This window comes from Staurois parvus, unplaced genomic scaffold (assembly GCF_062004578.1).
Source record: "Staurois parvus isolate SC_StPar_1 unplaced genomic scaffold, SC_StPar_1.0 ptg000544l, whole genome shotgun sequence".
Lineage (NCBI taxonomy): Eukaryota > Metazoa > Chordata > Amphibia > Anura > Ranidae > Staurois > Staurois parvus.
Window position 1 is genome coordinate 6,456,894 of NW_028318340.1, and position 72,089 is coordinate 6,528,982.

Here is a 72,089-nt window from a genome sequence, read left to right on the forward strand (position 1 = left end):
CTCTTGGATGATTTGTTGTACTCTTGGAGTAATATGGGAGGTGGGCCACTCCCAGGTAAGGTGCACCACTGTTTCAAGTCTTCTCCATTTGTGGATAATGGCTCTTACTGTGGTTCGCTGGAGTCCCAAAGCCTTAGAAATGGCTTTGTAATCGTTTCCAGACTGATACATCAATTAATTTGTTTCTCATCTGTTCCTGAATTTCTTTAGATAGCGGCATGTGTTGCTTTTGGAGATCTTTTAGCGAGCTTTATTTTATCAGATATATTTAACCTCCCTAGCGGTCTGATTATGTCCATATTTCTGTGCTCAAAGTGGTACATTTTTTTGCATGGAAATATGTTTTTTTTTTTTTGTGGTAGGCCTGTAATTTTTAGGAATAACTCACTGAAATCTGTCCGAACAAGAGTCTAGTAAACATCCCAGGTATGTTACAATTTGATGCACGAAATCATAAGTTATAGTTTAATAAATAATCATAAAAAATAATATAATAATAAATGAATTCAATAATATAATCAAACCAAAAACACTGAAATTTGAAATATAGCGCCAAGTTCGCACATCACTGAGCAAAGTCGCAAAATCGTTTTCAGTGTCTGATGATGAATTTCCCTCAAATCATTATCACTCAATTCTGCAAGTGGTTCTGATTTACTCTAGCCGTTCTCTAGCTGGTCTAAAACCGCTTTTGACCTAAAGGGATGCTTTTTGGATGCCATGGACATTTCTCAGTTTCCAGGCAGAAAGAACAGTGAAAATGCAGGCAGGGCACAGGACAATACACCAGGGACAAAATGTATGTGAAATGGTTTGATACAGTAATGTTATACTATGTGATTTTTAGTGTATTTGGTGAATGTCACTTTTTGTCATTTTCAAATTTCCCGCCAGTTCCATCCCCTGTATGTCCTGACATCGCAGGGACCGGAACCCAGATGACAGATGCCGGCATCCGTCGGAGGACCTTTCAGGGGACACTGTAGGAGGGACATCGCGGGAGCGCAGGACAAGGTAAGAGATGAACAGATTCCGGAGCAGCGCCGCATGGTAAGCCCAAGTGTTGCTCAGGGTTACTGCTTGTGGTACTGAAACTTTACCCCGAGCTACACTCGGGAATACCGCCAGGGAGGTTAAGTGATTTCCTGATTCAACTAGTCTGACAGCAATCAGGCCTGGGTGTGGCAAGTCAAATTTAACTCTGTTGTGCAAAAAATATGGTTAATCATAGCTCATTCATGATTTAGTAAAAACGGGGGGGGGGGCAATTACTTTTTCACATAGGGCCAGGCAGGTTTGGACCGCTTTTTTTAATAAATTAAATCCTCATTTGAAAAGTGCATTTTGTATTTACTCAGGTTATCTTTGTGTAATATTAAAATTTGTTTGATTATCTGAATCATTTTGTGAAAAATATGCAAAAATCACGACTAGGGCAAAATTTTAAATCATGTATTCATTTCCAAATTATATTTCAATTATTTCCTAATTAATTATTTTTAGGTATGCTGTGTAACTTGGAACGCATCACAAACCTATATTGAGGGTTTCACAAATTTTGCTGCAAAGATAGAAATACACTTTAAGCGTTGTTGAGGGATAAGCATTAGGGCATGTTGCCCCATGCAAACCTTAGAGCAAGGCTTCAATGCTGAGCACCCCCTCCCAATTCATAGCTTATAACACTTCCTACTATGAAAAAAGCTCAACTGAAGAGGTACTGGAGCTGGAGAACAGGGTAGTGACAAACCTCCATCTTGCCAGTACATTTTGTGTGGTGTGATACATTGTGGGATGGTTGTGCTTTCTGCAAACATAGTTTTTAGGTTTTTGTGATTCATTTGGGGTTCAATTATTATTACAGGACTTTGGTGTTTTGAATAAAGGTTTGACCACACTCACCATAACATTGTATAGTCCATTGGACCTCATCAATCACACAGGAATTACTTCCTTTTTTATGGAGAAAAGAGAATAATCCTTCAAAAATTGCACATATTTTTTCACTCTGAAATAAAATTCTTAAAGTGAAATGTTTTTGCCTATTCAGGGCCATTTTGAAGGGGAACCAAAATCCACAATACTTACCTCCTCTCCAATGGTCCAAAGTTCGAAAGGTCCCTCTCCAGCGCCGTTATCTTCTCCCTGGCTTCTTCCAAGTTCAAGTCTTTGGCCATCTTGATTGGCCACCATGGGATGGTGTAAGGAGTTGGTACAGAGGACTACAAGCAGACTGGTAGACATAATATGTTGCAAAAGGGCAGAGAGAGAAGTGTCTTCTGTGATAAATAGTCTCTCTGCTTGTGAGCTTTTAAATATTGACTTTGGTTCCACTTTAACTCCCTGCTTCCCAAGTAGTATGTGCTCATCTTTCCTTGCTGCACTGTTTGGTGATTCTGGGTATGTGTATTGTATATCGCTCTCTCCTGCTCTTCCATACTACAGAAATGTATTGTAATTGGTCCAGCACTGTCACATTGGGCCATGGAAGTGCACATAGCCCTCTGATAAGCCGCTTTGAAACTTACGTGGGTCTTTTGTTACTCTGTTTTAGAGTGGAGAGTAAAGGTGAGTTAAATGCTGCTGGGAAAGGGGGTTGTTAAAGCTGGAATCTGGGCTAAACATGCATTGCCTAAATACAAGAGCCATGTTCTTACTTGAATCTTGGCACTGTACAGGAGTTTCCTATAATACAGAGCCATCACTGCTGCTCTCTCTCATTGTGCAGGGTGACTGGGTTGGTCTCCATCCCCCTGTAGTTTTCTATAGATGTGCTGTGGAACGGCAGTTGCAGCACAGCCTTATTTAATTGAATTGGTCATGTTTGACAGCAGTACCACCAGCCAAAAGAGACATGCTGATTAATTTTTGCCAGAGCCACCCTGAGAGGATATATGTCCTTGTTCAGGTAGGTAATCTGTAAAACTGTGACTTGGCCACATGATTTTACCACCTTTTGGTTGCTTATGTCAACGAGTCCTAATGTAGAATTGTAGTCCCGTGGTCCCATTTTCCAGCATCTGTGAGGCAATGGGCTTGTAATACCTCCAATATGGAGGTTTAGACCTTAGGAGTTCTTGCAAGATTTCGACCTGTATTTTAGCCAACCCTGCACTGCTGAAGTCATCCACTCAGGGCCGTCTTTAACACGGGGCAAAAGGGGCAGCTGCCCTGGGCCCAGTCATTTTTGTGAGGACCAAAGCAGCTGCCCCTTGAGCCCATGCAGATAAGTGCAAGTACATTTGGCTATCAGTTGTGACCCCTGCCAGTACCTTTGTAGCTGGCAGGGGTTAAGTTTCTCTGCAGTGTCCCTTCTACTGGCCATGCCCCCTCCTGGACTGACCTCGTACTGGCCTCCCAAGCTCAGTGTGACCGCAGTCTCTTCCTTGGAGATGTGCTGTGCATCTCCCCCTCCCCGGGTCTTCTGTGTGCGGCTGACGGGAGACTCCGCTTTGCCAGGTGATTGGTGTGTGTGTCCCTCGATGACTGTGTCCTTTCCTGAGCCCAGCTCCCTCTCCCTTCTCCTCTAATAACTTTGCTGCAGAACTTCTCAGATGGGGTGAGGGGGGGGGGGGGCGGAGCTGCTGGGTGTAGTAGTGCAGGACAGTAATTGGCAGCTGTGGGGTTCCTGGTTGGCAAACCCAAAATACCCCCCCCCCCCTCCCTTCCTGCATTTCCCAGCCATTGTTCCATAGCAGAATATGGAGGAGGGATGCTTGTGAAGTCTATTGCCAACCAGGACTGACCGACTCACCACCTCTCCACCCTCAACAATAACCCGCCTCTGCACCCTCGACAATAACCCCCCTCCCCGCCTCTGCACCCTCGACAATAACCCCCCTCCCCGCCTCTGCACCCTCGACAATAACCCCCCTCCCCGCCTCTGCACCCTCGACAATAACCCCCTCCCTGCCTCTCCATCCTTAACAATAACCTCTCCACCCTCAATGATAACCCCCCTCCCCACCGCTCCTCCCTCAACAATAACCCACCTCCCCGCCTCTCCATCCTAAATGATAACCCCCCTCTCCGCCTCTCCACCCTCAATGACAACCCCATTCCCTGCCTCTCGACACTCAACAATAACCCCCCTCCCTGCCTCTGCACCCTCAACGGCATTTCCCTCCCTGCCTCTGTACGCTTAACGATAATCCCATTCCCTGCTTCCCCACCCACTGGGTCCTGTGTAATGATGGGGGTGGTATAGGGGAGGAGATCCTGTGTAATAATGGGAGGTGTAGTCTAGGGGGAGGGGTTCTGTATAATGATGAGGTGGGGATCTTGTGTAATGATGGGAGTGGAGTCCTGTGTAAAGATGTGGGATGGGGATCCTGTGTAATAATGGGGGGGTAGTATGGGTGGAGAGGTTCTGTGTAATGATGGGGAAGTATGGGGGAGGGGGGACCTGTGTAATAATGGGGGGCAATATGGGGAGGGGGGGTCCTGTGTAATGATGGAGGTGCATGGGGGGGAGGGCTGGACTACAGTTTGAAAAAAATATGAAAAAATTCCTATGCACACCGCACATATCTTATTTGTAGTGAAAAATAAAACAGGAAAAAACATTAAAATATTTCAAATGCACTAGACACCGCAATGCACTGTACACTGTAATTCACTGGACACCGCCATGCACTAGACACCGCCATGCACTGTACACTGTAACTCACTGGACACCGCCATGCACTGTACACTGTAACGCATTGGACACCAATATGCACTGTTACAATGCAATGGACACTGTAATGCACGGTTACAATGTAATGCACTGGACACCGCAATGCACTGGACACTGTAGCGCACTGGACACCGCCATGCACTGTAAACTGTAACACACTTGGCACCGCCATGCACTGTACACTGTAATGCACTGTACTCTGCTAACTGGACACCGCAGTGCACTGTACTCTGTAACGCACTGGACACCGCAATGTATTGTACACTGTAACGCACTGTACTCTAACTGGACACGACAATGCACTGTGCCTGGCGTGCTCTCCTCCTCTCCTGTTGCTCCTCTGGCTGCATCAGGTGAAATCAGGGGCTTCCAGGCTGCCGCTCGCTGGGTCCTCGAAGCTGAAGACCCAGCGAGCAGCCCAGCTGTTTGCTGGCTGGCACCATTTTTTTTTTTTCTTTTTCTTTTTGGCTGGCCTGACAGGGCGGAAAAAAATGCTTTGGTGAGCCATAGTTTGAGGACCCCTGCTATAGAGATTTCCCAACTCAACAAAATTCCCACAGCAGTTAGATTCCTGTAAAATAGCGTAATGTCTTGTCTATAACATTTTGACTTTTATAGTTAATAGTATATTATTCAGTGTTGTATTCTTTCAAAAGCAATTTGTTTTGACCTGCTGATCCTCTTTGAGGTTTGATTTGAGATAAAGGCTCCAGAAAGTCTCATGTTACTAATATTATTCATTAAGTGAATTTAGCTACTGAGCTGCACCATTTTTTAAAAGCGATTCTAAAGGTTAATTTTTTTTTTTTAAATAACAAACATGCTATACTTACTGTGTGCAGTGGTTTTGCACAGAGCAGCCTGGATCCTCCTTCTTGGGCCCCTACAGGCTCCTTTTGGCCCCTTCCTTCTGTCGGGTGCCCCCCACAGCTTGCTATAGGGGCACCCGCTGCTGTGTGTGTCCATTCACACACGGAGCCACAGCTTGGTCCCTCCCCTTCTCTCTCCTCATAGGCAGACTGGCTGTGATTGACAGCAGCAGGAGCCAATGGCTCAGCCAATGTCTGCTGTCTCAGCCAATGAGGAGGCAGAGACCCGGGACAGCCAAGGCTGTTGTTCACATTGCTGGATCGTGATGAGGCTCTGGTAAGTATTGAGCGGGCAGGGGGCACTGCTGCACACAGGTTTTTTACTTTCATACATAGAATGCATGAAGGTAAAAAACCTTGAGCTTTTACAACCACTTTAAAGCCTAAAGCTGGCCATAGATGGATTGGATCGTGGCTGATTTAGAAGGGACCGGCTCAGATTTGATCCATCTAAGGGCAGGATAACCAGCCTGTCAGATTGTTTGCATGCAATTACTGCTGGTGGCTATAACCGCCAGCAGTGATTATTGTATTCTGCAGTTGGGGAAGGCTTCCTGCTGGCAGAACACAATAGCGCTGTGGCAGGGATTCCCCCATTAACACTGACTGTGTTGATGGGATAATCAAGCAATTTTGTTGATGGAAGGGAAGAAAATTGCATAAGGATAAGGGACATTACTTACATTTAATTAGAAGCATACTTTGTGCTGATTTTGGCAGTCTTGGGTTGAAATCTGAAGTCCTCTGCAGAAGTCATAAATTTCTGGGGCTGCAGAGGTAATACAAGCACTGAACCTGTCACAGGCACTCCTCAAGAATGCCAACTATGCCCATCCTTTCTGTCCCCTCCCCCAGTCATATAAGCCGTACTATTGCTTCCATTAATGAAAAGTGCTCTGTGAATTGAGGAGGGACCCGTCCTTCATTCATAGATCGCTTTTCATTCATAGAAGCTATATAGCACAGCTTCTATGAATTGGGGGAGACAGAAAGACCAGGCATAGTTGATATGAGAAGGGAACAGAGGATTTCAACTATGATAGCCAGTACCAGTACAAGGGACACATCTGATCAAATGTAAGTACCGTTCCTTGTGCTGATTTTTTATTTTTACCTACACTTAAACGTTTTACAGAAAAAAAATTAAATGGTGACCCTACAGCACATATGTCAAACACAAGGCCTGAATCTGGCCCTCCAGACCATTTCATGTGGCCCTCGCACTTCTGCAGGTGTGGCACCCCCCTCGTCTTTGCCCCTTGCACCTTGTCTCAGCAGTCGGCATCAGAGAGGACAGAACTCCCCTGCCAGATTCTGTGCTTTTTGCTTTCCAGCTCTGCCCCAGCTTCTTTTCGGCAGCAGCACAAGGTAAGGGGGTGCATTGTGATGTAAGGGTGGGTGGGGGACTCTTGACTTCTGGTGGGGGGGGCTCCTGACAGCTGATGTAATTGGGTTGGGGTGCATTGGACACCTGCTTTATCATTTTTATGAGAATAATACAACAACAATAATACAGTTCTATGCCAGTTGTAAAGGAGTGTTGTACACCGCTGGTATCATCCCCAAGAAACCTTACTGGAGACTGCTCAGACAGAACACCATGGCAGAACATTCTGTCTGAATCGTCTCCAATAATGTTCCCTACGAATGATACCAGAGCTGTGTGACCCTCCTTTTCAGATTTGCATCATCTGCTACAGGAGTGAGTGGGCTCCATGCCGGTTTGCACCTGCCCTTCACAGATGCGGAGCCTCGAATGTAGAGGCAATTATTTAATATGATAAACAGTAGATACATTTATATAGATACAACCGGCCATAGTGCTGATGCAGCCTGCTATGAAATTGAGTTTGACACCCCTGCCCTACATCCTCCCAAGCCCCAACCTCCAGGTCCCTACTGTACTTACCTCTGTGGGTGGTCTGTCAGTGCCCACACCACTGGTGCAGAGGTTCAGGGATTTGAAATCCCTGCTCTCCTCCTTCTCTCTGCAGCACTTCCAGGATGGATCATAGTGGTGGGAGCTCTGTGCCGGCTCTGACCAATCATAATCTATCTGATCCACCTGGGAACTGAGAGTATAGAAGTGGTCAGGAGAGCATGAGGCACAGAGTGCAGGGGTTCAGGAGTGCGTGCGGGGGGAGGTCAGGAGTGGGTGAGACACTGAGAGTGCGGGAGGGGGGTCAGGAGTGGGTGCAGAAGGGGGGTCAGGAGTGGGTGCAGCACTGAGTGTGGTGAGGGGGGTCAGGAGTGGGTGCGGCACTGAATGTAGGGGGGTCATGATTGGGTGCAGAAGGGGAGGTCAGGAGTGGGTGCGGCACTGAGTGCGGGGGGAGGTTAGGAGTGGATGCAGCACTGAGTGCGGGGAGTCAGGATTGGGTGCGGGAGGGGGGTCAGGAGTGGGTGCAGCACTGAGTGCTGGGGTGGTCAGGAGTGGGTGCAGCACTGAGTGCTGGGGTGGTCAGGAGTGGGTGCAGCACTGAGTGCTGGGGTGGTCAGGAGTGGGTGCAGCACTGAGTGCTGGGGTGGTCAGGAGTGGGTGCAACACTGAGTGCTGGGGTGGTCAGGAGTGGGTGCTGCACTGTGTGCGGTGGGGTGGTCAGGAGTGGGTGCTGCACTGTGTGCGGTGGGGTGGTCAGGAGTGGGTGCTGCACTGTGTGCGGTGGGGTGGTCAGGAGTGGGTGCTGCACTGTGTGCGGTGAGGTGGTCAGGAGTGGGTGCGGCACTGTGTGCGGTGGGGTGGTCAGGAGTGGGTGCGGCACTGAGTGCGGGGGGGGTGATCTGGAGTGGGTGCGGCACTGAGTGCGGGGGGTGATCTAATAATAATAATAATAATAATAATAATAATCTAATACATACATATTGGGCAGCACAGTGGCTAAATGGTTAGCACTTCCGCCTGGCAGTACTCGGGTCGTTGGTTCGAATCCCAGCCACAGCACCTCCTGCCTGGAGTTTGCATGTTCTCCCTGTGCCTGCGTGGGTTTCCTCCGGGTACTCCAGTTTCCTCCCACATTCCAAAGACATGCTGGTAGGTTAATTGGCTCCTGTCTAAATTGGCCCTTGTATATGAATGTGAGTTAGGGACCTTAGATTGTACACCCCTTGAGGGTTAGGGACTGATGTGAATGTACAATATATATGTAAAGTGCTGCGTAAATTGACGGCGCTATATAAGTACCTGAAATAAATACTTGATCATAAGGAAGGCTTTATTCTGTAATTTCTTGAGGTTCACAAGGTTTGTGTGTCACAGAGGGTAATAGACACTATATAAGCTGACCAGATGCTGCTTATTTATAAATCATAGATGGCTATCCCACCTGTCAAAGTTTTGCGTTGATAGAATATTCTATGTCGCTTTAGGCCATTTCATCTGTTCAGTGACGGTGTGAGAGGAGCGATGGAAAAGGAGGCAAGCCACCTGGAAAGACAGCATGTTCATAAAGTATATGAGAAGATTGCTCCTTACTTCAATGACAAACGGTACAAGGCCTGGCCAAAGGTACAAGAGTTCCTATTAGCTCAGGAGCCAGGAAGTCTGGTGGCTGATATTGGTAAGTGCCTTAATGAAAAGATTTTCATTTCATTACTAGTTGCCATAGCACTGTAGGGATTAACTCATGTATTTCTGAAATCATACAATTAATCACGTTCCTATGTACTACTTAATTCGTTTTAATATTTATATTTCTGGCACCTAGCTGGTCACAGCAGAATTAGACTGACCAGAGGAAGGGAAATATCTATCTAGATGGTCCTTGAGCACCACAACCTGATGCAATACTCACCCCCTTCCCATCTCCTTCCCTTCCTGCCCCAATCCTGAGGCCTCATTCACACTGGATGTTTTTTTCTCCCTTGGACTCCTTTGCTTCTTGCAGAAAAAAAGCAGCTTAAAAAACATAGCCAAAGGTGCGTTTTGCACACACTCTTATGAAAGTTCGTGCATTTGCCATTAATACATTCTATTAGCCAGAATTTATTCTGCCCATTAGAAAGCATTAATGTCTAAAATGCATTAAACATTTCCAAACACTCCTCTCCTGAACGCACTAGTGATATTTTTTTTTTTTTTTTTGCTTTTTGTTTTTTTTGTTCAGTTTTTTTGTTCAGTCTGTTCCACTTCTAATATGTCTGTAAACACCTATGTGTGCGTGGAAACACAGGCTAATGCAGAGATGCTTTTACAGGCTGAAAAAAATGTCAAAGGCCTACAAAAGTAGAATTTTTTTAAGCCCAGTGTGCACAAGGCCTAACAATGGCGCACACAACATTTCAGATTCCACAGTCTTTGTCTTTACCTAGGAGTTGAAGGATCGGGTTTTGCTTGGGGTAGATGTTCAACAATGGGAAAAATCTCCAACTGTCTGAATTACTCATTGGAGTTGATTTAGGCTCTGTTTCTGCCCATGGTCCCAAAACGCTCTGTAAAATTGACAAATCGCACCACGCTTGTTCAGGTGTCATTCATTTTCAGTGGCACCTAAACATGGGTGCGAGTCTGCCATGATTGGCGTGCAATAAATCCCAGCAAACTGCATCCCGTGATGCTAATTGCTCAAAAAGACTCAAGAGCTTCTTTCGCAGCAACAAGCTTCGCACAATGAAGTTTACATGATTTATCGTGCTAGAAACTCACTGCGTTTTAGGTGCCATTAAAAATACATGGCATCTGAACACATGTGGTACGATTTGTCATTTTTATAAATGGCTCCCACTGCTGCCTCAGCCAATCAGGAGTGTGAGTCCCTGTAGAACCAAAGCTCTCATGGACATCGCTGGATTGTGATAGGGCTCAGGTGAGTGTTGGGGGGGGCAGGGGTGGACTGACCATTTGGAAACTCGGGCACTGCCCGAGGGCCCGGGGTCAGTAGGGGGCCCCATGAGATGCCCCTGGTACCTTTTTCATAGGCTTTTTTGAGTTTGGGCAAGGATACAGGGGCCCCATGATCCCCTATTGCCCGGGGGCCCCATGAGTTGTCAGTCCGCCCCTGTGGGGGGGGGGCTGCTACACACAGAAGGTTTTTTACCTTCATGCATCGAATGCATGAAGGTAAAAACCTTGAGCCTTCACAACCATTTTAATGCATTCTATGCATGAAGGTAAAAAAACCTGCATGCACTGCCCCCCCCCCCCCCAAACACCCAAGCCCAATCTTGATCCAATGATCTGCATGAAAGCAGCAGATCTCCCTGCTTTCTGCTTCCTCATTGACTCAGAGACAGCAGTGAGAGCCACTGGCTCTTGCTGCTGTCAATCATGGCCAGTAAAGAGGGAGCCAGGGGACAGGGCTGAGACATGTTCTGTGTGTGAATGGACACACAGAGCAGTGGAATGGGAGCGAGCACGCGCAAGTGCCCCCATATTAAGTGTCTTGCTATGAGGGCGCTCGGCAGGGAAAAGAGCTAGGAGCACCAGTGGGGCACTCGAGAAGAGGTGGGCCGGGGCTGCTGTGTGAAAAACCACTGCACAAAGCAGGTAAGTATAACATGTTTGTTGTTATTTAAAAAAAATAATCTTTTACAATTACTATATAATTGAACCTTTAAATCTGCTAATTATGTTCCAGATGCATCAAAACAAATAATGTTCAGTGCCGTACAGTTAATTTTCTTTATAAGGCTGGCCATAGATTATGCAAATATTACAGTATCATCTTTTCCTTTTTTCTCTTTTTCCCTTTTTTCTCTTTTCCCTTTTTTTTTTCTCTTTTTCCCTTTTTTTTTTCTCTTTTTCCCTTTTTTTTTTCTCTTTTCCCCTTTTTTCTCTTTTCCCCTTTTTTCTCTTTTCCCCTTCTTTTTTTTTTTTTCTCTTTTTCCCCTTCTTTTTTTTCCTCTCTTTTTCCCCTTCTTTTTTTTCCTCTCTTTTTCCCCTTCTTTTTTTTTTTCTCTTTTTCCCCTTCTTTTTTTTTTTTTTTCTCTTTTTCCCCTTCTTTTTTTTTTTTTTTTCTCTTTTTCCCCTTCTTTTTTTTTTTTTTTCTCTTTTTCCCCTTCTTTTTTTTTTTTTTTCTCTTTTTCCCCTTCTTTTTTTTTTTTTTTCTCTTTTTCCCCTTCTTTTTTTTTTTTTTCTCTTTTTCCCCTTCTTTTTTTTTTTTTCTCTTTTTCCCCTTCTTTTTTTTTTTTTCTCTTTTTCCCCTTCTTTTTTTTTTTTTCTCTTTTTCCCCTTCTTTTTTTTTTTTTCTCTTTTTCCCCTTCTTTTTTTTTTTTTCTCTTTTTCCCCTTCTTTTTTTTTTTTTTTCCTCTTTCCAAAGAATACACCACTCAACAAAACAGAAATACAATGAAAAAACACTAAAAGTAATATTACTTACCAACAAAGTCCCAGGGGTTGAAAAAAATCACTTAATTCCCCCATCAACACAGTCAGTGTTGATGGGGGACCTCCTCCCACTGTGATATTGTATTCTGACAGTAGGAGATTTTGCCTCTGCCAGAATACAATGGTCACCGTTTCCGGCTATAGCCAGCGACAGTGATCGAATTCAGTACAACCAGCCTGCCCATAGATGGATCAAAATTCATCTGGTTCCTGCTGAACTGGGTGAATTTTACATCCTGACTATCCCCGACTTAAAGCAGCCACAACCTTAATGGAAAAACTTTTTTCCCTGCCCAGGAAGCTGTGGTCTCATTGCAGAGGTCGGACATGCCCATAACTGAGTCATAGTTATATAGTACCACAATTGGCAAAGCTCATGTTTCCTGATGTTTGGAGAACTCTGGCTCTCACTCAGCAGGGAGTGTGTTTGACCTCTGCAAAATGATTACTCCTGCCACACAGAGGACAAAGGTCCAACTCTGCAGCATGCTGGCAGGGGTCAGGATTTTCTATTCACAATGTGACTTTTTCAAATAAAAACTCTTAAGATTTTGCAAACATTTTGCTTTGATGCACCTGAAATGTACAGTCAGGTCCATAAATATTGGGACATCGACACAATTCTAACATTTTTGGCTCTATACACCACCACAATGGATTTGAAATGAAACGAACAAGATGTGCTTTAACTGCAGACTGTCAGCTTTAATTTGAGGGTATTTACATCCAAATCAGGTGAACGGTGTAGGAATTACAACAGTTTGCATATGTGCCTCCCACTTGTTAAGGGACCAAAAGTAATGGGACAGAATAATATTCATAAATCAAACTTTCACTTTTTAATACTTGGTTGCAAATCCTTTTCAGTCAATTACAGCCTGAAGTCTGGAACGCATAGACATCACCAGATGTTTGTTTCATTTCAAATCCATTGTGGAGGTGTAGAGAGCCAAAAATGTTAGAATTGTGTCGATGTCCCAATATTTATGGACCTGACTGTATGTGGCTTTTTAAACTGAAAGGTTAAATTTGGCTTTAAATCTGTCACAAAATTTTCATTTTATCAGACATGTATGGACATCCAAAGGTAATACAAAGAAGAATTATATCATGCAGTAAAGGCAATTTAGTTCAGTACAGTTAGTCCAAAATAAAATATTGTCTAATTGATTGCTATGGGTTACTGCATGTTGACCATAATTACTGCTCTTCGCACAGTCGTATTGCATAGGCTCAGTTGCGTTCCGCTTGCTAACACCTTGCACTAATTTCACCAAAAATTTTAGATGTAACTTTAAACCCCTTCGCTGCCACTGACATAACTATTATATCTCTAGCATGATTGTTTACAATAGCTGGGATTTTGTTTATATATTTTTTACTGTTTGCCTGCTAAAAAGTGATTTGGGTGGCTGAAAAGCCAACAGATCGGGGGGGCGCTCGTGAGCAGCGCGGGTGAATGGCAGCTTGAAAGCCGCGCTCCTTCACCGCCGGGCACATTAGGTCTTCTCTCTGCCTCTTGGGGAGCCCGTTCTATCCCCCACCTTTGCCCTCACCTTCCGCTGATCCCCCCGCCACCTATGGGAAAAAAATCAGCGGCCTCCAGCGCTCACTTGCCGAGCCAGTCTGCCGATGTGGCCTACTCGTCGGCAGAAGCCCCGGCCTCAATTTTTGCCGCATACCGCCGCTACCCTCGGGCAGCCGGGACACCATCTCGAACATGGAGAGTCTGCTTGACAACTCTGCAGACCTCCCACAGTCCCCTATGCAGGACGCCGACCTCCCACGGCCCTCCTTGCGGGCCGCAGACCTCCCACAGCCCCCCTTGCGGGATGCAGACCTCCTGGCCAGATTCAAGATCATGCTGCAGCAGGAGCTTCACACCACCACCTCCAGACTAGCGACTCATCTCACCAAGGAAATTCGCAAATTGGGAAGCCGCACTGATGTTCTTGAAGATAAGATGGATGCCGCGGCTACGGTGATCAAAAATCATGAACAGAACCTTTCAGAACTGAGAAGAGAGCTTGACGCGGCTCTTTTATGCCTGGAAGATTTTGAGAATAGGTCCCGTCAGGGTAATCTTTGTCTGCGTGGCCTGCTCGAAGCCATCGTTGACCTCACGTCAACTGCTAACGCACTTTTTCTAGAATTGGATCCGGCGATACGGGTAGACTGTTTGGAGTTCGATCACATTCATCGGGCCCTGGGTCCAAGGAGGTCTGAGGGTCCTCCCAGGGACATCATAATTTAATTCACCTATTACCGTACGAAAGAATCGCTCCTCCGCTCTGCGCGAGACAAGCAGGATCCTTGCTTTCAAGGTTATCCGTACCAGCTGTTCGCGGATCTGGCACCGTCCACCATACAGAAACGTCGACAGATGAAACCCTTCACATCAGTCCTCTTGAACCGTCACATCAAGTACCAATGGGGCTTTCCATTTAAGCTTCCGTTCGTGTACCAAGGTCGGAGCCATGTTGTCCACAATCCGGAAGAGGCCAAGTCAACCCTTGAGGCGCTACACCTTCTGCCCTCGCGGGATACCTCCAACAGCCCGGTGTGGCCCTCCGGTTCCCATCCTCCTTCATCTCAGCTGGGGCGTATATGGGAGAAAGTGGGCAGCCGTAAACACTCTCTCCCTAGTACCCCTCCGTTTTCCGGATCCTCCTGCCCCGATCCAGGTTGAGTACGGTTGGATGGGTAAGATTTTTCACTTTGCAGATGGTTTGATCCACTGCTGTGATTCTCAGCGTTTCTGATGGGAAGGAGACCTTGACTGGCCCTTGTTGGGCGAACTTTTCGTATGTTTTTGTATGTTGCTTGTTTTTAGTTTTATAATTTGAAATATTCTTCTATGCAATACTGCTCTGTACTGGTGGTGATCCTCGTTCCCCGCAATTTTGAGTTGAATTTTAAATTTTTTGATTTTGGGGTAGGCGATATGTTGTAAGCTTTGTGTCCTATCCCCTTGTTTTCCGCTAATTTTATCGTTCTGTGGATCCCCGGCTCCTTAGGTTTTTTTTTTGTTTGTTTTTTTTTGGGGGGGGTGTTATTTTACCTTTTTATATATACCGGGGGCCTTCCTGGCTCATGGTCATATGCCTTATATGATTGGTGCTGGCTTCCGATCGAACGGTGACCCGGGAATGCCTCATTTCTATTATGTCTGTGTACCTGTTTACATTTTCTCTATATATTATGGTGTCATATTATGCATATCTTAAGGTACCATACTTGACGTTGTCTTTTTGCCTGTGATGTCCCCCCCCCCCTTTTTTTTTTTTTTCTCCTCCCTTCCCCTTTTTTCCCTTCTTTTCCTTCCCCTTCCCCCTTTCTTACCCTCCCCATGAAGGTTCTTTCTGTATTATGTTGTTTATGATGCACCCATATGCCCAGTGGTAGAGCCGCCCCCTATGTGTGTCCTTGCGGTTGGGACGCAATTTCCACTGATTGTGGTTTTGTTACACTACCTTAGAGTGTACATTTTTTCTTTTTGTTTCTTGTCTGTTTTTTTTTTTTTCAATTTTCTCGCAGATCCGGGGCAGCCCTGGGTAAGGTTGCATTTGAGGATTGGACTGTTATTCCTAGCGTACGTTGGCAGCTGAATTCCCTTGACTCAGTATGGCTTTAAAACCTTTTGAAGATTTTTTTCTCAAAATATCGATGGTTTTAATTCTCCGATCAAGCGTTCTAAAGTGTTCCATCATCTTAAATCTCAAGATGTGGACGTAGTCTGTCTGCAGGAGACAAGGTTTTCTCAATCCTCCGCGCCGCGCTACCTCTCTCACCATTATCCAACCTTTTTCTCAGCTTCGGCCTTTGAGAAGCATAGGGGCGTGTTGATTGCTTTTAGATGCAATCTGCTGTTTACTTGCAACCTGGAAATAGCTGATCCCACCGGTATGTATTTGCTCCTCTGGGGTACCCTTTGGGACCAGGAGGTGACCCTGATGGGTTATTACGCACCAAATAGATTTCAACACAAATTTTTTGCTCACTTGTTGAATGTGATTTCGCACCACCAACGTGGTATTCTCTTACTGGGCAATTCGAATGTTGCTTTTTAATTCCTTTGTCGATCGCTATTACCCGACGGGAGGGACCCCTAGCCACAACCTTTCTCCGGAATCTAAATTGCATGATACGCTGCAAGCTTATGGTTTGGTTGATGTCTGGCGGGAAATGCATCCTACGTCGCGGGAATACACTTTTTATTCTGCCCCGTACTTGAGCTTTTGTAGAATAGATCGTGTTTTCATTTTCTTCCAACATTTATCTATAATTCAAAAGATTGTCATCTCGACCTCACCCTGGTCTGATCATGACCCATTGGTTTTTTCACTGTGTCTTTCTGGTATGGCTCGGCCCTCTTTTCTGTGGAGACTCAATGAATCCCTGCTCACCACTCAGGCTTCTTGCTGCCAGGTTCTTTTGCACATTCAATCCTATTTTACGGACAATGTGGGTTCTGTATCCTCTGCCGTCTCTCTGTGGGAGGCTCACAAAGCCACCATTAGGGGTCATTTGATTCAGATCGTCTCATCCAGGAAACAGGCCAGAGAGAAGAGGATGTTGGAATTGACCTCGAGATTGGCCGTGGTGGATGCTACTTGGAAAGCCTGCCTGACTACGGCTGATAGGAAGGCTCGAGATGTGGTGGCTGCTGAACTTGATCCTCTCTCCACTACACGAGCTGAGAAGGCCTTACGTTGGGCCAGACATAGGTTTTATACATGCGCCAATAAACCGGGGCCAATGTTGGCCAAGAAGCTTAATTAGCTTGGTCGCACGCATAAACCTGTTCAACTCCAAATAAGGGGCAGTGGCCTTACCTCGGACCTTGTGAGGATTACTCATAGATTTGCGAATTTTTTTGTCCTCTCTTTACCAAACACCGAACATCTTTGTCGCTGAACATGCTGATAGTTTTTTTCACTGAGCTGTACCTACCCTCTTTATCCATTGCAGCCCGAGATGCCCTGAATGCGGATAGCTCTGAATCTGAACTCTACCAAGCCATCAAATCTTTGAAGGCCTCCAAGGCTCCAGGCCCAGGTGGGTTTTCTGGCCTCTACTATAAAACATTTGCCACCGTTCTGGTTCCTCATTTGATGGCCTTTTTCAATTCTTTGAAGTAGGGTTCTCTGCTTTCTTTGGAGTCTCTTCAGGCACATATTACTATGATCCCTAAGAAAACTGAAGATGCTTTTGAACCGCAAGCTTTCAGACCAATCTCACTGCTAAACGTGGACTTGAAGATTTTGGGAAAGGTTCTGAGCACCCGAATTAATAAGTATCTACTCTCACTTATTCATCGAAATCAGGTTGGCTTTGTTCCAGGGCGACAAGCTGCTGTTAACATCCGTAAAGTCCTCTATCTCATTCATATTTTACATTGCCGCAGGATACCAGGGTTCCTTTTATCCCTGGACATTTATAAAGCGTTCGATTCACTTTCTTGGGAATATTTGACATATACGCTGTCCAGATGGGGGTTTGGTGATGCATTCCTGGCTTGGATCTCAGCTTTATCTTTGTCTCCCTCAGCCTCTGTTAAATATGCAGGTATTTTTTCCTCATCCTTCTCTATTTTCAGGGGCACGAGACAGGGATGCCCATTATCACCTGCTCTTTTTGTTTTCGCTCTTGAACCTTTAGCTGCAGCCATTTGAAATCACCCGGATATTTCTGGTGTCCCCTATCCCGGCACTCAATACAAGGCAAACTTTTATGAGGATGATGCCCTTTTGGTTTTAACCAATCCTCTCATCACTCTCCCCAATCTCCAGGTCATATTGGACCGTTTTTCGACTATATCTGGCCTTCCCATCAATTTGTCTAAAACCACGGCATTGAATATTACGCTCCCTGCTGACCTGGTTGAACGGTTACAGACACAATTTCCCTATCGTTGGGCTTCCCATTCTCTGGCTTATCTTGGCGTTACACTTACTTCCTCCTACTCTGCCTAATTTTCAGCTAATTATTACCCCTTAATGCGCTTTGTTATTTCCCTGCTTCATTCTTGGCAGTTTCCTTCTTTATCATGGATTGGCCGGATACATGCTGTCAAGATGACTATCTTGCCGAAGACCCTGTACTTTTTCCACATTCTCCCTATTCAGGTCCCTGCGTCTTTTCTTTGTGTACTGCAAAGCCGGATTCTTAGTTTTATTTGGGCTCATAAATGTCCCAGAGTGCCTAGAGCCATTCTGTATACTCATAGATTACAGGGAGGTTTGGGAGTTCCACATGTTTCTAAATACTACTCCTAGAACATCCCCCTTCTTTCTCTTGGTGGACCTCCCATGGCTTTGTTATTGTACATGATTTTCTGAGCGCTCGTACGTTTCCATAATGAGAGTCTCTTTGAGAATCAAGGGGGGTCCCGCCACGGGAATATTATTGGTATTTGCAATTGTGCCACTGGGTCCTATCCCTCCATTGTACCTCTACATACCTTTACCGCAAAACGCCCTTTGAGCACGTTTGTCAGCATTCCCCAGGGTCCCCTGGTCTCGTTTCTGTAAGTTATACCTCCCTTAACAGTAGGTCCTCCTTAACACCCCTGTCTTATGTCTCTCAATGGGAGCGAGATCTGGGTGTCTTGATTGCGACGGAGGATTGGCGTAGGGCCTGGGGGATAGTGGCAAAATGTTCATTCAATACAGTCACTCTTGAGGTAGCCTACAAGGTACTGGGTCCCGGCTCGGACTGCTCGCTTTAATCCAACTGGTGGAGATGGGTGTTTCCGGAACTGTGGTCTACGTGGGGACATCTTGCACATCTGCTGGTCGTGCCCTCAATTGATAAACTTCTGGTCTAGGGTTTTTGGTTTGCTACAAACGCTATTTCATATTATGGTCCGTAGGGATGCAAGGGTGGCCCTCCTGCATTGCCCAATTTTGGGCCTGTCTAGATCTCAGCAGAAATTGGCATCCTACCTATTTATTTCAGCCAAACATACTATAGCTCAAGCTTGGAGAACCCCTTTGGTTGTCTTCCAGGGGGTGAAGACCCGACTGAATGCTATGTTGATCAGTGAACAGATGTCTAGCATTCTTCATGATTCTCATCTGAGATTCCTTAAGGTTTGGGAACCTTGGATACATTATTCCTTGCCATCCCTGCCTCCTACTAGTTATGGCCTCTTATAGTCGCTGCCTGTGCTAGCCCTGGATCCGTGATTCTTCTAGTTTCTCTTTCCTCCATGTTTTCTTTCTGATTCCTCCCTTTTTTTTTTTTTTTTTCTTTTTCCTTTCTTCTAACCTTTTTTCTTTCCTCTTCTTTTTCTGGTAATATGGTGGATTACTGCTGCTAATATTTGGTTCGGCTTTTTGCCATCCCTCCTTGATGTCATTGGACATTTCGTTATTTGACTAATACAATCAGCTGGATTTATCTGTTTATGTGTTATTGTTCTGCTCTGCTCCTGCATGTGCATATCTTGAGCTTGTTGTATTCTTAAAACAAAACTTTCTTAATAAAAATATTGAAACAGAAAAGCCAACAGATCACTTCTGCTTGCTGAGGAAGGTGCTGTCCCTCCCTGTCTGATCCCCTATTATGTGACCCAGGTTTACCTGTCCCTCCTGGGTGTCTAAGACCTCCAGGGAGGGTGTTGGGATGGAGAGTGAGCAAAATCTGTTTGATAACCTCCCCTAGGTAGTATAAAGTCACTGTTAGGCCTTGTTTACACTTGCTTTAAAATGTGGCATTTGGCACACTTTTATTTATTTATTTATTTTTTAAAGCACTGCGAATGCCAATCAAAGCACTTCTCACTAAATAAAATGGTTATCTTACAGTTCTGTTCATGCTGCTGTGTTTGCGTTTCTTCAAAAATTATACCCTATATCACTTTCTTGGTGTTTCAAACTATTTCCAATGGAATGGAAGAAACTATCAGATTCAACACGTGATAAGCAGCATGAGATCAATATAGCAGGAGGTGAGCAGTGACTGGAGAGAGAGGAGGACCAGCAAACAAGAGGATCAGTAGTGCTGTGGGTTACTATGGAGAAGGGGATCAGCAGAGCTGGGTTTTACTACTGAGGGGGATCTGCAGAGATAGGGGTTACCACTGAGTGGGGCATCAGTAGAGCTGGGGGTACTACTGAACAGGGAATCAGCAGAACTGTGGGTACTAATGATCTGGGGATCTGCTGAATGGGAATACTAATCAGCTGGGTATCTGCTAAGCCAGCATAGTACTGAGCTGGGGGTACTACTGAGCTAGGGTTTTTCTGAGCCCCTTTAAAACACATAGAAAATCAACACACAGAGAGCATTTGCCAAGCTTCATTAAAGCTTCAAAGAAGCATCACCGAAGATCTGACATGAAATTGCTGTTTCAATTCATCCCTAGTGTATTCAACAGGGTTGAGGTCAGGGCTCTGTGCAAGTCACCCCAGTTCATCCATACCTCATCAAGCCACGTCTTTATGGAGCTGGTTTGTGTACACTGGCACAGCCAAGCTAAAACAAACAGGGGCCTTCCTCAAACTGTTACCACAAGGCTCAAAATGCACAATTGCCTAAAATGTCTTTGTACGTTGTAACATTAACCATACCTTTCACTGGCAATGCCTGAACCCAATAATTTACAGGTGTGTCCTCATATTTTGGGCATATACTGTAGTTTATGAAAGTGGGCTACTGTTTATTTTATTTTTAATTTTCTCATGGACGATCTCTCCAATTTGTTGTTAAAAATAAGACTTTGAATTTCAGAAATCTTTCTAGCTCATGGAGAAATATGGATGCAGGCCAGAATTTACATATTTCACGTGAAAACAATATACCAATTAAGCAAACGAATCTTGTTCCACTTTGCTAATACAATGCCAAAGGATAAAGTTTACATTTCAATGCAATCATTATTTGTGAACGTAAACACGTATTATACTTTGAATAATAGGCTTTCTGTTCTCTTGTATGGCTAGAATTTATCAGAAACATTTTCAGCAAAATTACACACAGCCTGGCAACAGTAATTTGATTCCAATTCAAGGGAAAACAATTGCTGCTAACAATTAGCAGTAATGACTCATTTAAATACATAGCCTTTTAATTTTCCTCTTGCTGAAGAATCAAAAGAGTGAAATTAGAGGCTGAAGGTTGTAATTATTTGAATGATACAAGCAGTCTGTGTCAGGTAAGCGTATATGGGTATCTGTCAAACTGGTACATCAATGGATGGAAGAAAATGTCAGAAGCCTACAGTATATAAAAATAAAGTTGTTTTTTTTTTACTAAAAAGTGGTGTCGTTTGGTTGATTTAACTTAAAACAGTAGTAAAGTCTTTGATTAAAAAGAAAAGCGGGCCCTTGTTGGGTGGTTTTTAAGCCATTATACATTATGACAGACTTCAGACCTCAAAATGAAACCCTCCAGAGGTGTGCTGTCACTGTTGTTGGAGCTTCCATCTTCACCCAGTCTTCCGTCTGAGTTTGCGAACTCCGGCCGTCTGGATGGCTGGGCTGCGATGATGTCACTGTCGCACAGAACTTTCAATGGACGGCATACTCCAGTTTGCCATACATGCAGTGTGCGTGTGCTGGAGACTTCGCTACAAATGTGAATATCTCCTAAACGGTACACATTTTGGAGATATTCATTGTACTTACAGGTAAGCCTCATTATAGGTACAAGTCACAAAGTGGACTTTATTACAGCTTTAAAACAAATGGAACCTAAAAAGAAGACCTACTTAGAGGTACGATGTTTCCAACCTTTATAATAGGAAATGTAGTCACCAGGCTAGTGCAGATTTCACACTGTATTTCTTTTATGAAAGAGTAGGAGAAGCTAGGGGAATAGCTTACAATTTTTGCCTGCCAGGTTTGTTTACTTACAAACCTCATGTGTTCACCATGTCATTTGCTTCACAATTGTTCAATTAGACCAGGAGTGGTCTCGGAACTAGCAGCTTTCACTACTGTGAGCTCTGAATTCCAAACAACAACATTAAAGGGGAAGTATGGCCAAGCTTTTTGGGCCCTACTTCTTCTATGGATTATAGGGTGCACTTTGTTCTTCACTCCTGTGACCCGTTTTCTGCTGAAAGAAGCCGCTGTGAGCTGACTTCACTCAACCAATGCAGGCTTAGGAAAGATCCTGACTTTAAAGTCAGAATCCACCCAGATGCCTATACCAGCAGTTGGCACATTCCCTCAGCTACACTGATGGGTGACTGAGGCAGCTGCTCCCACCCCTCCCAAGCTTGATGCATCGGTGAGTGCTGGAGGGGCAGAGCAGAGAGTCGGTGACTGTTAGTCAGCAGCTCTCTGCTCAGTGAAATCTGAGAACTGAGCGATCAGCGGTCTTTGCTTAATTCTCAGTCTTAGAAGTGGCAGATGACAGGTGCAGCATTGGACCAATGCTGCATCCACCAAAGTAAATATAATTTTTATTTTTAAAAAGCCCATTCTTCTCTTTTAACATTTCGTCAGAATAGGAACACCAATTAAAATATGTACAAACTACAGAAGATATTTACAAGTGAAACTCGAAAAATTAGAATATCATGCAAAAGTTTATTTATTTCAGTAATGCAACTTAAAAGGTGAAACTAATATATGAGATAGACTCATTACATGCAAAGCAAGATAGTTCAAGCTGTGATTTGTCATAATTGTGATGATTATGGCTTACAGCTCATGAAAACCCCAAATCCACAATCTCAGAAAATGAGAATATTGTGAAAAGGTGCAATATTCTAGGCTCAAAGTGTCCCACTCTAATCAGCTAATTAAGCCATAACACCTGCAAAGGGTTCCTGAGCCTTTAAACGGTCTCTCAGTCTGGTTCAGTATGAATCACAAACATGGGAAAGACTGCTGACCTGACAGTTGTACAGAAAACCATCATTGACACCCTCCATAAGGAGGGAAAGCCTCAAAAGGTAATTGCAAATGAAGTTGGATGTTCCCAAAGTGCTGTATCAAAGCACATTAATAGAAAGTTATGTGGAAGGGAAAAGTGTGAAAGAAAAAGGTGCACAAGCAGCAGGGATGACCACAGCCTGGAGAGGATTGTCAGGAAAAGGCAATTCAAAAGTGTTGGGGACTTTCACAAGGAGTGGACTGAGGCTGGAGTCAGTGCATCAAGAGCCATCACACACACAGACGAATCCTGGACATGGGCTTCAAATGTCGTATTCTTCTTGTCAAGTTGCTCCTGAACAACCAACAACGTCAGAAGCATCTTACCTGGGCTAAAGAAAAACAGACCTGGTCTGTCACTCAGTGGCCCAAAGTCCTCTTTTCTGATGAGAGTAACTTTTGCATCTCATTTGGAAACCAAGGACCCAAAGTATGGAGGAAGAATGGAGAGGCACACACTGCAAGATGCTTGAAGTCCAGTGTGAAGTTTCCAGTCTGTGTTGATTTGGGGAGCCATGTCATCTGCTGGTGTTGGTCCACTGTGCTTCATTAGGTCCATGGTCAACGCAGCCATCTACCAGGAGACTTTGGAGCACTTCATGCTTCCTTCCACAGACGAGCTTTATGGGGATGCTGACTTCATTTTCCAGCAGGAATTTGCACCTACCCACACTGCCAAAAGCACCAAAACCTGGTTCAATGACCATGGAATTACTTTGCTTGATTGGCCAGCAAACTCGCCTGACCTGAACCTCATAGAGAATCTGTGGGGCATTGCCAAGAGAAAGATGAGAGACAAGAGACCGAACAATGCAGAAGAGCTGAAGGCCGCTATTGAAGCATCCTGGTCTTCCGTAACACCTCAGCAGTGCCACAGGCTGATAGCTTCCATGCCACGCCGCATTGAGGCAGTAATTGCTGCAAAAGGAGCCCAAACCAAGTACTGAGTACATATGCATGCTTATACTTTTCAGAGGTCCGATATTGTTCTATGTACAATCCTTGCTTTATTGATTGCATGTAATATTCTAATTTTCTGAGATTGTGGATTTGGGGTTTTCATGAGCTGTAAGCCATAATCATCACAATTATGACAAATCACAGCTTGAACTATCTTGCTTTGCATGTAATGTGTCTATCTCATATATTAGTTTCACCTTTTAAGTTGCATTACTGAAATAAATGAACTTTTGCACGATATTCTAATTTTTCGAGTTTCACCTGTATAATATTACATGCTTGCTTTTCTATATTTTTGTTATTGTAATAAATATAGAATTGTAGATTGGACACTAGAGAGAGCCCTAAATGGCTCAGTAGCATTGTGTTGTAATCTCTATGAACAATGTTTGAAATGGGATGCGAGTCTAATGGGCAGTGTATTGTTGTCAATGAGAAGTAATGAAGCACGGATAGATTGTATCACTGCAAACATCAAATCAGGACTTGCAAAGGTAATGAGCAAATTTGTCCCAAAATGTAAATGTATCATTCCAAATTCTAAATAGAAAAAGATGGAAATTTGAATGCCTGGAGTTCTGCCTAAAGGGATTGTAAAGTTGTTTTTTTTTTTTTCCTAAAATAATACATGTTTTACTTACCTGCTCTGGGAACCCCTGGCGTTACCAGCTTCTCGGTGCACCACCAGAGGAAGCTGCTTTATATGGAGCTGCAGGCTCACTCCCAAGCAGAGCTGTGTGGGTCTATGGATACCCACAGCACGGCTCGGCCCTGCCCCTCCCCCTTACAGGATTTGATTGACACCTGCAGGAGACAATGGCTCCCGCTGCTCTCACTGAGTGGGGAGAGCAACTCTGCTGCACTCTGTCACAGCGCCGGATCAAGATAGGACTGGGGTAAGGTAAGTATTTAGGGAGGTGAGGGAGTGACACAAATACTAGGACATTTATTACCTTGATGCAGGGAATGCATTCAAGTGGTTGTAATTCTTAGACGTGAAATTTGAACAAAGCATATCCCTCTAAAGTGTGTACTTGTCTCAATAAGTGTAATTTCTGTTAGTTCCTCTGCCATCAGTATGAATTATTTCTGACAAGTTTTCCTGACACCAAGAGAAAATGATGACAGTGGATGGACCTCCAGAAGATTGGCAGCCTCAGCTCTGTTCCTGTGAGCTGCGTGGAGAGGGTGTGTCTCTCCCCTCCAATCAGCTCCCAGAGCTCTCCTCACTGAGCGCTGCAGAGTGTAATTTCAGCTCTGACCACTCTTTACTAAACTCTCAAACAGCTTTATAAATTCAGCCCTTTAAACGAAGGTAGAGAAGAGAAGACTGCAGATAAACAGATAACTTATGTAGGAGGATTTGTTTCATCTCTGTGTATCACCCAAGGCCAGCCATTTCACTAGATATATGTAAGGGTTTACATCCACTTGGTAAAAAATGTCCTGCCTTTAGAACCAATTTAAACTCAGGTCCACTTTACCCAAAAACCTATGCACACTGCAGTTTTCCAGTAACCAAATATAACATTTATTTCATATGAAACATGCCCAGTACAGTAATGGATTTTGCATTGATTTCAGGCTGTGGAAATGGGAAATATCTGCATATCAACAATCAGACTTTTAAAATAGGATCTGATTATTGCTTACCACTGGCAGAAGCTGCAAGAAACCGGAATTATGAAGTAATGGTGTGTGATGGACTTCAGCTGCCATACCGTGATGATGCCTTTGATGCTGTTCTCTCTATAGCTGGTAAGTTACTGGGGCAGTAGACATATAGAAGATACTTACTGTAGGTGTTTCAAACAGATCAGAGAAAGTGCACTTCTGGATATAAACACATTTTGCACAGGGATAGGTTTGCTGTCTGGAACCCTTAAAGGGGAACTACACTGCATCTCAGCAGCACAAACCAAAAATGCTACTTAATTAATTTGTAATATTCAAAGCAAACTCTCCCATCCATCCAAGTCTTCATGCTTTATTTTGCTGAGAAAACACCCCTCTAGCATTTCTAGCAGTGGTCATCTTAAGTGGGGCAGATAAATGTACTTGCTGTAATCTGAAATCCATCTGCCCTTAGCTCAGACATACAGGCAGGAGGGTATGCTTAGCTGAGAAAGCCCTCCTCCCTTCTTGTAGACTCCTGGGATGTAAGACATCATTTTCCTAGGCATGGAAACCAGGAAGTGACTGAAGATATGTAAAAAAAAAAGTTCAGAACAAATAAACCTAATATACCTACCTTCCTATCTATTTACTAATGCTAGCAGCATAAGGACTAAAAATAGTCAATGTTGACTGAGAGAGTGAAGTTCCACTCCCCATAGACAGCTCAAATTTCGGCTAAATTCACCTGAATTGGTAAGCACCCCCTGGCTCAACAAATGTCGATTTAAAAATAACTGAGCCAGGTGAAAGTCTATTGGCCAATCAGTGACTGAATGTTATTTGATGCCATCACTGTTTGATTATTTCTGCAACCTTGGGTGCCTGAATACAATAGCTGGTAGTGGAGATTCTCTGTCTAGCTGTGACCATGAATGGTGGAATCAGTTGTTTTTTTTTTTTCAGTCAGCCCTTTGGCAGAACAAGAGTAAATCAAGCCATGTATGGCAGCCTTTGAAAGCAGAATCATAATAGAGACAAGCTTTTGTTCTTCCTATAGGACCAAAATTTTAGGGACTGTAAGTTTTTCTTCAAAACTGCATCCAAAACAACAATCCAATAAAAGTACAGTCATGGCCAGAAATATTGGCACCCTAGCATTTCTGTCAGATAATGCACCACTTCACCCAGACAATAGTTGCAGTTACAATTGTTTAGGCGTTCTCATGTTTATTTCTTTTGTTTGTATTGGTATGACACAAAAAAAATGAGAAACAAAAAGCCAAATCTGACACATTCCATGCAAACAACCCAAAATGGACTTGACAAAATTATCGGCACCTTCTCAAAATTGTAAGAAATAATATGAATTCCAAGTTTGTGATGCTCCTGTAATTTGTAATTAAACTCATCTATCAATTAACAGACCTTAATGTTCCTGTGTCCACTGTGCACAATATTGTCAAGAAGTTTACATCCCATGGCACTGTAACTAATCTCCCTTGATGTGGACGAAAGAGAAGCCTGATCAAAGATTGCAACGAAGGATTGTTTGAATGGTGGATAAAGAATCTCGATCAACGTCCAGACAAATTCAAGTTGACCTTCAGGTACAGGGTACAACTGTATCAGTTCGCACTATATGCCATCTGAATGAAAAGGGACGCTATGCTAGGAGAGCCAGGAGGACCTCACTGCTGATACAGAAACATAAAAAAACCAGATTGGAGTTTGCCAAAACGTACTTAAGGAAGCCAAAATCCTTTTGGGAAAATGTGCTGGGGACAGACAAAACAAAATTACATCTTTTTGGTAAAGCCCCTCATTCTACTGTTTTCAGAAAAAGCAATGAGGCCTTTAAAGAAAAGAATACAGTCCCTACAGTCAAAAATGGTGCAGATTCACTGATGTTTTGGGGTTGCTTTGCTTCTTCAGGCACTGGATGTCTTGACTATGTGCATGGCATTATGAAATCTTCAGACTACCAAAGAAATAATTCTGGGGTGTTATAAAGGGCCCAGTGTTGGAAAGTTGGGTCTCCATCAGAGGTCATGGGATTTACAGCAGGACAGTGACCCAAAGCACATGGCAAAAAGCACCCAGAAATTGTTTAGGACAAAGTGCTGGAGAGTACGGAACTGGCCAGCAATGAGTCCAGATCTCAATCCCATTAAGCACCTATGGAGAGATCTCAAAACAGTAACTGGGAAAAGGAACCCTTCCAATCTAAGAGACCTGGAGCAGTTGGCAAAAGAAGAGTGGCCCAAAATTCCAGTAGCGAGGTGGAAGAAACTCATTGATGGTTATAGGAAACAATTGATTTCAGTTATTTTTTCCAAGGTGTGTGCTACCAAATATGAAATTGAGGGTGCCAGAAATTTTGTCCAGTCCATTTTGAGGGTTTTGTGTGAAATGTGTCATTTGGATTATTGTTTCTCCACATTTTTGTGTCATACCACTACAAGCAACAGAAATAAATATGCAACAGTTTTCTGGGCAAAGTGGTGCATTATCTGCCAAAAATGCAGGGGTGCCGATATTTTTGGCCATGACTGTATATTGTTATTGCATTTACATATTTATGACTTTTGTGGTTTTTGCCTTTCATTGACGCATGCGATTCATTAAATTATTTCAACACATTCAGTTGGAAGGTTGTGGATACCCACTATTGTAATGTTAATTTAACTGATCATGGAGCAAGGGAAACATGAAAGGTACCTACAATGTAGGATGTGCTTCGCTCTCAACGAATGGTCTGTGCCCACTTTAGTGGTTTGGTTGTTGCTGGTGTGTACATATCCACCTAGGTGCAGTATTTATTCAAATCTGATGTGTTCAGTTGTTCCAAAAATATGGTTTGCCCAATGTTCAATTTTACCTAAACCATGGCCTACATATTCAAAGCTGAAAACTGGCAGATCGATCTGTAAACTGAAAAAGTTCAGAATTGCTCTTCTTGTTGGCAGTCAGTACTCACAACCACATAACAGCATAATAGGATTGAAAAAAGACCAACAGGTGCTAATGCCTAAAGCAGGGGTCTCTAAACTTTCTAAACAAAGAACCAGTTTGCTGTCCTTCAGACTTTAGAAGGGCCAGACTGCGGCTAGTAGGAGTAGAAAAAGTCCTGGCATTGGTAACAATGCCCTATCATTGGTGTCTGTGAAAAGAATAGTACCCCATTAATGGTGTCAGTGGCAGGAATTCTGCCCCATTTTGGTGTCAGTGGAGGGAATAGTGCCCCAAGGGCTGGATAAAGGCAAGCAAAGGGCCGCATTCAGCCCTCAGCCACAGTTTGGAGACCACTGGCCTAAAGTGTTACTAAACCCAGGACCCTGCATTCACTATATCCAGTCTTCTACAATACACAGAACATGGAAATGTAATTATTTCAGTAAACATAAACTGCTAAATACCTTTTCTCATCAGCAGTATGTAGTCTTGGGACTTTTATCAGTGTTTGGCTTAGCACTGGTTAATCTTGTAGAAGGATTTTAATTTTCCTCTGACTGACTTATGAGGCTGCATAACCCCTGACCTTCTGTTCAGATAGCGCTGTTTGGCCCTGTGCTGATCACAAACTGAGCATGTGCAGAGTGCCCCCTAGGCCTCTATTCTAAAAGCAGATAGATTGGGGAATATGGAAGAAGGGGAGGATCAGAATAGACAGGATCAAACATCCTTTTTACACATTGCAGAGAATTACTCCTTAGGCTCCACAGTGAGTATATACAAGCATGCTTTACTTTATATACAGACTAATTTTACTGTTGTGGGTTTTGTAATACTTCAATTATACTGTTCAATACATATTTCGCAGTTCATTCTTATTATTATATCTAAGATTTATATAGCAACAACAGTTTGAGAAGCCCTTTACAAAATAAATGGAGACAGTATAGTTGTGATACAACTCAAGCCGACGATTAGGGGGCCTTACTTGTGAGATCTTACAATCGTGTACATACTGTATAACTCTGGCAAGCAAGAAGTATGTTAATTGGGGGTGTTCTTCTGCTGAGTGTAAATATTACTCTATCCATCCTTTGTTGTTTTTTCCACCCATGGTCACCTGTTACTTCCCTTCATGCCTCGTCCATCACTCTTCCTTAAAGCTAAACTCCAGAATGATCTATAACACAATAATCAATGCAACTTTGTATCCATTAATGCTTCATTAAATTATTTAAAATCCAGTATAAATAATAAAGAAAAAGAGGCAGAAACAACACAAGAAGATAGTCGGTTGTGCTGCAGTGCTCCTATACTAATAAGGCACATAATGATAGGAGAGTGCAAAGTGACAGACATTCATAAAATACTGCAAATAATGTCACAATAAATGCATCACACACACAATGGTTTAAAAACAATTTAAAATTGTTCATCCCCCATGGATTTATTGGATCATATTTCATTTGAGACCATAAATCCAACTAGCTGTAAATGTATTTATTACAGGTACTTGTATAGTGCCGTCATATTATGCAGCGCTTTACATATATTTGCGTAAACTGTTGACGCTATATAAATCTTGTGTAATCATAATAATATATTGTACATTCACATAAGTCCCTAGCCCTCAAGGGGTGTGTAATCTAAAGACTTTCACATTCATATACTAGGGCCAATTTAGACAGGAGCCAATTAACCTACCAGCATGTAGTTGGAGTGTGGGAGGAAAGCCGCACAGGGAGAACATGCAAACTCCAGGCAGGTGGTGCTGTGGATGGGATTCGAAACAAACGACCCTAGTGCTTTCAGGAAGAAGTGCTAAATGCTTAGCCACTGTGCTGCCCATCACGTCAATCTGGGCAGTTTCAGTTTTTATTGGTGACATCTGATAACCTCCGGTTTCTAATGATCTGAAGAGGCATGTACCAGAATAACATACTATTATTCCATCCTACAAGATAACTTTATTGAATGATGATATTCCTTTTTTAAAGAATAGTTATATCTAAAAGTAGTTATACATTTTATTAATCCCTGGATATTAGACCAGGTGCATACCCATCCAGAAAAGTGTATTACTTGGACTGTGATATGTGCAGCTATTATCATGCAAATATATTGTGGTATACCACTGTCCCACATTCACATGTTAGAGAACACAGGAGTCTGGATCACATAGGCTTAACATCAATCGCACATTGTTAATAGAATTGTGAAAATCACATTTTATCCACATGTACACTCCACTTGTTGGATGCACTTTGGTCCCATATATTCTGTTGCTGTAATGTGCAAGCACAGTATCCGTTACTGTATGTAGTTGCAGATGGCAAAGCAAGCAATGGTCATCATACCTCCTAATTTATGCTATAATTGCACTCAAACCTGAGTTTATCTATAGATAAAATGGAGAGCAACAATGTACAGAAGCTGTGAGCAGAGGAAGCAGTGTGAGACATTTAAACATTGATCCTTGTGCTGGTTGGTGTTCCATGAATGTAGTCAAAACAGGGCTGCTATATAAAATGAAAAAATGCAGCGCTAATTATAAAATAACATAAAAGTCAAAATAAAGTCCATAGAAGTCCCCAAATGAATAGAAGCAGGTGCATAAAAAAGATTTAGATCCAAAAACCATCACCATACACCCAAAACAGATTGGCCTCTTACCAGACAATTTGACCATAAAAAAACGGTCAGCAAGCACAATGTGATATAACATCAATACAGCAAATGATCCTCAGTAGAAATTCTCTCCAGGATGAAAGAACTTCTCCACCTTTAAAGATCTCCAAATAGAAGAAACTCCAGATAATTTGACCGTACAAAACTGGTCAGCAAGCGCAGTGTGATATAACATCAATATAGTAAACGATCCAGAGTAGAAATTCTCTCCAGGTTGAAAGATCACTTCTCCACCTTTAAAGTTCTCCAAATAGAAGAAATTCTCAGGTTAGAGAATGAGTAAAAAGAAAAGGCAACTCCTAGTGTAGTAATTAAAATATACTTTGGCAAATTTAATTTCCACGTACATCAAGGTGTAAGATAACCAGCTTTGAAAAACAAAGTTTCAAACCAAGAAGATGGCCACTGTCCCTCCAGAGCGCTGTGAAGTTACATGCCGAGGCTCCACTCAACACATTTTGTCATCAGAAAGACGTCAGGAGCGATGGTGTCTTTCTGATGAAACGCGTTGAGCGAAGCCTCAGTGTGTGACATCACCATGCTCTGGAGGGACGGTGGCCATCTTGTTAGTTTGAAACTTTCTGTATTTCAATGCTGGTTATCTTACACCTTGATGTACGTGGAACTTAAATTTACCAAAGTATATTTTAATTACTACACTATGAGTTGCCTTTTCTTTTTACTCATTCCCTGACCATCAGATGGGAGTTTCTTCAATTTGGAGATCTTTAAAGGTGGAGAAGTTATCTTTCATCCTGGAGAGAATTTCTACTGAGGATCGTTTTGCTGTATTGATGTTGTAACACACTACGCTTGCTGACCGGGTTTGTACGGTCAAATTGTCTGGTAAGAGGCCAATCTGTTTCTGGTGTATGGTGATGGTTTTTGGATCAAAATCTTTTTATGCACCTGATTCTATTCATTTGGGGACTTATATGGACTTTATTTTGACTTTGTTTTATAATTAGCACTGCATTTTTTCATTTTACATCGTAACATTGCCTTCATATGTACAAGCTGCTTTTACTTTGTTTTATTATATTTCTTTGTGGTTTAATATCTGAGTGCAAGTGTTGTTGTAAAACAGCGCTGCTGCCTACTAGTAAGAATAACATTTCACAGCTCCAGGCCACAGACGATCATTCATGCTGTTGTCACCGCAGGGAAAATCGCTGCATCTGGCAGTCTGTGCCTTGCAGATATATATCTGCATAATCATGCAACTCATTTTGCAGGTCACAGCTTGCGCAAGTCATACAAGTCTTGCTGTATCCACATACAGAGCATAAGTAAGCAGCAGGCAAGGCAGCAGTATAGAGTGACAGAAATCAAAGCACAAGTGTATATCTGGTAGAGATGAAAAAAACACACCTTCCAGCTTACTAGAATTTGTCCAAATAGATGATCATATAGTATTCCCTTATGTTCACAAAAACATCTCCATATTTTCCTGGCATAATCGCTTAAATTTGTGTATGTAGAATCTATAAGTGATGAGAATGTGATTAACCCCATTCTGTTGCAACAGTCCTACAACATAACTTAAGGATAAATGCCTGCATTGGTGGGATTACCACTACCTGTTTGGCAAAGCACATTGCCAGTTCTAACAATGGAAAAAGAATGGTGGAATGGATCCATCAAGCCTATGCAAACAGAATCCATGGATAGTCATCAACAATATAGATTGTCACCTAATGCATTTTCATCCCTAAGACTGGACGACAGGTAAACATGCCCCACAACTTTGTCACTCCAGTTTTGGACAGCACATTACATACATTGCTCAACGCCCATTAATGAAGTCCTGCACCAGGTATGAAACTCATTCGGTGATGTGAGTGTGTGATAGCCTGTAGCGTTCATGGTGGAGTTTTTCACTATCTACAGATTCTGTTTGCCAGTCCCAAGGGTAAACACCACACTATATGTATGAAGTAAATGCCCAGATGCTCACCCACAAAGAAATCCATACAAATCTAAAACTGGTATAGAGGAGCTCACAGGTCTTGCGGCAGAGATCAATAAAAGCAACAGCATTTTGTCAATGTTTCAAGCTCAGTCCATCTTTCTCAAGGCACAGATAGATTCAGTGTAACAGGTTTCATTGATCCATTCCACCATTCTTTTTTCCATCATCTGAAAACATTTAGGTAGGTGCTTTGCCAAATAGGTAGCAGTAATATCTGCCACTGCAGGCATTTATATTACAATATGTACGACTGTGGCAACAGAGTGTGAATGATCACATACTCAAAATCTTCATATTCCATATACACGAGTTAAGTGGAACTTTATCCATAACAACTTGATAAAAAAAATAATGCCCTTACCATTCCTTATCTTGGAATATTGTTGACAAACAAAACCTCTGACCTAAGAACTCTCAATTATACTAAATTCATTCCAAAAATTCAAACCCACCTTAATCAAATGGCTAAGCATGAACTATCCTGATCTGGCAGACCGACCGCCTTTGAAATGTTCATATTGCCACAGATTTTATATCTATTTAGATCAATTCCAATCCCAATTAAATCTTCATATCTAACAAAACTACAATCTATGCTTAAAAAATACATCTGGGGAAATATGAGACCTAAATGCTCACATAATATATTTAATCAAACACAAAAAAATAGGAGGAATGGGATTTGTTGACATTCGGGATTATCACAAAGCATCATTATTAGACCAACTCAAACATTGGTTTATAGTAGAAGATGATACAAAATGGGGTGACGGTGAAAAAACTCTATCCTCTACGACAGATTTAAGCGCCATACTACTAGTGAGCTTGTGGCAAAGGATTCCCACTAGTAAAACCACACCAACTGTACGAGCCTCAATTGAAGCCTGGAAATCCTTAAGCTCCGTGTCTATAGATCCTCTCTGAATAAGTCCTCTTCATATACCTATAACAGCCTTAGAAGTCTTAATGCCTAGCATAGATATCTCGAATTGGAAACATAATGGCATACGCACAATACAAGAGATTTGTGTTAAAAACAACATAATGTTGAATTCCTTATGAAAGAATTTTATCTCCTCCCTTCTGAAAAATCAACCAATACACACATCAGTCGTTGCCTATCGAAACATCCAGTAAAAACAATATATATACCTAAAGTATCATTAAAGTTCTATAGCTCCACTACTCCTAAATCAGGTGGTATAACCCTATTTTATAACCTTCTACAATGTAAATCAGAATTTAATAAGACTACTCAGTTAATCAAGTGGGAAAAAGACTTAGAGACTGAAATCTCTAATGAGCAGTGGGAATGTGCATTCAGGAGTGTGTTTTCAGCTACTAGATGGATTAACCCTTGGGAGCTAACGCACAAAATTTTCACAAGACGTTATCTAACTCTTTACCAAATGGCCAAATTCTCAGAACAACATAGTCCTCAATCCTGGAGAAACTGCGGTCAGATTGGTACTCTATTACATAAATTATGGACATGTAAAAATATTAGAAGCTATTGGTATAAAGTTTTCCACATGATATTGCTTTTGCTGTATCGTATCTGTTTTGTTTGGTTTTTTTTTGTGTTTTTTTTTCCCTCATCCCCTACATCTCTTCCAACATTCTGCTACATCTTTGTTTCAGTACTGCTTAGACCTGAAGAAGGGGACATTCCCTGAAAGCTTGTCCTCCAAAATTGTATGTTAGTGCAAATAAAAAAAAAGTATCACAGACAGTACTCAATTGTTCCTGCCACATGATATTGGAGATTACTGGGAAATTAAAACAACCAAATCCTACCCTAGCCATTCTGAATATATATATAGATACATATCCAATCCATTATCGACTTTTAGTGACACACATTCTTCTAGCATCAAGACTTACCATTACTAGACACTGGAAAAAAGACTTGGCCCCTTCTCTAAAAGAACTCATTGAGCTAGTGCAGACCCACTTCATCTATGAGAAATCTTTAGCTTACCTAAACAATAGAATTACCAAATGTGAGAAAGCTTGGAACCCCTGGTCTGACTGGTTCAGAACTGTAACCTAAGATTTTATTATGTTTAACCTTTTCTTGGATACTCTAAAATGATTATTTTGTGGAACTAGTAGGATTGTTAGGAATTATTCAATATTTCCTTTTTTCTCTTTGTTAAACTTTACCGCACCTATACTGTGTTATAGTGTAGCTTTTCACTGTCCTATTTTTGTTGTAACTATATTTGTAACACAAAAAAAAAACGTATTATGGGAAAAAAAATGTCCTTTTAGCAAGGAACTTACATTCCAAAATATTTATTATGCTACCAAAATTAGTGTGTGCCTCTGGCATTGCTGTTACTTCTTGCTGGAAGTTGCCATTTTGCTGAAGCCCAGAGCCCCTGAACAACAGTAAATCATAAAGTGGAAGTGGATTTCATCGAGTTAACGGTTTAAAAAAACAGTAACATTCCTGGAATGCTGGGATTGCTAACTGTTGCATTGCTTGTGTCTTCAACCAAACTGTCAAACCATCAAATGGCTGGTGGTGTCATAACTGATCACAAGTGCAGCACCATGGTAGCTGCAGATCAAGTAGAAGTAGCTTCCATGGCTGTAAAGGATAGGAGGGTTTAATTCTGCTTTAAGACTGGCAGCAGATTGGCCTCTACAAATTCAGTAGTACCTAAAAAAATATAGAGCAACTGAGCAAGTGCAGAGCAGGGTGAGACAGACAGGATTTTAAACAGCATAGGCACTTATTTTTAGGGCCAGTTCATACTGCATGTGTTTCGGTTGCTTTTTTTTCTGCATCCAAAATGCACAGAAAGTAGGGTATATGATTAGCAATGTCATAGTTCACATCAGTGCCTCAGTTTCAGAAAAAAAAGGTAGAACAGGCTGCATTTTTCCTGCACAGAACTGAGCTTCTCACGCATGCGAAGTGGGCACCCGGCTGTGAAGCCACAAGCTGTCATAGTCGGGTGCCCACACTGAAGATGCTGGTGGCAGAGATGACAGCCGGTGAAACCTGCTGTGGTGAGGACACCTCTGGATCAAGGGACGGGTAAGAGTCTGTTTTTTTAAAAGTCAGCAGCTACAGTTTTTGTAGCTGCTGACTTTTACTAGTTTAAATTTTGACTGGAGCTCTGCTTTAAATTGTTACTAAACCCACAACAGTAAAATCAGTCTGTATATGCAGCAAAGCATGCTGGTTATACTCACTGAGGAACCTAAGGGGTTAATCCTCTGCATTGTGTAAAAACACTGTTTGATCCTGACTTCACTGATCCTCCCCTTCTTCCAGTGTCCCCTCTTATCTTGTGGAGTCACTCTGCACATGCTCAGTTTAGTATGTATTGCTGAAGAGGTTTTTTTTTTTCTTGGGAGAGTGCATGTGATCAGCATAGGGCCAATCAGCACTGTCCAGACAGAGGTCAGGGGGTCCTGCATCTTCCTACAGTGCAACCAGTGCTTCGCCGGACACTGATAAAAGTCACAAGACTGCTCTAACTGTGGATGAGAAAAGGTATTTAGCAGTTTATATTTACTAAAATAATTGCACTTCCATGTTCTGTGTACTGTAGGTGACCAGATATAGTGAATGCAGGGTCCTGGGTTTAGTAACATTTTAAGCTTTGTTTCTGGATAAAGCAAGGATTATAAATGTGACCTACAATATTGGAGTTTAAGTGCAATTATAGCATGATTTAGGAGCTGTGCTGAATGTCACTTGCTTTACCATCTGCAACCTCATAACTACTATCAAAGACTGTGCTTGCACATTACAATAACCATAAATATAATGAAACATGGTGGAATGTACATATGGATAAAATACTACTCGACCACTATATTAACAATGGTAAGCCCATGTAAACAAACTTCTTTGTTAACTTTGGCATCTGAGTGTGGGACAGAGCAACATATCCAATAAATACAGTAAGAACTAGATAAAAGAATACAGGAGTACACACTGGTGCTAAGTACAAAATTCTAGAATTTTCATTGTTTGGCATTTTTATGACCTAGCAAATGTTTTTGAACTTTTTTTCAGTAATTCACCATTTTTCAACCAAGGAGCGCCGCGTACGAGCTATTAAAGAGATGGCTCGAATTCTGAGAGTTGGTGGACGAATGATGATCTATGTATGGGCAATGGAACAGAAAAGAAGGAAATTTGAGAAGCAAGACTTGCTTATACCATGGAATAGGGAGCCACAAAAGGTTTCAGAGAAAAGAAAGGACCTGACTGAACCAGATTTCAAGAACCTGCCACTGATCAATCCTTTGAGTAGGGTTCACAGCAATATGCTTTCAAAGATTAGGACTAAACATTCTTCATTTGTTAATAGGATACCTTTAACACTTAAAAATGGCCTCCATTCATCAAGATGTTTAACACGGTCACTAGAATCAGGGCTGTATATAAGTAGTATGTATGTAAGCAGTGATCAGAAGCATGAAAGCATTCTACGTAGACTGTATGACTACTGCACTGAATTAGGAAAATCCACAAATGCGTATCTACCCAGACTGTCCAAACCTGCTCGTTTTGTAAAACAAATTGGTGACCTTCTACCAAAATACATACAAGACCTGGAAAAAAATACTAACAAAGTCACAGAGTTATTTAACTTTCCACTTGCTAACAAAAGTTATTGCACATCATCTAATGTAGAACTTGGTGGAGAAATAATCAAAGACCTTGAAAATGTTCCATTACCAGATCTGAAATCTAGTTGCAGTGGACCAATTGATCTCAAGCGATGTTCTAACTCTGACATTAAATGTAGGAAAGATCAGCAGATCCCGCCAATTGACAATACAGACTGTCTTCGATATTATCACATATTTAAACAGAATGAACTTGCTGATCTCATAGAACAATGTATTCCTGAACTCCTTGTTGTGAGCACATTTTATGACCATTCAAACTGGTGCGTCATTGTTGAAAAGAACCCACTATGGAAAATGTTAAGTCCCCATAACTGGTAAAATGTTTAATCTGTTCTATACAGCAAATTGTTATTGCATGCAGTTGTGGGTCAGTTATCATGCTTATCAAAAAATACTTCCTATTTAAGTATTTTTTATTTGTATTTTAGTAGGTTTTTTTTCTTAAACATAATTTTGTATTAGCAGAATGTAACAGCTGTAAAAAAAACCCTCAAATGTTTATCATATTTTAAATATATTTTATATGGTAAATTGTTGTATAAATGTTATTCTTCCTTTTAGGTTTTGCAATAGGCAAGACATAAAAGTAAAAAAGTGAACCTGTCTGGAGGAAAAGGTGCAGTCAACGTGTCATTAAACCCATGTTATTAAAAAACCGTCAGTACAGCTGTATTACATGCTGATTGACCATACTCACTCAGCCACTATGGGATTTATTTTCTGTATTCTGCATAAAACCTGGTTGATCCTGTTGTTCACTGTCCTTCTCTCCTTGTCTGTGTTCCCACTGCAGTCTTAGATTGTGTAGACCAGCCAGATTCCACATCTACTGAGCATGCTCCAGTTTCATTTCCCTTCTAAGCTGGTCATTTACACCTTTGTTTTATCTATGCAGCCCACATGACTATAGAGTCCCACTTGTGGGCATATGCACTCTGAATAAATGACAGTCCCCTCTCTCCTCCATGCCTACTAAACTGCTCTCCACCGTGGGCGCAGGATACTACACGTTGACTAATGGAGGCTTAAGCTACTTGTAATTCTAAGCATATACAAATAGTCGCAGGCTGGAGGGGCGTGAAATAGGCTGTGTCAGGCAAAACCTCCCCATAGAAAGCCCAAACCAAAATACACAAAATCTGAGATAAAATACATATTTGTATGATGATTTAAAACATTTTGTGGATAGTAATTATGTATTTTCCTCTGTATTTCTAAGGCTGTTATTTTATTTTTATTTAACATGTAACTGGCAGCAGAGGGCTAAAAGCTCCTCCCACTGATATTTTCCTGCAGATGGGTCGGGAAAGAGCTGTATATCAATTATGAAAAAAGATATTTAGATTTTTTTTTCAGTTAAATCATCCATATACATAAAGAGAAGGGATAATGTAAAAAAAAAAACAGCGTGTGCTTAGTATCACTTTAAAGCGGAGCTCCACCCAAAAGGGGAAGCTCCGCTTGTATGCCTCCTCCCCCCTCCACTGCCATATTTGGCACCTTTGGGGGGTGGGAGTGCAGCCCCCCTCCTACCCCCCACAGGTCCCAGGAGATTGCGAGACCAATTTCTAGGTATGGAAAAATGTCACCAGCACACCAAGGATCATCAATATGGGTGCAAAGATTTTAATGAACGATCACATACAGTCAGGTCCATAAATATTGGGAGATCGACACAATTCTAACATTTTTGGCTCTATACACCACCACAATGGATTTGAAATGAAACAAACAAGCTGTGCTTTAACTGCAGACTGTCAGCTTTAATTTGAGGGTATTTACATCCAAATCAGGTGAACGGTGTAGGAATTACAACAGTTTGCATATGTGCCTCCCACTTGTTAAGGGACCAAAAGTAATGGGACAGAATAACAATCATAAATCAAACTTTCACTTTTTAATACTTGGTTGCAAATCCTTTGCAGTCAATTACAGCCTGAAGTCTGGTACGCATAGACATCACCAGACGCTGGGTTTCATCCCTGGTGATGCTCTGCCAGGCCTCTACTGCAACTGTCTTCAGTTCCTGCTTGTTCTTGGGGCATTTTCCCTTCAGTTTTGTCTTCAGCAAGTGAAATGCATGCTCAATCAGATTCAGGTCAGATGATTGACTTGGCCATTGCATAACATTCCACTTCTTTCCCCTAAAAAACTCTTTGGTTGCTTTTGCAGTATGCTTTGGGTCATTGTCCATCTGCACTGTGAAGCGGCGTCCAATGAGTTCTGAAGCATTTGGCTGAATATGAGCAGACAATATTGCCCGAAACACTTCAGAATTCATCCTGCTGCTTTTGTCAGCAGTCACATCATCAATAAATACAAGAGAACCTGTCAGGGACTGCGGGTCTCGCCGAGGCGCACAGGTCTGCGCATGCGCAGATTGCCTAGGCACACCAATGTGCAGGCACTAGGACCTGAGTGTCCGCGGCGGCAATTGCTGCCGTGCATGCGCATTCGCGCACCTGGCACCAATGACGGTGCAGGGCGCACTATTTAAACTGGCTAGGCGGTGATCACGTTGCCGCAAGGTCTAGTTCCTGTGTTTTCTGAAGTGCCTACCTGCCTCCACCGTTACCGACCCGGCTAGTCTGACCACGCTCACTCCTGACTGTCATCCATCCATCCATCCCGCTCGGGACCTGGACCTGTCAGCCTCTTCACATCAGGCTCACCCCTGGCACATACCCTCAGCGAGACTCCTCTACCACATTTGGGTGCACTTAGGGGCCGTGACCTGGTTTCAGTCCTGCACCAAGTCCATCCCCACCATCAGGGGATTTGGTGAAAAGGCAGACTGGGACTTAGACGCCGCGTCCTGGGGAATCCCGTTCTGTGGATCACTAGAGATCCGCCGGGCGGTGTCTGACAGTACCTTGGGGCCATGACTGAGCCCGGAAGAGGAACTTCCCTTCTGGATGACATATGTCGACATCTGGCGACCCTTACAGAAGGGGTTAGGGCCCTACAGGAGGGTTATACAGAATTGGGTGACCGCATACAGACCTTAGCCACACCTACCAGGCAGTCTGGGGAACCCTCTGGGGAGACACTGGTCTCGATACCCGCACCAGAACCCCGTGTTCCCACACCGTAACGTTTTAACGGAAATCTAAGTAGATTCAGGACTTTTTGTAATTCCTGTCAGCTATACTTCGACCTCCAGCCTCGAACATTTTCTTCAGAATCCGTGAGGGTCGGATTTATCATTTCCTTATTACAGGATGAAACCCAAAACTGGGCCCACCGACTACTGGAGACTCGAGACCCTCAGAGATGGTAACGACATTTTTTAAAGCAATGGCGCTCTTGTACAATGACCCACAGCAGGCAGTGACGGCCAAGATGGCCCTACATACACCGAGGCAAGGCCACCGAGCAGTGGAGGACTATGCAGTCGAATTCAGGCATTGGGGTAGTGACACTCAATGGAATGAGGCGGCCCTGCATTACCGCATGGGATTAGCTGAAACATTGAAGGATGAGCTGGCCCGAGTAGACATACCTGATACTCAGGAGGGCCTGATAACCTTATCTATTCAGATTGACCGCTGGTTGCGGGAACGCAGGCAGGAAAGGTCCAACCAAGGTCAGAGACCAACCTGGATACCTCCCCATGCTTCAGTCCAGCCTAAGTCTCTGTGGGTCAACCGGATTCAGGAGTCCACGGATACATCGGGACTCAGGTTATCGGGAAGGATGCAGCCTTCACTTACACTTGAGGAACATCAGAGGCGTCAGGTAAACCATCTTCGCCTCTATTGCGGGGAAGCAGGCCATGTGGTACGTACCTGTCCAGCCAAGATGGGTAAGTGTTCTGCTTTTTTCTCTATGGTCACTTCTAAAAGTGGGAGCAACACCAGTTATCTAGCAGTACCTATCTCACTTCAGCTGCCTGGGAAAACTGTGGTAACCACGGCAATCGTGGACTTGGGAGCATACAGCTGCTTTATAGATTTGGACTTTGCAGCTCAGCAGCAGATCCCCTTACAGTCGAAGGAGATGGGGTTGAATATTTTCTTAGCTGACGGGTCCCGTATCACGTCAGGGGTGGTGGACCGTGAAACCCCACCTATCCGCACTACAGTGGCAACCCATCATCAGGAATTCCTCCACCTGGATGCCATTGTATCCCCTCTATTCCCAGTCATCCTGGGGCTCCCTTGGCTACGAGCCCATGATCCACAGGTTGATTGGAAGACGGGAGCAATTCACTTCCAGTCACCCTATTGCCAGCAGCATTTCTCCCTGGGACGCCCCCAGCTCCGCACGCCTTGTTATGTTTGGATGCAGATGCAGGACTGGCTCAAGTTATTCCTTCGGCCTACCATAGCTACTTGGACGTGTTTAGCAAGCGGGGGGGCAGATGTTCTGCCCCCGCACCGAGGGTTGGAAATACCATTTGGGCAGATATTTCCTTTGTCTGAGCGGGAGTTAGGGGTACTAAAGGAGTACATAGACGAGAACCTTCACATCACCAGCCGGGGCTGGCATTTTCTTTGTGGAGAAGAAAGACAAATCCCTACGACCCTGCGTAGATTACCGTGATTTAAATAAAGTAACTGTCAAGAATTGTTACCCACTGCCTCTGGTCTCTGAACTTTTTCAAAGGTTGAAGTCAGCTTCTGTCTTCACTAAGCTGGATTTGAGGGGTGCATATAACCTAGTCCGTATCAGAGAGGGGGATGAATGGAAGACAGCATTCCGTACAAGATTCGGACATTTTGAATACTTGGTAATGCCCTTCGGCCTATGCAATGCACCTGCCACCTTCCAGCACTTCATAAACAACGTGTTCAGGGACTATTTGGACATCTTTGTTGTCGTCTACCTGGACGATATCCTGATCTTTTCCCCGTCATTAGAGGTCACATGAGGTGTGTGTTGGAACGGCTCCGCATCTCTTTTTTGGGACTGACCATCTCCACCACGGGAATAGCCATGGATCCCCAGAAAGTCTCGGCTATCTTAGATTGGCCAGTGCCCACTGATAAAAAGGCAGTCCAACGCTTCATTGGCTTTGCAAACTTTTATAGGAAGTTTTATCAAAAACTTTTCAGGCCTAGTGTCCCCTATCACCCAGTTGATCAGACGGAGGGTCTGCTTCCAATGGACACCCGAAGCGCAGGAAGCATTTGCAGCTTTAAAGAAGTTGTTCACTGAAGCCCCTATTCTGAGCCATCCTGACCCGTCCTTACCCTACATCTTGGAGGTAGATGCGTCGGAGAACGCAGTGGGGGCGATTCTGTCTCAAAGGAAGGGCACTAAGGAGCTCATGCACCCGGTGGCCTTCTTCTCTAGGAAACTGACTACTGCAGAAAGGAATTACGGTATGGGGATCGGGAGCTTCTGGCGATCAAGGTAGCACTAGAGGAGTGGAGTTACCTATTAGAGGGAGCTGTACACCCAATATTAATTTTCACAGATCACAAAAATCTAGAGTATTTGAAGACAGCAAAGCGCCTAAGACCCCGTCAAGCCAGGTGGGCACTTTTCTTTTCCCGGTTCACATTTCATATTACCTATAGGCCAGGGTCAAAGAATACTAAGCCCGATGCGCTCTCCCTCATGTTCAGTGACCCTGAGGAGATTCCCAAACCGGATACCATCCTGTCCTTGGGAAATTTTCTGGTCCTCCAATCAGAGCTCTGTTCTAGACTGCAGACCGCATCCGTAGTAATGCCAGGTCCACCCGGTGTCCCCTTACTGAATAGGGAGGGGCTTCTGTGGAAAGAGGATCGGATTGTGGTTACTGAGGAAGCCCGTACTTTGGTACTAGGATATTGCCATGACCACCCGTTAGCAGGGCACTTTGGAGTATGTAAGACCCTGGAGCTTTTGCAGCGTACATTCTGGTGGCCCAATATGGCCAAGGATTGCGAATTATATGTTAAGACCTGTACCATTTGCCAGAGGAATAAACCTACTAGGAACAAGGCCTAAGGGCCTATTACGCCCATTACCAATACCTGACAGACCATGGAGAATGATCTCCATCGACTTTGTTGTGGAACTTCCACCCTCCCAGGACCACACAGCGATCTTTGTGATCGTAGACCGCTTTTCCAAAATGGCCCATTTTGTACCTTTGAAAGATACACCTACCACCCTTGAGACAGCACGGGTTTTTCATCAAGGAAGTGGTGAGACTCCACGGGATTCCTAAGGATATCGTGTCAGACAGGGGGGTTCAATTCATGTCCAGATTCTGGAAGGCTCTATGTGAAACACTTGGGATTAAGCTGTCATTCTCCTCTGCATATCACCCACAAACCAATGGCCAGACGGAGCGAACGAATCAGACTCTGGAGCAGTACCTCAGGTGCTGCACCATCTTTCTCCAAGATGACTGGTTGACCCTCCTGCCACTGGCGGAGTTCGTGTATAACAACGCAAGTCATTCTGCTACCAAGTAGTCCCCCTTTATTGCGAATTATGGATTCCACCCCATATTCTTACTGGATCTGATTCCGGAAGTCATGGTCCAGGCCACGCAGGACATGTTAAATTTTTTATCCTCTAATAGCATGGTGCTGCAAGAAGCGATGGCAAAGGCCCAGGAGGACAATAAGAGGGCTTTTGATAGGAAGAGAAGGGGAGAATTAAGCTTGCACCCAGGGAACCAGGTCTGGTTAGCCACAACAAATCTAAAAATGTCCTGTCCGTCAAAGAAACTGGCACTTAAGTTCCTGGGTCCGTTTCGGGTAAAACGTAAGGTCAATGAGATGGCGTACGAGCTCACACTCCCCGAATCTTTTAGGATCCATCCGGTCTTCCACGTGTCGCTATTAAAACTGGCGACACCAGACCCCTTTCCGGATCGGAGGTCTAAACCTCCGGAGGCAGTAAACATCGACGGAGAAGAGGAGTTTGAAGTAGAGGCAATGCTAGATTGTAGGAAAAGGAGAGGCCAAACTCAATTCTTGGTTAAATGGATACGGGGCAGAGGAAAATTCATGGGAGCCGTCCAAAATGTTCACGCCCCAAGACTTGTTTGGGATTCTTTCGGAACCAGCCGTCTAAGAGGGGTCAGTTGGGCATCCGGAGGCTTCCCGTAGGGGGGGGCCATGTCAGGGACTGTGGGTCTCGCCACGGCACACAGGTCTGCGCATGCGCAGATTGCCTAGGCGCACCAATGTGCAGGGCGCACTATTTAACCTGGCTAGGCGGTGATCACGTTGCCACAAGGTCTAGTTCCTGTACCTGTGTTTCTGAAGTGCGTTTTCCTGTTGCTGATCCTGCTTGTCCAGATTCGTGTTGACCTTCTCCTGCTCTGACCCCCGGCTCGTCCCTGACTATTCCTCTGCCTGTCGTTACTATTGGACCTCCCGTTGCTGAACCTTGGCTCGTGACCCGGCTACTCTCTGTCTCCTGCTTGGTACCTACCTGCCTCCACCGTTACTGACCCGGCTAGTCTGACCACGCTCACTCCTGACTGTCATCCATCCATCCCGCTCGGGACTTGGACCTGTCAGCCTATTTCACATCAGGCTCACCCCTGGCACATACCCTCAGCGGGACTCCTCTACCACAGTTGGGTGCACTCGGGCCGCGACCTGGTTTCAGTCTTGCACCAAGTCCATCCCCACCATCAGAGGCTCTGGTGAAAAGGCAGACTGGGACTTAGACTCCGTGTCCTGGGGAATCCCGTCCTGTGGATCACTAGAGATCCCGCCAGGCGGTGTCTGACAGAACCAGTTCCATTGGCAGCCATACATGCCCACGCCATGACACTACCACCACCATGCTTCACTGATGAGGTGGTATGCTTCGGATTAGAGATGAGCGAATCGAACATGGCGAAGTGGAATTCGTTTCGAATATTGGGAAATATTTGATTCGCGCCGAATCCGAAAATTAGCCAACTTCGGATGCACGAATCGAATTTTCCCAAAAATGGCGGCGACATGTGTGGCAACGGAGCGGGGATCTCTGGGAAGGCGCGCTGACCCATAATGCATTCATTCATGACATGTGATCGCATTAGCCAATCAGCAGCCAGCCAGCCAGCACTGTGTAATGGTGGAGCTATAAATTGCGGCCATCTTACAATTCTCCATTAGCCTCCGGTCATTCAAGAGAGACAGACCTGTCTGTATTAGGGACAGAGTTAGGGCCAGAGAGACTTTAGGGCCACAGAATCGTTACTTAGGGACACAGAATCGTTACTTAGGGACACAGAATCGTTACTCAGGGACACAGAATTGTTACTCAGGGACACAGAATTGTTACTCAGGGACAGACACAGAATTGTTACTGAGGGACACAGAATTGTTACTGAGGGACACAGAATTGTTACTCAGGGACACAGAATTGTTACTCAGGGACAGACACAGAATTGTTACTCAGGGACAGACACAGAATTGTTACTGAGGGACACAGAATTGTTACTGAGGGACACAGAATTGTTACTCAGGGACACAGAATTGTTACTCAGGGACAGACACAGAATTGTTACTCAGGGACACAGAATTGTTACTGAGGGACACAGAATTGTTACTCAGGGACACAGAATTGTTACTCAGGGACAGACACAGAATTTTTACTGAGGGACACAGAATTGTTACTGAGGGACACAGAATTGTTACTCGGGGACACAGAATTGTTACTCAGGGACAGACACAGAATTGTTACTCAGGGACACAGAATCGTTACTCAGGGACACAGAATCGTTACTGAGGGACACAGAATTGTTACTCAGGGACAGACACAGAATTGTTACTCAGGGACACAGAATTGTTACTCGGGGACACAGAATTGTTACTGAGGGACACAGAATTGTTACTGAGGGACACAGAATTGTTACTCAGGGACACAGAATTGTTACTCAGGGACAGACACAGAATTGTTACTCAGGGACACAGAATTGTTACTCAAGGACACAGAATTGTTACTCAGGGACAGACACAGAATTGTTATTCAGGGACACAGAATCGTTACTGAGGGACACAGAATTGTTACTGAGGGACACAGAATCGTTACTGAGGGACACAGAATCGTTGAATTAAAGAGTATGTCAGACAACACGCAGAGGAGTGGCAGAGGGGGCAATGTTTCAGGAGCGAGCAGACGTGGCAGCAGAGGAAGGGGTCGAGGCAGCACTAGTCGCAGCCAGAGGCCAGTGCTCCCGGTGTCATCCAGCGGTCGTGTCTCCACCGACAACCCTGCCGTCATCGATTGGTTGGCTCGGTCGTCTTCCTCTTCCCAGGTCACCTCTGACACCTACAGCCAACGGTCGGTGGGTACGTCAGACACAACCGTTAGTTGGCATGGCCCGGGAGCAAGCCCACTGAAATCACGTGTCCTCTACCTGCCCCTGTCCTTTGGTGTTCCCTCACCAAGCGAAGTATCGCATGCTGTGGGCTCAGCCCCACTGCACAGTGAGGAAGAGCTAACAGAGGGCGGTCAGGAACGGGGGGGGAGACATCCGCCTCTTCAGCAGCCAGGCGAAGAAGTACTGGCGAGGAGAGTGGCTCGGTAGCCGGTCTAGAGACAGGTCTGTCTCCTGACCCACACGCAGCCGAGGGGGCTAGTAGTGAGGCGGAGACCCTAATTGATGATGATGAGGCTGATCGCACTTGGCAGCCTCGTCGTCATCTGCCAGGCCTGTAATCTGCCATGGGCCCCCGTACCGACTCCTCATGCTGCTGCCAGGCCCGTAATCTGTCATGGGCCCCTGTACCGCCTCCTCATGCTGCTGCCAGGTCCAGAGTGTGTCATGGGTCCCTGTACGGCCTCCCATTGCTGCTGTCTCCATCGCCACACTCTGCCATGTGCCACTTTCAGGTCTCCTCACACTGCTGGTGGGTTCCATTTTGTCACAGGGTGCTGGCAGATTACGGGCCTCCCATTGCTGCTGCCAGGCCCGTAATCTGTCATGGGCCCCTGTACCGCCTCCTCATGCTGCTGCCAGGTCCAGAGTGTCTCATGGGTCCCTGTACGGCCTCCCATTGCTGCTGTCTCCATCGCCACACTCTGGCATATGCCACTTTCAGGTCTCCTCACACTGCTGGTGGGTTCCATTTTGTCATAGGGTGCTGGCAGATTACGGGCCTCCCATTGCTGCTGCCAGGCCCGTAATCTGCCATGGGCCCCCGTACCACCTCCTCATGCTGCTGCCAGGTCCAGAGTGTCTCATGGGTCCCTGTACGGCCTCCCATTGCTGCTGTCTCCATCGCCACACTCTGCCATGTGCCACTTTCAGGTCTCCTCACACTGCTGGTGGGTTCCATTTTGTCATAGGGTGCTGGCAGATTACGGGCCTCCCATTGCTGCTGCCAGGCCCGTAATCTGCCATGGGCCCCCGTACCGCCTCCTCATGCTGCTGCCAGGTCCAGAGTGTCTCATGGGTCCCTGTACGGCCTCCCATTGCTGCTGTCTCCATCGCCACACTCTGCCATGTGCCACTTTCAGGTCTCCTCACACTGCTGGTGGGTTCCATTTTGTCATAGGGTGCTGTATGGCCTCCCATTGCTGCTGCCTCCACCGCCACACTGTGGCTCCACACTCTGGTTTTGGCCCCGTGACTGCCCAAATGAGTGAAGTGTGCGGTGATTCTAAGATCGAAATACTGACTGACAGTATTATTTCTCTTCCCCAGCAGACTCAAGGGCATTTAAATTAAAGGTACAGTGTTCTGCACTAATATAAAGGCTCTCTGAAGCCTAGAAACACCCTTTTTATAAGTTAAATTTGCAGCGAATATATTCGACTCGAATCAAATTTATTCCGCGAATTCGCCGAATCAGCCGAATCGAATTTTTGAATACTTCGCTCATCTCTACTTAGGATCATGAGCAGTTCCTTTCCTTCTCCATACTCTTCTCTTCCCATCACTCTGGTACAAGTTGATCTTGGTCTCATCTGTCCATAGGATGTTGTTCCAGAACTGGGAAGGCTTTTTTAGATGTCGTTTGGCAAACTCTAATCTGGCCTTCCGGTTTTTGAGGCTCACCAATGGTTTACATCTTGTGGTGAACCCTCTGTATTCACTCTGGTGAAGTCTTCTCTTGATTGTTGACTTTGACACACATACACCTACCTCCTGGAGAGTGTTCTTGATCTGGCCAACTGTTGTGAAGGGTGTTTTCTTCACCAGGGAAAGAATTCTTCGGTCATCCACCACAGTTGTTTTCCGTGGTCTTCCGGGTCTTTTGGTGTTGCTGAGCTCACCGGTGCGTTCCTTCTTTTTAAGAATGTTCCAAACAGTTGTTTTGGCCACGCCTAATGTTTTTGCTATCTCTCTGATGGGTTTGTTTTGTTTTTTCAGCCTAATGATGGCTTGCTTCACTGATAGTGACAGCTCTTTGGATCTCATCTTGAGAGTTGACAGCAACAGATTCCAAATGCAAATAGCACACTTGAAATGAACTCTGGACCTTTTATCTGCTCATTGTAATTGGGATAATGAGGGAATAACACACACCTGGCCATGGAACAGCTGAGAAGCCAATTGTCCCATTACTTTTGGTCCCTTAACAAGTGGGAGGCACATATGCAAACTGTTGTAATTCCTACACTGTTCACCTGATATGGATGTAAATACCCTCAAATTAAAGCTGACAGTCTGCAGTTAAAGCACATTTTGTTTGTTTAATTTCAAATCCATTGTGGTGGTGTATAGAGCCAAAAATGTTAGAATTGTGTCGATGTCCCAATATTTATGGACCTGACTGTAGTTACAGTTAAACAAACATTTTGTTTGTTTAATTTCAAATCCATTGTGGTGGTGTATAGAGCCAAAAATGTTAGAATTGTGTCGATGTCCCAATATTTATGGACCTGACTGTAGTTACAGCAAGGCAGCGTTTCGGAGTATCGCAGGACCCTTTCATCAGGCATGTGATCGTCACATGCCTGATGAAGGGGTCCTGCGAGACTCCGAAACGTTGCCTTGCTGTAACTATGTGATTGTTCATTAAAACCTTTTGGACCCATATTGGTGAGCCTTGGTGTGCTGGTGACATTTTTCCTTGCTGATTTTGTTCGGTTCCAGCCGACGGTCGCTGCAGCACCCACTTATACACACAGCCATTTTTAACGCAGGAACATGTGCGTTTGGACTATACACTTTCAATTTCTAGGTACAGCGTGCTTGTGCAGTAGGAAACCAGCTCTGAATCCTCAAGGCTTCACTTCTGGTTTCCCTTCCTTGCAATCCAGGCGCCGGGAACCCAGAGGCTAGTGAAGAACTAGCCCGGGTGACAGCGCAGCTTTACCCCTGGACAGGTAAGTGTCCTTATATTAAAAGTCAGCAGCTCCAGTATTTTGTAGCTGTTGACTTTTAATTTTTTAGGGGGAGCCAGGAGCTCCTCTTTAAGGACACCCACTTCTCTCCTAGTGCAATATGTATGTCTTAAGCAGTTCATAGGTTATGCAATTTTCTTTCCTTCCACTCATGGTGGAAAGAAAGAGACAATTGATTCCCCCATCAACACAGTCACTGTTGATGGCAGAATCCCTCCCACAGCGCTATTGTGTTCTGCCAGAAGGGAGCCTTTCCTATTGGCAAAACACGGTGTGGCACTCATCCTTCAGGATATACCAGACAGGCTGGTTTGTGCCCACACATTGATCGAAATTTGGTCGGTGCCTGCTGAACTGGCCAAATTTCAATCCATGTAAGGCCAGCTTTACTGATCTATTGAAAAGTACCTACTTATACGGTGTGATGGGTATGGTAGGAGTACTTAAAGGATACCTAAACACCAGACTAATAATGCAATATATTGCAGCTTACCAGTTTTAAACCACTTCAGTACGAGACACTTTCACCCCCTCCCTGCCCAGGCCAATTTCTGAGTTTCCAGAGCTGTCACACTTTGCCAATTACTCAGTCATGCAATACTGAACCCAGATAGAATTTTAGATTTTCTTTTGGATAGATAGAGCTTCCTTTTGGTGGTATTTAATCACCACTGTTTTTTTTTTTTTTTTTTTGCTATATAAAATTAAAAAATACCACAAAATTTAAAAAACTGTTTTCTGTGCAAATTATTTTTTTTCATAAACTTAGGTCAAAATGTATTTTGCTACATTTCTTTGCCAAAAATAACCCAAATCAGTATATATTTAGTCTTTGTGAAAGTTATAGTGTCCAAAAACTGGCATATACAGGTATAGAAAAGAATCACCCCCCTTAAAATAATTACAGTTTGATATACAGCTGGATATAACACAAATTGTGTCTGTCTTCATTTCAGGCTGCAAAGCAACAAAATATGATTATTTTAAAGGGGGGGGGGGGTGATTATTTTCTATAGCCACTGTATATTTGAAAATTGATGTACTGAATAGTCAAAGTTCTTGAAGCCCTAAAATGCCACGACAGTACAAATACCCCCTAAATGACACCTTTCTAGAAAGTCCAAGGTAATATGTAAGATGCATGGTGAATTTTTCTAAGTTTTAATTGTTTGTAAAAAAAGTTTTGAAAATGAAGACAAAAAAAGTGTTTTTTTTTAGAATTATACACCAAAGCATATTTGCTATAATTTCCAAGTATGTGGATACCACATGTGATACTTTTTCACAGCCTAGATGCATAGAGGGGCCCATGAAGCACCATTGGTCTTTCAAGGAGCATACATTACACGTAAATTACACATCTAATTTCCTGACTACCCACAAAATTACCCCATTTTGGAAAGCAAACACTCCCAACGTATTTTCTGAAAATTTTATTTTTCGTCACAAGGTTTTGGGAAATGCAGGAAGCAAAATGAAAATGTACTTTTTTTTCCACAAAGTTCTTAATAAAATATTTAATACACACATCATGGGCTTACTTAGAATTACACACCAAAACGCATTTTGATACTCCTGAGTATTGCAATACCACACGTGTTAGTTTTTTTCACATTCTAGCCATATGCAGGGTCCAAAATCCAAGAAGCACCTTCAGATATTCTGGGGACATAAATTTGTGCATTTAATTTCCTGACTACCTATCACATTTTTGGAGGCCCTGGAGCACCAGGACAGTAGAAACACCCATACAATGACCACATTTTGAAGAGTAAACAACCCAAGACTTTTTGAAGAGGCATGATAAGTCTTTTGAAGATTTCATTATATCGCCACATGTTTTTGGAAAATGCTGAAAGAAAATGAAAATCAATTTTTACACAAAGTTGTCAATTTAATATTTCTCACACACAGCATGGGCATACTTAGCATTACACTCCAAAACACATTCTGCTACAGCCCCCCCCCCCCCCCCCTCAAGGATGGCGATGCCACATGAGGGAGACTTTTTCACTGCCTGGAGTGATTATGTGCCACATATTGTATCTTATATATCACACAAAACAACCAATTGTCGAAGTGTCAAAACCAATATATAGTTTAGTGTAGCGTGGTTTATAGCTATTACATAGTTAGTCTGGCTGAAAAAAGACAAAAGTCCATCCAGTTCAACCATATAAAAAAAACAAAAAAACGGATTATAATCCTACACCCACAGTTGATCCAGAAGAAGGCAAAAAATCAAAAAAGTTTGGTCCAATTTGCTCCTGCAGGGGAAAAAATTCCTTCCTGATCCCCCCCGAGAGGCAATCGGATATTCCCTGGACCAACTTTATTTATAAATGTTATATCCAGTTATATTCTGTGTATCTAGGAAATAATCCTTTTTTAACCTCTTCACGCTGGCCGCACGCAAATGTGCAGCCTCCCGGCATCTGTGCGGCCTAGAGGCCGAGCGGCCGCACATTTGCGCTCTATTAAAAAAGGACATATGTGCTGAGAGCGCGCGCCCTGTGTGCTCCCAGCACACATATCCGGTACTCACGGAAAGGTCGCAATCTCCTCTTTCAATCGGGACCTTTCCCGATCATGTGACTGCCGTGACGGCGTTTCACGGCGGTCAAAATTTGCCTAAACCCCCACCCCGCCTTCCGAAACTCTTCAAGGCCCGAGAGGCGCCGGTGTGAAGGGGTTAAAGGAATCCACTGAGCTGGCCAGAACCAACTCTTGAGGGATTCTATTCCACATTTCACAGTGCTTACTGTGAATAAACCTTTCCTTGTTTGGAGATTACATTTCTTTTCCTCCAGACGTAAAGAGTGCCCCCTTGTCCTCTGTGATGACCTCAGGGTGAATAACTCTACACCGAGTTCACTATATGAACCACTGATGTATTTATACATGTTGATCATATCCCCCCTTTAATCTCCTCTTCTCAAGAGAGAATACATTCAGTTCCTCTAAACTTTCATCATAGCTGATCTCCTCCATGACTCGTATCAGTTTAGTTGCCCTTCTCTGTACTTTCTCTAGTTCCCCAATGTTCTTTTTGTGAATTGGTGCCCAAAACTGAACTGCATATTCCAGATGAGGTATTACTAATGATTTGTACCGGGGTAATATGATATCTCTCTCTCTGGAGTCTATACCTCTTTTACTACAAGAGAGGATTTTGCTCGCTTTAGAAACCGCAGCTTGGCATTGCATGCCATTATTAAGCTTGTGACCTACTAGAACTCCCAGATCCTTCTCCATCATTGATTCCCCCAGCTGTACTCCCCCTAGTATGTAGTATGTCTGAATCCTATAAGTCATGCAAGCCTAGCTTATTGGTACATGGCTGCCCCCAAGAATGCCACGTCAACTAGCCTGGTGTATTGCAGGAATGTAGTCAGTGGGATATGTGATGGTACGCGGCGTCAGACCCCAGCCCTTCTCACCAACTTGTGACCGAAGGACCAGCCGATCTCGCACTGCGCTGTCACTCGCGTAACAATGCCACTCTCAGCTGCGCCCTGCACAAAGATTTTCCAGCTCACGGGACCACAATCTATGTGCCAGCAGCCTGAGAGCGATTGTTACTGGGTCAGGTTAATTATGCAATTAACCCTTCATACTGCCACCACCACCTTTTTACAGAGAAGGAGGAAATTCACAAATCTTAGCAGTAACAGTATGATATTAACATAAGCATCTGTAATACACACTATCACCACAGACAGATGTATTCAGAGGATTATTACATACAGTAGCACTCTTCAGAGACAGGGATTCTTTAGTTTGCGTTAAATGCTTTAGAGACAGTTCAACACTTTTCAGAAAATAGGATTTATTACTAAAAAGGTCAAAATGGTGCAATTAAAATATTTACAGAATAAGATAAAACAAATATATAAAGAGAGCAATAAAACAACAGAGAAATAAAAGAAAGAAGTTCAGAATGCAGAATACTTACAAAAGTCCTTGGTGTGAGCAGAATCCAATCGTCCGAACAAAGGCAGCGCTGGCTCTCAAGTCTCTTAAGTGGTTCCTGATGGATGTTAAAGGAGAGCTCATTATTCTCCAGGCTGTCGGTCTTTTTCTATCATCTCAAGGGGGTGTCTCCAGAGAACAAATGGCCAATCATCCCATTTGGGGATGGGTGTTAGGCGGTAACCAAGGTTATGACCAAATCCCTTACAAGTTCATACTAAGGTCAATAACCTTCAATAGGTACAGGTAGCATCTTAGCAGCTGGCAGATCAATATTTAGAATCATATTCCAAACGCACAGATACCAAACTTAAGCATATCTTTGCCACTCCGGATAAGAGACTGCTTTATATTCTTTTGTAGGTACTGATGTAGTCATGCAAGGTCTCGTTTGACTCACATTAAAATTACCTATCCTAATATATACTTCATATTAATGTGTCCAGTTCCTGCTGAAATGTATGAATTTGTATGAAAAATGACTCGTGGAATGTACGTTTTATGGCACGCTCTAGCTCTAATGGCCTAACAGGTCGTGACTGACTGAGTTATTGTTTTACGATCGGGCAGTGGAAAGTGATTTTTCAAAGAAGATCCCCTGGAACCAGACTAATTAGTGGTTTACAGCCATGGAGCTCATGTAGCTGTGTTTATCTAGGACAAGAGGCACTCCTGACCTCTGTTCACTTACAGACTCACATTCCATTCAAAAGGGAGGAGGGAGGACAGAAGAGACAACATGGCCGCGACATAACAAGATGGCTTGTCATGTACAGCGTCCATGCCTCTATTGCGCACAATCGTCACAGGATGTACAGATGGTTCATTTAAGGCAACAGGCAGAGACGTGATCAGCAAACAGGCAAAGGATCAGTCAAGGCAGCAGGCAGAAATGTGGTCAATTTACAGGCTAGGGTTGTTACAGTCAGCAGGCAGAGACAACACTGCATTGATGTTGTCGTGGTCTGGGACACTGTAACTGGTGTGGTGGTGGTCAGTGACACTGTAATTAGTGTGGCAGTGATTATGGACAATATGACTAATGTGATGGAGAATAGGGACACAGTAACTGGTGTAATGGTGTTAAGCAACACTTTAACTGGTGTGGCAGTGATGAGGGACACAGTAACTAACTGGTGTGAAGGTGATTAGGGACACTCTAAATGGGCTGTGGTGATTGTGGACACTGACTGGTGTGGCCTTGACTAGTGATACTGACTGGCAACACTGGTCTGGTGACTTTGTACTGCTGTGGCGGTGATCAGAGATAATGGCTGGTGGCACTGACACACAGTGATATCAGAGCAGGCTGCCAGTGTACATAATTGCCACCAATTGTAAAATAAATATATACAGTATATGTGTGTATGTGTCTTAACAGAGGAGCTACAATTGCTAGTTAATACATCCTGTGTGACTCACAGTACTGCTGCATCTGGGTGAAGGTTCATCTATATCTAGGTAACCAAGGAAGGTTCTGGGTGGATAGTATGAACCATGCATATGAGCAGTATGATTATGGATGCAGCACCACAGAAGACTGAATTCAAAGACACCCCGAAAATCAAAGTGAAAAAATCATGCAGCAGGCTAGTCCATTTTGCTGAAATTTCAGTTTAGCAACTCAGTATGGTACTCAGTAGTTTGTATGGCCCCCACGTGCTTGTATGCATGCCTGACAATGTTAGGGCATGCATCTAATGAGATGGTGTCCTGTGGTTTTTCCTCCCAGATCTGGACCAGGGCATCACTGAGCTCCTGGACAGTCTGAGGTGCAACCTGGCGGCGGCGGATGGACCAAAACATGATATCCCAGAGGTGTTCTATTGGATTTAGGTCAGGAAAGCATGAGGGCCATTCAATGGTATCAATTCCTTCATCCTCCAGGAACTGCCTGCATGCTCTCACCACATCAGGCCAGGTATTGTGGTGCACCAAGAGGAACCCAAAACCCACTGCACCAGCGCAAGGTCTGACAATGTGTCCAAGGATTTCATCCCAATACCTAATGGCAGCCAGGGTGCATTGTCTAGCCTGTAGAGGTCTATGCGTCCCTCCATGGACATGCCTCCCCAGGCCTACCACCAAAACGGTCATGCTGAGCGATGTTACAGGCAGCATAACATTCTCCACAGCTTCTCCAGACCCTTTCATGTTTGTCACGTGCTCAGGGTGAACCTGCTCTCATCTGTGAAAAACACAGGGTGCCAGTGGAAGACCTGCAAATTCTGGTGTTCAACGTCAAATGCCAATCAAGCTCTATGGTGCAAGGCAGTGAGCACAGGGCCCACTAGAGGATGTCGGGCTCTCCGGCCATCCTCATGAAGTTTGTTTCTGATTGGTCAGAGACATTCATAACAGTGACCTGCTGGAGGTCAGTTTGTAGGGCTCTGGCAGTGCTCATCCTGTTCCTCCTTGCACAAAGGAGCAGATACCAGTCCTGCTCATTGGTTAAGGACCTTCTACGGCCCTGTCCAGCTCTCCTGAACTGCCTGTCTCCAGGAATCTCCTCCATGCTCTTGAGACTGTGCTGTAGGACACAGCAACCCTTCTGGCAATGGCACGTATTGATGTGCCATCCTGGAGGAGTTGGATTGCCTGTGCAACCTCTGTAGGGTCCAGGTATCGCCTCATGCTACCAGAAGTGACACTGACCCTAGCCAAATGCAAAACTAGTGAAAAACAGTCAGAAAAGATGAGTAGGGAAAAAAAATTCAGTGGCCTCTACCTGTAAAACCATTCCTGTTTTGGGGGTTGTCTCATTGTTTCCCATCTAGTGCACCTGTTGTTACTTTCATTAACACCAAAGCTGCTGAAACTGATTAACAACCCCCTCTGCTACTTAACTGACCAGATCAATATCCCAGGAGTTTTCTTAACTTGATGCTATACTCTGATTTAAAAGTGTTCCTTTAATTTTTTGGAGTATTGTATGTATATTTTACTGCTGTCATAGCATAAAAAAAGTTTACTTTTTAGTGTCTCAGGATATTGTTAGACTTAAGTGGCTACTATATGTTACCTTATACAATTAGTCAATTAGCTCCCTCCCATTGGTTTGAGCTCTTTTTGCTGTCCATTAAATGCCAGTATTGAAGGCACAATGAAGAAATATCACCATAAGTGTAATACAAATCTTATGTGGACTACAGGCTCTTAGATGCATTATGTAATTTACATTATAGTACTATTGTATTTTAGTAAGAACGGTCTGGATAAAAGCGCACAGATGTGTCCCAAAGGAAATAAGTGAATGGTATATGTCAACTGTGATTAGTGGGGAAACAAATACAATGGCAGCATTGTATTTTAGTAAATACATTAAATGTTTACATTTACATTAAATGTTTGTTACAAAACCCTCTTTTAGCATAAGAAATTATGTAAGATTTGTTTGCCTTACTCCCTGGCAGTAACAACAGCCTTTCTAAGAACAGCATAGAGGTTATCAGCATTAATTATGGTGATATTCCAATAATGGCAAATTGCTTTAAACATTTTGATGTTACTGAGGGTCTTGATATCTTCTCACACCCCCACCATGTCCTCTGTCAAGAAAGATCTGAAATCACTTTTATACATGGAAAACTTGGATACCCTGGTCCAAAATGTTGGCAACACCAAACGTTTTTTTTCACACGTTGGAGGGCCTTTATCGAACAAACGTTTTCCCAACGGGAAATAAATCAACTTATGGTTACATTTCAATACATGGCCTGGTATGCTAAATCCAACCTCTCTAATACAATAGGTCGCTTGAAGGTCTCAGACCCTACATCTATTATGGGAAATGATCCCCCCACCCTGGGGGACTTTCTCTTGCACCTGTAGGGCAAACAGATTAGGAGTCGTTAGCCCAAGACCCTATCCCTATGCCTCAGGGATTCTTATTTAGTATTTTTGTTCTAATCCTTGGGAATCTGTTTTATGTAACTGTACTCCTACCTATATGAAGTCTCCTTTCTGTTAATATGAACCAATTTGTGCCACTTTGGGACGGAGTCAAGGTCTCCAGTCCTAAACTTGACTCTCTCCCATATATGTATGAATATGACGTGTCTCACTTGTGAATGACAAGCTTTCCTCTGCTTATTTGTCTTGCAGAATACATTCCATTTAGTTATTCTGTTGATCTGCTATTCATTTATTGTTTTGTCTTCTGCCTGGTTCCTATGTATCGGGATCCTGTATATTATTTTCCTTTTGTTTTATATTGTGAAAAGAAAAATTGAAAATCTGAATAAAAATAATTAAAAGAAAACTTTTTGAATTACTTTGATAACATGTTTAAGCTCAAAGGCAATTTATTTACTTTGCAGAATCTTTAGAAACCTATTATTTGTGCTCATTGTTCTTAAGAGATATCCCAGATGGCTCTGCCTCTTCCATTTTGGAGTACTGGGTGTCTCATGTTCCCATGTTCCTTGGATTGGCATCACCATAATATAAGAGAAAAGAGTGTTATGGATAAGGGAAATTTACTGTTATCTCATAATTTTTTATGTTATTATAGAATAACTTTCACCTTTCTTCTGAGGAAGCAAAGCAAAATATGTCTAGGGAATACAGTTCCCCTCTCAGCACAAGAATTTATAATAATGAATTATGTTAGATTCTAGACATTTAGGTAAGAGAACATTATGATGTTTAAGGAAAAGAGTCTTTTTGTGGGAGGCTTCCTCTATATTTGAGTAAGATGTGGTTCATATAGTGAACTCGGTGTAGAGTTATTTACTTTGAGGTCATCACAGAGGAGAAGGGGGCACTCTTTACGACTGGAGGAAAAGAAATTTAATCTCCAAACACAGAAAGGTTTCTTCACAGTAAGAACTGTGAAAATGTGGAATAGACTCCCTCAAGAGTTGGTTCTGTCCAGCTCAGTGGATTCCTTTAAAAAAAAGGCCTGGATTCTTTCCTAGATACACAGAATATAACTGGATATAACATTTATAGGTAAAGTTGATCCAGGGAACATACGATTGCCTCTTGCGGGATCAGGAAGGCATTTTTTCCCCTGCAGGAGCAAATTGAATCATGCTTTGCTGGGTTTTTTTTGCCTTCCTCTGGATCAACTGTGGGTATAGGATTACAACTTTGTTTTTTTTATGGTTGAACTGGATGGACTTTTGTCTTTTTTTCAACCAGACTTACTATGTATACCTTTTGGTGAAATAGTTAAGATATTTTTTAAAATATGTATTTAATAAATAAAAAATCAATTTTAAATGATGTGTAAAAACATTTTTTATAGCACCTTACAAATCCCAGTGTACTGTATATCTCTAGCTGTGTTAAATCCATGTGATTGAGCCCTCCAACAGCCTAAACTATGCTTTGATAATCTCCAGTGACTCCAGCTACCATACTGATTTCCCTCATTGAAGATTGGTGTCAATTTTTTGATCAGATAATACAATCTGCATATATCTAGATTAGTGCGGTCATAAATATGGACAGAAGTCAATGTGTTTCAAGTAAGCCTTTAGAGGCATAATATCCTGAAAGCCGATATGGATAATTGTTTTTTTTATTCCAGAAATTCCTTTTAAATAGTAAGTAAGTAGCTGTTCTTATGGCTTATTTATTGCTGACTTTTCAGGTTTGCCTGCAGCTCTCTATAATCCAAACACTGGAATACACACTGGTAGTCTAATAATTCTTTTAAAGAGATTTCCACTTCCCATAGCTTGGTTTGCTGGTAATAGATATTATCATTTCCTGTAGACCCAGTTTTCTGTCTTCCTAATCATACTATTAACAGGCTTAGAAAATATTAGAAGAGAAAAAAAACCTGCATAGCCTACACATAACCTATACCTGCACATGTATTATTGCAAGCAAGTACTGTAAAATGACCTGCAGATATACTGTGGATGTATGTAGTATCAATGTAAAAGTTTAATTTAAATGATAAATTAATGCATTATTTTACAATATAGGCAGGCCTAGAGCAGATATAACTATCCCCAGAGTCTAATGCAGTTCTGAATTTGGTTATAAAAAGTGTATGTACTGTATGTATGTATACTGTAGGTATGTATGTATCTCTCTCTTTCTCTTGAAGACCAGTAACTATAGCAGTAAAGAGGTTCATACCGACCAGCAGGATAAGTACACAAAACGGTCACCCTGTGAAATGATGCTGGCTCACCAGGAATATGGGATCTAAGTACTAACCAGGCTTCACCAGAGCTCCTGATGGTGGGGATGGGTGAGCAAGGATTGCCCTACCAGGAGGTGAGCAAGTCGGGGTCTAGTGGCAGATGGAGAAAATATGGATCAAGCAGAAGAGTAGTTGAGATACAAGCCAAAGGTCAATAAAAAATGGTTACAGGTTGGGATCAAACAGAACTATAGTTGAAAAAGAAGCCAAAGGTCAGTACCAAATAGTTGTGAAGACACGGACAGCAGCAGGAGTGAAAGGAGCAAGATATTGGTTGGAGAAGAGCACAATATTCTAGCAAACAAGAAGTGCAGAGCCATGGTTTAAATCAGGAAGTCCATGGGAAGAGCAAAGAGTTTAAGGTTCATCAGAAACAAGGAACAAAGCAAGTTTATCCAAGGAACCAAACAGGCAGCTGTCCAGCATCTCATGTGGCACAGCCGGACACCACAGAGGTTCCAGGTTCAGATTTGGATCCTGACAATATTACATAAAGCCTGCTTTTTGTAATAATAAGGAGAAAGCAACATCCTTGTTAAAATAATCAGTAAATATATTCCATAAAAACAAAATAGCAAATTTACATGTACAGATCTTGATAATCAGCATCAGTAAAGGGTGATGGCAACACAGGGCTGTCAGCGAGGCAGAGAGTTGGAGAACCCGCAAAGCTCTCAGTAAGTGTAATTAGGGCACTATCACTCTAGCCAGCTCTGGAGAAATTAGGCATGACAGCTGTCAGACATGTCTGCCAATGGTCGGCATCCTACACCTAAGTAAACAGCCTTGCGACTACCCCTTCATGTCTGCAAAGAGTGGGGGGTGGTGCTAGGGGGCGGTAATGCATTTCAGAGGTCACTCCTCCTTCATCAAAGATTTCAAAGGGGTAGCCACAAGGTGGTTTACCTAAGTGTAGGACGCCGACCATTGGCTGACATTTCTGACAGCTCTCATGCCTAATCCCTCCAGAACCAGCTAGAGAGATAGTGCCCTAGTTACACTTACTAACAGCTTTGTGGGTTCTCCAGCTCTCTATCTTGCTGACAGCCCTGTGGTGTCATCACCCTTTACTGACTATCAAGATCTGTACATGTAAATGTGCTATTTTGTTTTTATGGAATAAAGTTACTGATTATTTTAACAAGGATCCTGCATTGCTTTCTCCTTGTTGTTTTTGAGCTCCTTGGATCTTCCCGACTCTTCTTCTAGAAAGCTGCAGGATCCCTGTACATTGGAACATTGCTCCTATTCACAATTACATAGCTGACTTGGGGGCACTGGACTTTGCAGTGCAGTACAGTGGTTTATGTTCTTTCTACAGTATACTTGTACTTGTACTTGGACATTTGTGACCTCTAATAAACTTTTGTGAAGTGCTGCAAGCCTTGGACTTGTATTTCTTGTATACTATATAGCTGGATGGGATAGCCTGGTGGTTGGATTGCACCAGAGGTTGTGTTCAGGTGTGGTTCACCTGTTTGCTATATATATTCCCCGCTAGTCTTACTGGAAACAGTATTTCTTATATTCCCCGTTAGTCTTACCGGTAATGATACGAGGAGAAAATGAATAACACTTCTAAAGTCCCAAGAGAACAAAACTAAGCATGTTGTCCTAAAATCTTCCTAGACATACCATTACTGGTAAGACTAACAGGAAATTTTCCCAATCGCCTTCCACAGACAGCCATATGAGAGGATAATAAAATAAGTAAACCCATACCTTAGGGTGTGACAACACTCCATAGAATTTTCCTGCCAAATGCGAGGTATTGCACAAAAGAACCTCCCCTTCATAATGTTTGATAAAGGAGTCTTTTGTAGCACCTTTAGCAGTTTTGAATTTCTTCCGCTGAGGCTCCTGCTTTCTTTTACCAAGACATTGCCAGGGAATGGGTGGAATGTAGCTAAAGTTCGAAGTTGATTTTTGTCTGCTTTGTATATTAAAGCAACTATATATCCCATTCATTTAGCAACTCCAAAGTCAGCCATACGTGGATCAAAATACTAATTTCCTCCATCCACGCATTCGAAGTAGATGATGGAATCACTCCTGTGTTTTGATCTGGTTTGGCAGGGACTGGCCAAATTTAATTCCATGTATGGGGACAGTGGTTGTACAGAGGTTGATCTACCAGTCGGCTTCTGCACAACCAGCCTGTCAGATAAATGCTACTTCAGCAGCACCTCAGGCTATAGCCGGCAGCCCTGATCAGTTTATTATGACAGCGGGGAAGTCTCCCTGCTATCAGAACACAATAGCTCAGCGGGAGTGATTCCCTCATCTACTTTGCGTGGATGGAGGAAATGAGTATGTTTTTTTTTCGTTCAACCCGCTGGTTGAATGAAAACAACTAAATCATCTATGGACTGCTTAAGGCAGATGCCTGAAAACCCTTTCTAGGCCACTGAAAAGCATCAGAAGATGATAAGACCTCCTGAAGTTCTTCATTGACTCCAAGTATTGTAAAATATATCTACAAACATCCAAACAGTGAGAAGTCTTTTTTGTCATTTTTTTGGGGTTTTCATGGAATGAAGGTAATATAACTCCCTGACTTCTATGATAGTAATAAGCTACCTTCAGTAGGTAAATTGGATCAGACCATCTTCTACCATTCTAGCTGTTGTCACTGCCAATAAAAAAAGCTATCTTATAAGTTAAATCCTTAACAGAATTGTCCTGCAAGGTCTTAAAAGGCAACCAACTAGTCCATTGAGAAGTTTGGAAAGACCCCTGGGTGGCACTACCTTATGACAAACTGGAGTACAGTGCTCATTGGCTAACAAAAAATCTGCAGACAAGAGAATCCTCCACTAATTTTATACGCAGGAAGACCGACAGTACTGAAATTTGTAGCCTCAAAGTACTAGGGGCCAGCCCTAAATCCACAAAGGAAGGATGTCTAAAATAGTTGGAATGGTGGGAAGGAAATTTTTTATGTTATACCAAAAAAAGAAATCCTTCCAGAGTTTAGCATACATTGTCCTTGTAACCGATTTCTTGCTCTTGACAAAGCTGTGGAGCACACTCTCTGAGCCTATTTCTCTTAATAAAACGCTTTCAAGATTCATGGCGCCAGTTGAAACAATTGAGGTCTGAAATGTAGAACTCGTCCCTGAGACAGCAAGTTCTGCCTGACAGGAAACATAAATGGTGAATGTATTGACCTACTCTGTAAGTCAGCCAACTAGGTCCTTCTTGGTCTCCAGGGGGCAACTAGGATTAGTCTGCATGGGACTGACGTAACTTCAGAATGACTCTTGGAATCAAAGCTGCTGGAGAAAATGCATGATGCAATTCAAAATCCCAACTCTGTGACAAAGCATCCACTCCGTGGGCCCATCTTCATTCTCCCATGATAAGGATCAATCTATTTACCTATTTGCTATGTTTGCAAACAGATCTATAAAGAGCATGCCCCACTTGTCAGTGATTTAGTCAAAAACAGATGATTTAACTTCCAGTTGCCTTGCTAAGAAAATAAGCCAGGTTGTTCAGAGAACCCCTGATATGTATTGCCATAATTGAGATCAAATTGCCCTCTGCCCAAGACAAAATCTCCTGTACTACGCATAAGAGTTAAGAGGATTTGAGTATCCCTCTGGTGACTGAGGTACACCACAAGAAAGCCCACAATGCCCTTTCACCTGTTTGAGCTCTTTGAGATTTGATGATAATGACTTTCTCTCGAATCCTGAATTCCCTTCTTCTGATGATCTTGGGTGTTGGTCCTCCAGCCTAAGCACTACAATCAGTGGTAACCTTTAAAGGGATAATTGAGCCCAAGCCCTGTCCCCCTGAAAGATCTTGGGTTTTGCCACCAGGTCAAAGACTGGCAAACTCCTAAAGGCAGAGAAACTCGGGTGTCCAGCGATTATCTCTTTTGATCACATCACATGATAGTGTTACAACATGGAGGTCCCTTGAATGCAGTTGTGGCCAGGTGGGTGCTGAGATGGGTGAGGTCATACGCCTAATAACTTCATGATCTCCCTTAGAGGCATGGATCCTGTCTCCAACAGCTGGTGAGCCAAACTCCTTATCTTGCTAATCTTTTGGCAGGAAGAAATATTCAGGAACTTACTGAGCTTTTATAGATTGATAATCATATGTTTTTTCACCAAGTGCTTCTTGTGGAGGAAGATGTAGGAATTACAACCCTGAAAAACCTGATCAGATTGCATCTGTGCATGATAACCACTTGCTAGTGAAATTTCTCCACACTTTTAAGGCCTCTGCCCTCTTTTCATCTCTTAGTTGCAGAGTCAGAAACTCTAGAGTCTAGACGACGTTTGTCCTTCAAAGTCGGCAACACAAAGGGGCTTGCTGAAACTAATTCCTATTGGTGATAAAATAGGGAAATTCTCCCCAACTCTTATCATTTATTGTCTTTGTTGGAGGATTCTGCAGAATCAAACAGGCCTCATTTAGGTTTTGCCTTGTTAAAGAGCCATTTTTTCTTTGGCCTTGCTTAGTTTGGAACTAGGGGCAAAAAACTTTTGGTTCTGCACATTCTCTGAGAAAATGTCTTGCCTTTCTCTGCAGAACACAAATGACTAATCCAGTTTCAAAAAGCAACGAGTGTTCAAAGGGTACTCTGCATAGCTTTAAACTGATAGGCTGGCAGACACCATAGCTATACACATAAAACTGCACATCTGGTTACATGCATATGAGGATTTATGAGCAGCCCAGTTTGCATCTAGGATGTGAGCAAACACACCAGCCAGGCTGTCTGAAGCACGATCTGGATACATTGTATGCAAAGTGCTATTTATATTTACACAATGTGAGTGGGAGATCAAAGAGCAATAAATCATTTATATCCCGGATAAGACACAATGTTTCTTTTCCCTTCTCTGCATGTTCCGTATATGGAGGAATAAATGAAGCAGTCAGTGAAGAAAGCACAATTGAGAAGGCTGTGCTGAGGAGAGAGGAGAGGAGACAGGAGAGAGAGGTTCAAGCTGTGAACACAGACATGTCACATTAATTAAATTGAATAACAACACCATCTCAATTTCAAAGAAAAGGATTGACATTCCCATTTTTTAATTAAATTTTTTTCCATTTATATATAATTGACATTTTTATTTTTCACTTTTTATTAATTTTTCATGAATTTTCATTTTATTCACATTTAATTTTTTGATACAGATTAATTTTTTATATTTACAATATGATTTAATTTACATATATATATATATCAATTGTATATTTAAGTATTTTAGATGTAAGAAATGATTGGATTATAGGTGGTGTATTAAGAGATTCACATAATCACCAAAGGTTAATAATATTGGAGCGCGGTACAATATTGGAATTCAGAGTGTTCAAAGGGTACTCTGCATAGATTTAAACTGATAGGCTGGCAGACACCATAGCTATACACATAAAACTGCACATCTGGTTACATGCATATGGGGATTTATGAGCAGCCCAGTTTGCATCTAGGATGTGAGATTGCATGCATATAGCTACAGTGTCTATCAGCCATTGATTTGCACAGGCTGCTGTGTGCGGCTGTATGCAAACACCTGGCAGTTCTAGGTGCAGAAATTAGTTCTGTATGTGAGTGAGTTCTTGAGGTTCATTCACACTGGTGCTGTGTCCTGTACAGTGTGATCAGAGGTTTGATTATGCAACTGGAGGTGCCTGGAGCTGCATAGCAGACAGCCTTTGTTACTCTATGGGGACACAGTGGCTGTATGAACACAGCCTCAGGTCCTAATCTGACAGATGTGTAGGTGGGTGCATGGCCCTGAACTCAGACAGTGTGCATTCATGTTTACTCACCCACACCTGCACACCTGTCAAATTAGGACCTGAGGCTGTGTTCTTACAGCCACTGTATCCCCATATAGCAGGGTTGTCAAACTGGCAGCCCTCCAGCTGATGCTAAGCTACAAGTCCCATGATGCATTGCAAGGCTGACAATTACAAAAATGGCTCCCAAAGGCAGAGGCATGATGGGACTTGTAGTTCCACAACAGCTGGAGGGCCACTAGTTTGACATCCCTGCCATAGAGTATCCAAAGGTTTCCTGCATGCAGCTCCAGCCGGCTCCAGCCGCATAAACAAAGCACTCATCATGCTATTTGAGCACCTGTATGAATGAGCCCTTAATTATTTTCTGTTTCATTTTTTTTTGCACAGTTTTTTTTTAATGTTTTACAATTGTATGTACAGTATATATTTATTTATTTTTTAACACCCCTGTTGGGGGGGGGGGGCTTTGGTGAAATATCAGGGGTCTAAACAGACACCTGATGTCTCATATTTGAGACAGAGAAAGGGACACATATCCACAGTCCCTCTCTTTGCACTAAATGAATGAATTGATTGAATGGAAGTACTCTGTACAGATGCTTCCTGTTTATTCACAAACTTCAGTTATGAATGTACACAGTGAGTGATCAGTACTGATCACTCACTGTGTTCATTCAAGAAAGAAAGGTTTTTGGTAAAACATGAGGTTTACTGACACACCCTGCTCTCCATCCTGAAACCGATCCCTCTGTGTTCTAGCAGCCACTGACAGATAGGGGGAGAGAGAGGAGGAGATGTCAGCAGTGCTGCAAGGGGGAAGGAAGGGGGCGCTGCATGGAGGAAAATCACAGACAGGGAGTTGAGATAGGAATGATGGGGGATATGAGGAGGGGGGATGCTAAAGCAGAGGGGAATTGTGGAGCACCAGAGAAAGAGGAATAAATAGAGCAGGAGTAGCGGCGCAGGGGGGGGGGGGGGGTCACTCACATTTTAGATGAATAGCTGCGATCAGCGGCTTGTCAGATGCTGATCACAGCTGTTCTGTTGTTCAGTACAGACTGTTGAACAATTCTGCTGTACGTTCACGGTTACTGAAGTGATCATGAATTTGTAGCAGAAGTGGGAATGCAAGTGACATAAGGCATACTGATCTGGCCGGATGGAAGCGGTTCAGTGCCACTGTATACCTTACATTGCGGGCAGCGAAAGGGTTAAAGCCGTGGACCTACCAGAACTACCAACTTTACTGCCACAACTGCCAAAGAAGCGATTGTCTTAGACACCAACTCTAACGATTCTACCACATGTTCAGAATGTTTTCCTGAACGAACGAGGACCTACCCAGAAGTGACACCCAGAGTGCAGGAAGACGTGTCATTCTGAGGGAAGAACTGGACAAAAAATATGGCACCAAATGCACTGGCTAGCTGAAAACCAGCCTAAACTATCAGCATTAGGAGGCAAGACGGATGAAGGCAAAAGCATTAACAGGCCAAAAGGATGAAAAATCCGATAGGCCACAGCAAATCTGGGACCAAAAGGGGACCACTGCCCCAAGAGTCTTCCGGTCAAACAGAAAACATTATTTTGTGTTTTTAAAAACATCATGCTTTATCATACAGGACGTGTTAAATAATAATTCCCCTATAAAGGATTGTTCATAAGAATTGAATGTTTGTGAATAAGGTGATGACCTGCTTACTTTGAATACCAAATCATGAATAAATCCTGTTTTTTTTACCTTGCATATGACTGGGCATTTAAAGTGCACATATCATCTTATTCACTAAGATCTACTTTGCAGAGTGAACATCCAGTTTGCTAGCTGAACCGCCTCTATTCCCTTAGTAAATCAATCCCACTATGTTTTTGCTTGATTTGGAGCCACTATAATACGTAAACTGGTATGTGCTGCAAGGTACTAATCCTGTTATCAGAAATAGACACTACTCAACAGCCATCAGTTATCATATAAGGCAATGGACCCATTCTGTTTGCTCAGAGCCAATATTTACCAATTAGTGATATGAGGTTATATGGAAAGTGTAATAATACTTAAAGCGTAACTCAACAAATATTGTGTTGCAAGCAGGGGCGGACTGACAACTCATGGGGCCCCCGGGCAATAGGGAATCATGGGGCCCCTGTGTCCTTGCTCAAACTCAAAAAAGCCTATGAAAAAAGGTACAAGAGGCATCTCATGGGGCCCCCTACTGACCCCGGGCCCTCGGGCAGTGCCCGAGTTTCCAGAGGGTCAGTCCGCCCCTGGCTGCAAGGAAAGAGGTTAAATCAGTATTAAACCCAAAAGCAAATATTTATTATATTGCAGCTTACCAGTTCTTAGATGTGATGTCTGTATTAGTTTTCTTTCTTCTAGTTTCATCTGGTGGTGATCCATCCGGTAAGTCTGCAGTTTTTTAGAAGCTCAAGCTTTCCAATAGAATATATCAGTTTACATGTTTTGAAGGCAATCCAATTACCACTGACAGAGGCGATTAAAATGATCAGCTTTCTTTTTATCCATGTAAAACCTTTATCCTGAAAGGAAAAAAAACTCTTTGGTGTAACTGGTTAGGGCTCATGTACACTGCAGCTCATAAATTGACGTTCAGGAGCTGTTCAACGTTTTTCCAGCAGCCCCTGAACTCTCCCTAATGTTTTCCTATGTGTCCATGTACACATCGTCATTTACAGTCATTTACAGGCAGTTGAGTTTACAGTCGTTTTTTTTAACTCACCAAACTTGCGTTCAGGAGTAGTTTTTTTTATCGGCGTTTCAAACACCAAACGCTTGTAAACGCATGAAAATGCTTGTAAATGCGGTTAACCACGTTTATAAGCGTTTGCGTTTAGAAGCGCTTTTTAACTGTTCAATATCCAAATGCTGTCCAGAGGCTTTTTTCATCATCAGAAATGCATGCAAAGCGTTTTCAATGCATTCAAATGGACCCGGTACACCAGCGCAGTCAGTTCCAGGTTTCGCGTGAAGGAAAAAATGGTAGAACGTGCTGCATTATGCTCATGATGGGATCCATAGTGAATACAACCTGAAAAGACAGGTCATCTCAACACATACTGCTCTCTCTGCTTCTGCTCTCTCTATTTCTCTCAAAATGTCTGAAATCGTTTATTATTTACAGTTTTTCAGTGCATTCTGGGCATTTGGGAAAGTCTCCTGAGGTAATCTTTTAAAACGCTTCTGAACGCAAATGCTCATAAACACGGCTAAACGCGCATAAACGCATTAGGCAAACGTGGCTAAACTGATTTTTTTAAGCTACATTTTCCAGCAGTCAGTTTCCATCATTTAGAAGAGTTTTCCAAACCCCACGTGTACATGAGCCCTAATAAAGTGTGAACTGGAGTTTGGCTTCAATATGTTATTGTATTCAAATCTGCAAATACATTTACCATCCCACACACCCCCAGACTGACAATGCTGCTGTTTGTTGTGTCCTGTGCTCATTCCTCCAGAGTGGTGTCTCACTAATACAGGAGGAGTGTTACTGGCCAGATCACCAGGTGAAACAGAGGGAAAAAGCCAAAGAAAAGAAAACTAATACAGCCACTACATCTAAAAATTGGTAAACTGCAATATATAACATTTTTAGTTTTGGGTTACTGCTTTAAGGCACTGTTCACTTTTTTTTATTAATGGTTCAACTCCTTGGCGCCGACGGTATGCAAATATGCAGCCTCTCGGTGGTTGGGACTTGATACAGAGAGGCCGCATACCCAATGTAAATAAACATGTGCCGAAAGTGTGCGCCCCGTTTGCACATTTACCAGCGTCTAACGGAAAGGTCCCGATCACTACTTGTGATCATGAGCTTTCCGATCATGTGATCGCTGTGACTGCCAATCACAGCAGTCACATGACCCTAAACCCTGCCCCGCCTCTCAGCGTCACAAACCCCTTAAAGGGCCGGGAGTCACCAGCACCAAGGGGTTAAGTTGAACAATATAATCTGTATTACCCCTCGCAATTTGTGAATTGAAAATATAACTAAAGGCAAACCTTTATTTTATTTTTGGAGAGGGATTGGATTCCCTGTCAGGTTTTATTGTTGTCTGTGCTCCCAGGAGGGAGATTCAACCTCTGTATTTGTCCTGTTTATCATTATCATTGAAAGTAAAGAAAAACCCCAAATTTTGAGTTGCCCGCATAAAAGTAATAAGGGGAAAATCTTCCAATAGGGGCACTGTTCTGGTGACCTGGGGTTGCTCAAGGGATTCCTTTAATTTGCAGCAATTTCCCCCTACTGCCTGTTTGGCTATGGGACAGGAAGTGAAGGTAAATCTCTACAATGGGACACAGATGGCTAATAAAAATGTGATAGGGGTTATATTCCTCCCTTTCCCTGTCCAAAATAAAAAAAAAAAAACTTTTCTCTACAGTTCTTCTTTAACCACTTGCCCTCCTGAGGATTTACCCCCCCCCCCCCCTTCCTGACCAGGCCATTTTTTGCTATACAGCGCTGCATTACTTTAACTGATAATTGTGCAGTCATGCACTGCTGCACCCAAATGAGATTTACGACCTTTTTTCTCCACAAATAGAGCTTTCTTTTGATGGTATTTGATTGCCTGTGCGGTTTTTATTTTTTGAGCTATAAAAAATAAAGACCAACAATTTTGAGAAAAAAACAATATTTTTGACTTTTTGCTAGTAGCCTCCCTAGCGGTCTGATTATGTCCATATTTCTGTGCTCAAAGCAGTATTTTTTGCATGGAAATATATTTTTTTATCGTAGGCCTGTAATTTTTAGGAATAACTCACTGAAATCTGCAAGTAGTTCTAATTTACTATCGCTGTTCTCTAGCTGGTCTAAAACCGCTTTTGACCTAAGGGGACACTTTTTAGACACCATGGACGTTTCTCAGTTTCCAGGCAGAAAGAACAGTAAAACTGCAGGCAGGGCACAGGACAAGCACTCGGGACAAAATGTGAAATGGTTTGATACAGTAATGTTATACTATGTGATTTTAGTGTATTTAGTGAATGTCACTTTTTCACATTTTTGAATTTCCCACTGGTTCCGTCCCCTGTACGTCCTGACGCTCGCAGGGAAAGGAACCCAGAAGACAGATGCCGGCATCGGGCGGAGGACATTGCCGGGGACACTGCAGGGAGAACATCGAGGGAGCGAAGGACAAAGTAAGAGAAGAACAGATCCCAGAGCAGCGTCGCATGGTATTCCCGAGTGTAGCTCGGGGTTACCGCTTGTGGTGCTGAAACTTTACCCCGAGCTACACTCGGGGATACCGCCAGGGAAGTTAAACATGTCCAGTAAAAAAAATTTTAAAAATATAATTTCGTCATAAATTTAGACCAAAATGTATTCTGCGACATGTCTTTGCTAAAAAAAAAAATCCCAATATATGTAAATTAAACAGTTTATGTGAAAGTTATAGCGTTTACAAATGGCAGTATATACTGGGATTTTTTTGGGTTTTTTTTTACTAGTAATGGCAGCGATCAGCGACTTATAGCGGGACTGTGGCGGGCATTCTGACACTGGGGGGGGGGGAACTGACTTGGTGTCACTGACTTGCCCAGTGACATCAATACAGTATTCAGTGCTAACAAAAAGAACTGACATTGTAGGCACTGGGCAGGAAGGGGTTAACATCTGGGACGACCAAAGGGTTAACTGTGTGCTGTGTTAGTGCTTTCAACTGTAAGTAAACTGTTTGTATGGCTGTGCTATGCAGAGCCATACAAAGCAGTGTGCAGGAGATGACAGGGGAGAGATCTGTATTGTTTACATACAATTCTCTCCCTCCCTCGGTAATGCTTGGCAATCACCAGGTGCCAGTAATTAATCACCGTCCGGGACCTGGTGATTGACAGCCGAGGCCGCAAATAGCGCCGCAGGTAGGGAGCATGCCCCCTACCTGTAAATGCAAAATCATGTATATATATGTGATTTGAGTACCCCTGCTGCCCTGTAGGGCGGCGGGAAAGCGGTTAAAGAATATCTAAATCCAAGAATAATGTAACATATTGCAGTTTAGCCGTTCTTAGTTGTGGTGGCTGCATAAAGCCAGCCTACACCCATTTTATATACATGTTAACATAGTTGTAAAGCTGTTTTAGTGGCAAATTGATGTTCTTGCATGCTGAGATTTGCATCTTCCCTATTTCTTCAATTTTGGTTACAGGTTGTTAAAAAAAACTAAAATGCTGACAAGACGGAGTTAGAAGTGCAGGGAATTTTATGATGTTTTCTATGTATACACATCTAAATATACTCCACCTTTTGTACGGGGCTGTGTTTTGCCTATTAGCATAGCAGTATTTTTCCACAAAGGAAACAGACATTTCAA

General features: G+C 43.2%; 1 protein-coding gene across 1 annotated transcript; it reads left to right on the forward strand.

The window, feature by feature from the left end:
- Nucleotides 1–8,920: 8,920 nt before the first annotated feature.
- Nucleotides 8,921–38,224, forward strand: LOC149451248 (putative tRNA methyltransferase 9B). Its single transcript, XM_089690804.1, has 3 exons — nucleotides 8,921–9,104; nucleotides 25,303–25,476; nucleotides 36,987–38,224. The coding sequence occupies exons 1-3, from the start codon at nucleotides 8,951–8,953 to the stop codon at nucleotides 37,925–37,927; spliced, it is 1,269 nt and encodes a 422-aa protein (XP_089546930.1). The 5' UTR covers nucleotides 8,921–8,950; the 3' UTR covers nucleotides 37,928–38,224.
- The last annotated feature ends 33,865 nt before the right edge of the window (nucleotides 38,225–72,089 follow it).

What these genes read in the sequence shown, in the direction of transcription:
- LOC149451248 (XM_089690804.1), top strand. Translation starts at nt 8,951, where the DNA reads ATGGAAAAGGAGGCAAGCCACCTGGAAAGACAGCATGTTCATAAAGTA. An exon ending in AAGTCTGGTGGCTGATATTG is followed by an intron (nt 9,105 to 25,302) that starts GTAAGTGCCTTA and finishes CATTGATTTCAG; the next exon opens with GCTGTGGAAATGGGAAATAT. An exon ending in TGCTGTTCTCTCTATAGCTG is followed by an intron (nt 25,477 to 36,986) that starts GTAAGTTACTGG and finishes ACTTTTTTTCAG; the next exon opens with TAATTCACCATTTTTCAACC.